This window comes from Eucalyptus grandis, chromosome 3, assembly GCF_016545825.1.
Source record: "Eucalyptus grandis isolate ANBG69807.140 chromosome 3, ASM1654582v1, whole genome shotgun sequence".
Classification (NCBI taxonomy): domain Eukaryota; kingdom Viridiplantae; phylum Streptophyta; class Magnoliopsida; order Myrtales; family Myrtaceae; genus Eucalyptus; species Eucalyptus grandis.
Genome location: NC_052614.1, coordinates 61,669,672 through 61,735,281, shown reverse-complemented (window position 1 = coordinate 61,735,281; position 65,610 = coordinate 61,669,672). Strand labels below are relative to the sequence as shown.

Sequence of the window (65,610 nt, the reverse complement as noted above, 5' to 3'; positions counted from 1 at the left end):
ATGGCTAGTAATCTGGTTTGGATTTCACACCTAGAAAGATTTGATTGACTCAATCTTATTTGATTGGAAAATCAATACCGAGACATGTTCTATCTAAACGGAGAAGCTCAACTTATGAAAACAAAAACTCTGTTTGTATGAGCGACCAGAATCAAGTGGAGATTTAGTTTCCGCCACTCAACGCCCATCCAATCTCCTCGATACAAATATGCCCAACGGGAAGATAGAAAGACAATCTTCTGGAGACAGTCCAACGGCCAATTTGGATGTGGAGGAGTATATAAGGAGACCAAGGTGCCAAGGAACATGTAAGAGATGAGGCCTAGAATCTAGAATTCTAAAGTCTTAGTGAACTTCAATCATGCACTAATCTTTCAAGAGCTTCAATTTGGTGATTGTGAAAGAAATATAAAAAGAGTGACCTAGATAGTATGATCTATCACTGAGTGCTTACACTCAATATTGTAATCTATTGTTGATCATCTAGTGGAATCTAACTAGTAAGCTGTCAGTGTGAAAAAGTGGATGTATGCTTGATTTAGGCCAAATTATTATAAATCTTTTGTGCAATTTCTCTCTTCTCCAAACTCTTATTGTTCATTGCTATAATCTATTGCACACTCGCTAGTAGGGTGAGCATGGTCCGGGTTGGTCCGGGCTACCCCCTAACCCTAGGACCAACCCGTACAGTGTCAGTCCTCAATTTTTAGGACAAAGGACCGACCCTATTAAGCCTGGGACCAAGGACCGGACCAACCCAATGGGTTCGGTCCGGTTCCAGGGTCAACTTAGGACTGATCGATAATTTGTTTCGTCTTATTTTTTATACACCCTAAAAAAAAGCAAACCTACAAATTCAAATTACACATTCATCGACAATGTGACATTGTGCAACTAAACTATAAATACTAATACATACTTAGCAAATTTAAGATGACACGATAATAGAAATTTCGTACTTGCTAACCGCTTATCAAGATATGGGACAAGATAGAAAGTTCTTGCAATCATCTATCTTTAATATTCATAACACCATATGCAAAAGCGTTTTCCTGCATTCGATCATGTAGAGTCCACTCAACCAAAAAATGAGCTTCACATCACTTGACTAGCATATCGCCGTAGCAACTGTAGTACTACTCTACTCTTCAAAAACTTCTACCATTTGACATAAATTGAAAAGCAAAGTGCAGCTGAAATCCATTAGTAAAATACAATTAAACCATAAAAAGTTCAAAATACTTAATATAAACCATAAATATATAACTTCACATTTTGTTAATTCACTTGAACTTCTAAACACTTGAAAACAAAACAAACGACACATAATTAATACTCAACAAATGTTTTAAATTGAAATTACTATTAGTGCAATATAATATAATATAACAGACATTTTATTTACGTTTGAATATATTAAAGAATTATAAATAATATAATATAATATACATGGTTGGTCCAGAGTTGGACCGACCAAAAACTCTTAAGACTAATGACCAACCCGTACAGTGTTGGTCCTGGAATTTTAGGACCAAGGACCGACCCAGTCCCCTTAAGAACCAGACCAGGACTAGTAGGGTTGGGCCGGTCCAGGGTCGGTCCAAGGTCGACCCTAGACCACTGCTCACCCCTACTCGCTAGATGTTTCTAAAGTCTATTTTACTGCATAACATATTTTGAACCTTGTTTCAAAATCTAACATTTGTTCAAACTTTAATCTTAACTTGTTCTATGCCGCTTTAAATTGTCAAGATTTCATATATTCACCTATTTACTCCCCCCTCTAGATGATATTTGCTAGCTTCATCAGCTTCCACATGTCAAGAAGGGAGAAGTTGATTTTTTTTTTTTTAAATAATTGATTGATGGTACACCGTGATTGAAACCTTTTCATGACAACACTACTTAATCAATGGTGGTAATCATTCAATTGGTCGAAGCTAAAGAGTTTATTAGACGAAGGGCATATGCTTTAGCATTGAAGTTTTAATCCCTCAAAACAATGCTAGAATACAACACGACATTGGCTTATATGAAGCTACTAATTTACATTGTGATTCTTAGGATTCATTTATCTAAAGAAATGAATTATTTGAAAGTATTTTTCTAAAAGTGGTTGTTCGTATTGATTGAAATAATTAGTCAATAAAAATACTTTCATTATTGATTATAATTTATATTAAGATGTTTTCGTGAATAAAGAGAATATTTAGCATTCATTCATTTTTTTAAGCAACAAAAGTGATTATCTTTAAAAAAAGAATTTTTTAAATAATTTTTTTTTCATGAAATAAGTGCGTTCTCAGCTTTCCAAGTAAATCTCTTAAGAGAACTAATATTCTCCCTAGTCTCTGGCAATATGAATAATTCCAAAGTCCCGTCATTTCTTTTGACAAGATGTGCGACAAATTTGAAGCGAAAAGTTTAGGAAAATACAAATTGCTTACAAGAGCAAGCTTACTTTCATAATTGTGAAAATATTTTTTATTATAATTTGGAGTGTGCAACCAAACCAGACCGGACCGCACAAAAAACAAGTTTAGGATTTGTATCCCGTTGGAACCGGTCTGGGAATAGTTTCCAAATTTTTGGAACCGGTTGAAACTTGTTCGGGAGTAGGTTCTAAGTAAATACCCATCCAGGAGTTGAACCAAACCACCCTGCTTTGGAACCAATTTTTGATTTAGTTTTATAAGTTAAAAAGCTAAAACCCTAATTTGTTTCCCCTAAATTCTAACTTCACCACTCAATTGTCATTCGTCATTCTTGGAACTCCTTGTTGGTCTGTCCCCTTCCCCTAAACTTTATGGATGAATGTGCAACAGAGTTTCATAATTTGTGTTTTATGTTACACGTTTGAAAATTATTGTTTATAATTGTACATGACTACGTGTTCATCTTATAGATTATTGTTTTTTTTTTTTTTTTTGTGAATAGGGATTTTTGTTGTTCATCTATCACTTTGAATCATTTTGTCACTCATTACCTCATATGATTTTGTTGTAAAAAAATGAACCAAAAAAAAGGAATGAAAAAAAAAAAAAAAAAAACATAGGCTCTTGGGTGGACTTTGGAATGAGACCCAAAAAACAAGGCAGGTTCCAAATACAGCTCCAAGCAAACAAGGTAAGTTCCAAGATCAAAAAATTAAGAACCAGTTATAACAGAGTATGTTCCAGGTTCTAGCTTTGGAACCATCCCACCTTGGAACCGATCACCTCTAGGTGACTCAACTACTTTTTAGGCATGAGGTTAATTTTGATTTCTCTAGTAATTATTTCTCACAAGCAAAATATGCAACTGATTTTTTTTTTCCTCGAGCCACACTTAATGACAACAAAGTCGCTACAACTCTTATTGAGACATAAGCCACGTTTGATGCCAATGTGGAGACTCCTCTTTAGAATCTTACACTCTATCAACAGTTGGTTGGTGGTCTTTTATATCTCAGTTTCACTCAACCTAACATTGCCCATGTTGTTTATATGTTAGTCAGTACATGACCGCACCCCGTGCAACCCATTTTGTTGTAGTCCTCGAATTCTTCGCTATGTCATGGATACATTATTTCACAACCTTCAATTTTCTACTCCTTCTATCTTGGATTTGATAGCTTATCATGACATTGACTGGGGTAGTGACCCTCAAAATTGTTGCTCCACTATGAACTGCTATTTCTTTTTTGGAAACTCACTTATTTCATGGTTTAGCAGAAAAACATACCATTGTTGGTCACTCTAGTACAAAAACAGAATATCAAGCTATTGCTAATATCACATCGTAGTTACTATGGTTGTAATAGCTATGAGAAGATATTGGAGTGTGTCGTAATAGCGGAAAAGTCATTATTGCGACAACTGAAGTGCTATCTAAATATCACATAATGACACATTCCATCAAAGCACTAAAAACATTGAAATATATTACCATAACATAACTGGCTTCGCCTTTTGTGCTATCGTCAGCTTAGCTAATTGAAAGGAAGCCAGTATTTCATGCGAGTCTAGCTGTTTGTCAACAATTAAGAAATTTATGGTTGCGTAAATTGTTTTTCCTCATTGGAGTCTGATCACACATGGATTTTATAAGTTTCACAATGAATGATGTGGGGACTGGACACAAAATTGTTGAATCCTTACAATCAATCTACAATACCGGTTGGAGCATCAGAGGGAAATGTTGGAATATGCGAGGTGCATTGGTGTGCAAACACGGTAAGCAACCAAATGGCACAAAGAAGATCCTCTGAATTCAAATGCAAACCTTACAAATACCCATGTTTGAAGCCGCAAAAGGAAGGAAAGATTTTCAGACTCCTAATGTAGTACACTATGCTTCGAAATTAGCTTTCTTATAATTTAGATTGTGGGTTATATTAAACCCTTTCGAATGACTTTGACCGAGTGTTTCCTCGTAGCGAAAATAAGCTTGCTTCCATCGTTTCCACACGAGGAAAGTGCAAGGATGTTACTGTCTAGTCAATATTCCTAATTTTTCTTGCTAAGCATTATCACGTCACGGCCAAACTCATGAAAGAGAAACCAAAGAACAAAGAAGAGGTTTGAACAGACAATTGGAATTTCCGAATTGGTCCAATCTTTCTGCAAGATAGTGCACGATTTTGGTTTTATGAGGTTATGATATATTAGGGTTTGCTTTGACCTTTGATTTCAATTCACCTTATGTGGGATTGATCGTCTGTTTTAAGAAAGCTTGACCACATGCAAGTAATCGTAGTTTTTTCCGGGGGTTTCTAGTTGTCACGTCAATGCAAGAACGCAAGTGAAGCAAAAGACAAATCAAAGTGACAACGAAAGCAGATGATGATTGGCCCACGTGTGGATAACGCGCATTAAAGCGATAATTAGGCTATCCAAACCGGTACCAGCAGTCCATCTCCCTTCCCCCAAAACCTTGGCGAACATCTTACGGAAAAAGGGGACTGCTTTTCGACTGTTCCTTGCCCGACCTTTGGATCTTTTGTCTTTTAGTGCTCCTGCGAATGCACCACCTTTGAGCTCGTTCATTGGGCGGCTTGATCCCATCGTCCATCTCCCTTCCCCCAAAACCTTGGCGAACATCTTAGGAGGAAGGGAACTACTTTTCGACTGTTCCTTCCCCGACCTTTGGATCTTTTGTCTTTTAGTGCTCCTGCGAATGCACCGCCTTTGAGCTCGTTCATTGGGCGGCTTGATCCCATCTTCATGCGTCTCTCTCTAGCTCTCTTTCATCGGACCACATCAACGTTAGCAACCCGACATTCATCGTTCAACCCAACCTCGGACGACGCCATAGATCGTTTTAGAAGTAAAAAAGCCATGCACAAAATTTCAAGCGATGAAAAGCGGGCCACAACGGGGATATGGTGTGCACTAAAACTCATCGGACAAGTACTGGTATATTTGTACAAGCGAAATAAAATGAGGGAAAACCCGACACTATAACACCGCATTAAAAAGTTCAAGTCAAAAACTTAAATCGATACTATGAAGTATGAAGTCCATTGAAATTCTATTGACAAATGATATGAGATTTTTTTGTAAATAGTAAAGCCAAATTAGGGATCTAAAAATAGATAAATTATAAAAAAAATACTTATTTATTTAATGAGAAAGAAATAAGTTAAGAATTTATAGGGTAATAATATCTCTCTCGTCGACGCCTGATGGTAACCATAAGAAACAAATATTATAATGAAAAATGAGTTATTTTAAAAAGGAATTCATTATTTTTCTAAATATTTTTACATGGAATCCTAAAATGTTGTATGGTATTATCCTGAAATTTTGAGGTTGGCAACTTTCTCATTGTTTTACTTTTAATAAATTATCTTTCCCATTTTTTTGACCGGGAACCCTTGCACGTCAGTGTTTACGTTTGCAACTTCATCATGGTACATCTAGCTTCCATATTTTTCAAAGTATCGCTATCCCTCCAGTTCCAATTCGCTGGTCGATGCGTTGTATGTCATGTGCAATGAAAACGCCATTCACACAAGCCAAGTGGAATTGCTGAGACGGACAAGCAGCAGATCGAAACGTGGCACTCGCGCATGGGACCCACTAGGCGAAAGGGCGTCCCCCGTCCTCGGACCAGGTTCATTCTGAATCAGATCCAACGGTCCGTAATCGTTACCAGGCTATTCACGTACAGTAGGGGCCCAAAACTTGCGGAGAAGCCAAAAAGAGGAGAGACGTGGCAACACTTAATGGACTTTTTCCCACGTATATAATGATACCCATCCCCTCCCCTGTCGAAAAAATATTGGGTGGTCTGGGACCACTCACACGGCGCCACGTGTATGGGGAAGCCAGACAAAGGATGAAAACTGGGGCCCACTTCTCTGACGCTCTCTCTCCTCTTTCTCTCTTTTGTCCCCTCTCCTCATATGTGGCGCCATATGAGTGGTCCGGGACCACGCTGACGTGGCGGTCCCGGACCACCCAATATTTTCTCCTCCCCTGTCGCTCAGGCACTCGACAGTCTGGACGCCTGTCTCCCTCTCTCTCCCTCAATAGAATCGCTCGAAAATTTCTCGTGCCATCTCCGCCTTTGTCCTCGAACTCTGAGGTCAAGATGACGACGGCGCCACCCGGAGGCAGCCTTACCGATGAACCGTCTCTTTCGATGCGTTGTATGTCATGTGCAATGAAAACGCCATTCACACAAGCCAAGTGGAATTGCTGAGACGGACAAGCAGCAGATCGAAACGTGGCACTCGCGCATGGGACCCACTAGGGGAAAAGGGCGTCCCCCCTCCTCGGACCAGGTTCATTCTGAATCAGATCCAACGGTCCGTAATCGTTACCAGGCTATTCACGTACGGTAGGAGCCCAAAACTTGCGGAGAAGCCAGAAAGAGGAGAGACGTGGCAACACTTGATGGACTTTTTCCCACGTATATAATGCCGGATACCCATCCCCTCCCCTCTCACTCAACACTCGACAGTCTCGACGCCTGTCTCCCTCTCTCTCCCTTAGTAGAATCGCTCGAAAATTTCTCGTACCATCTCCGCCTTCGTCCTCGAACTCGAGGTCAAGATGACGACGGCGCCACCCGGAGGCAGCCTTATTGATGAACCGTGCGCGTCGTTTTTCGACACCCTCTTGCGAGAGTCAAGTGTTGAGCTAGAAAAGGCAGAACCTTTCGCGAGATCGCGGGAAGAGATCGCGTCCGTTGCTGTTGTTGGCGGTGGTGACCGCAGCGACCTAGGGTCGCTTCCCCATTCGGTTCCGTCCCCAAAATTAGCCAACGGCCATGGTGAAATTGATGCCGGGCCACCCTTGCGTTCATGCCTGACCCGGCCCGAACCCCGTTCGGCTCTGGCCGCGCAGGTGGTGAAGATCGAAGAGGAAGAGGAAGATGAGGAGGTGGCGATCATTGCTGATCCAGGGGACGCTGCTGCCGGATCGCCATCGTGCTCGTCGCGGGCAGCGGCGGACGAAGTGGCGAGACCGATGCAGGGGCTGGGGGAGGTGGGGCCGGCGCCCTTCCTGAGGAAGATGTACGAGATTGTGTCAGACCCGATTACGGACCCGGTGGTGTCGTGGAGTTCCAGCCGGGACAGCTTCGTGGTTTGGGATCCGCACGGGTTCTCGAAGCAGCTCCTGCCTCGATACTTCAAGCACTCCAATTTCTGCAGCTTCGTCAGGCAGCTCAACACTTACGTGGGTATTCCCTTCGAACGGGATTGTGTTTTTTTGTCTATGTTTTTCCTTGAAACTTTCCCCATAGGTAAGAGCAAACTATTCGTATAAATGCGTATAATGTCTGTGTATGTTTATTTTGGTTTGACTCTGTTTCAGCTGTGTCTTTTTTTTTTACTCTGTTTTGGCTCTCTTTCTTTTTTTGTCGTTCAGAGTGTGATCCTCTTGGGGGCATCCAGCTACTCTTCATTGTCCCGACGGATAGTCCCCGGGGCAAAGAAGCTAGGATCTAAGGGACCACACTCGCCACGTTTTGCTCGCGTGTTGAGATTCAATTTAACCCACTTGCTCGGTTATTAGTTGTGCTTTACCTAGATTAGGGGACAAGGAACGAAGAAATCTGGAATGGCTGGCGGGATACATGGATTCTACGCGAAATATCAAGAATCATGTGGCACATGTTCACTAAAATTTGCATCCAGCGGCCAGGGGACAATGGCCCGTCATCATATTCAAGTGATGGTAGGTTGCAGAAGCTACCATGTCAACCAAGACGTCAGAATACACATTAAAGATTTTTCTTCTCACTGGATTAGAAATGCACTTCCGTTTTGATGCTTGCACTTTCTAGCTGAAGATGAGATTCCTTGAGCCATCGCTTTGTTTCTATCCGATGTTTTGGTAAAGCCTTCTGACACTTCTCTTCTTTATGGGCAAGACCAAAACCATAATTCTGCACTTTTGTCTTCATATTTATGAAGTTGACGGATTGATATTGAGTCATTAAATTGTCCATACCCTCTTTGGGACTTCTGTTTCAATTTAAGATCCTCAACCCAGATTCCTCCTATTCTTCATGCATCATGATCCAAGATATGTCGCAGGGTTTTAGGAAGATGGATACGGATCGATGGGAGTTTGCAAACCGAGGTTTTCAGGAAGGGAAGAAGCATTTGCTGAAGAACATAAGAAGGAGACGCAAACTCAGCGAACATACGAAAACATCGAATAGTAGTGTTGCTTCGGATTACCCGGAGGCTGGAAAGGAAGCTGAACTTGAAATGCTTAAGAAGGACCAGGAAGCATTGAAGTCCGAGATCCTGAAACTAAGAGAAGAGCGGGAGCACTCGCAGCATGAGATCAATCAGGTCGCCGAGCGGGTGCGCTATGCCGAGTGCAGGTGTCAGCGGATGTTCCTCCTCCTCTCTAAAGCAACTGAAAGCTCGAACTTTGTCCATTTAATCCAAGAGAGGAGGCAGAAGAGAGAATTAGAGGCCTGTGAATCGAGGAAGAAGAGCAAATTGCAAAGTCCCGATAGTGAAGTCACCAAATGCTTGCTCGAAGTAATGGATCACAAGATTCAAAACCCGAATGTTGATTGCCCAAGAGTCGGTGATGATCTGGCACAGATGGAGTCTCGGCCAAACAATGTCGCGCCAGTGGATTTTCAGACCGTTCAGATGCACAACCCGTGGCCTCCTCCGATGGGTGGTGGAGATTTCAGGGCTGTGCAGGGTCAGACACCCGATTGGATGGCCGGAGCTAGTTCGTCAGATTTGCCTTCGGTTTTCCATGAGATGTCGGAGAAGCTCCCCGGGGACAACGTGGTCGTGGGCGACAATGTGATGGATGTGGAAGCAGGAGAACTGGCAATGGATGACACAGGAATCTATCTTGAGCTGGAGGGTCTGATTGAGAAGTCATTTGGTTGGAGTGATTACACAAGTGAGCTGCGGGAGCTAGCAGTGGGACTGACGCCCTAAAATTTCCATGCTGCTGCTCCTGCTCCGTTCTCTCTGTTATATGGTGTTGCTATTTTCTGTGACCCAGATCACTGAATGCAGCCTTTGCATAATTGGAGGTAGTATCTGAAGTGAAGTGGCTGGATCCAACCAATAAACTTGGTTTATATATATATACATATGTGTGTGTCAAAGGTAAAATGCTCATACCTAGTATATCTTTTGGAATTTATTTCCTTTGTCTCCGCTGTAAGAAAGTGCTCTCGGTGTTCTTTTCCCTTAGTTTGCACTAAGCTTTTTTCTGTAACCAGTTATGTAAAGCTTTTTTCTGTTTTTCTTTCTGTAACCAGTTATGTATAAAAGAAGCCGTTTATAATAAGGTTAATATCGTTAAAAATCTCAAATTGATATATCATGTTGTATTTTTCTCAAATTATTTATTTTTCCTTTCTCAAAAAACTTTAAATTGACACTCCCGTATTATATTAATTCCAAATTAATTTTCGTGGGATTTTTAGGTCAGACGTCACGAGCAAGTTAGATCCGAAGAAAATGAATCGAGACTGTGGTATCTGTTTAAATATGGTAATTTTAATATGCTCCCCAAGTCTAGGGGAAAGTGGATGATAAGTCTGACTCTCCGTCTCCGTCTCGATCATTTGACGAGATGTGCAGCAGGCTCGAAGTGATTGTGGGGGCCGATTCTCCCTCAGAAGAGGCCTTTGACGACCGAGGTTAAGCCAGGTGTCCTGCTAAAAAGTCTGCCTAGAGAGACTTTCATCCGACATTCGATACGCCCCTTTGAGCGCGCGAATCGATCGATGATGCTGTTGGTTCGTACTAGATTTGGACGAGACCTTACCAGATTTGGACGAGACCTTACCAATAAGATAGAATCTGTGCCGAGATAGAACCGGCTCGGCACAGAAATGGATGCAAAACGACGAATGCACCGGCTCCCACGATCCTTCCCAAAGTGAGGGGTCGCTCCCTGACGTCTTGTCTTATTCCAAGCACGAAGTCCCGGGTCAACGTCGGAAATTTGCAGCTAACTTCTCTACGCCTCTTTGCCCTTCTCTTTGCCCTTCTTGCGTGATCCACGTGCTTTTCGTGTTGGTATGGATAGGGTTTATACTGCCAAAAAAAAAAAAAAATCCTAAATTAATACACCCATATTAAATTAATTTTCTATTTACAAAAATACATTTAGAAAATGTGTATAAGATCTCTTGTCTCAAGAATTATCTAATGAATCACTTGATTCGAAATTAAGGGATAGGTAGACATTACAAATGATTAATTGATCTCTTTTTCTACCGGATTAATCAGTTATGTTCCAAACATCACAAGAATGGAGATAAAGTTTTCTAGGACTATTGTCCAAAAAAGAGGAGTAGCTGCGGCAAGCTTAAAATTCAAGTTTGCGCGCTTAAAATGTTTTGCCAAGAAGACAAAATTTAAGGGAAGAAGACGCAAGGATGAGAATTTTTTTCTTGGAAAGTTCTATTTTCTTGCTTGCTGCATCGGTTTTATATAATGCTAACTTGCAAAAAAATCGCTTCTAATGAAGTAACTTAACTTCACTAATTTTTGTGCCAAAAACTCCACTTCGGAAGAGAGAAAATTAATATATTTCACCTAAAAAGAAACCTTCACCCCAAAAGCCAGCTGTTACTTCATTCAAGTTAGCATTTTATAAAATCAATGGGGAAAAGTGTTAAAATCGTCCTAAATATATTGCATTTGTGCTAATTTGGTCCTAAACATTTTTATTAGTACCTATTTAGTCCTAAATCTTTTGACCTAATGCCAATTGAGTCATTTCCAGCTAATTTTGGCCGGATATTGCTGATGTGGACTTTGGCCAACCTATCTAGCACAAGCGGAGCTAGCCTTAACGTAGACGACTTTTAATATTTTAATAAATTTCAAATTTTTTATTTAATTTTCAAAAGGTTTGGTATTTAGAATTTTTCTGACACTCCTCCCTATCGGTTTTATAAAATGCTAACTTTCAGAGAATCGTTTCTAAAAATCTATTAATTTCCTTTCTATGGAAGTGGAGTTTTTGACTCAAAAATTACTAAAAAGTCTAGGAAAATACAAATTGCTAATAAGAGCATGCTTGCTTTCATGATTGTGAAAATAATTTTTATTATAACACCCAAGTAACTTTTAATACGTTTAGTCAATTTCGATGTAGGAAAGAAACAAATTGCAGCTTTTCGTTTACCATAACATCCATATGTGACCACTAATTTTATTTCAAATCGAAGTAATTTTATTATACAAAGTAAATCTCGGCATAGAAAGTAATAATATGTAACATGTTGAGTAACTTTCTAATCACCCCTAACATTACTTTCTATAAGAAGTCATAACTTTTACGTGCCTAGTAATTTTTACAATGCTTGCTAATTTTTAATATTGGAAAGCATGAAAAATTAATATGGATAATAAATGTCCATTTATTCTTATTTTTTGGTCGGTTAATGTCCATTTATTCAGAATTTTTTTATTTTATTTTAGAAACATATAAAGATTGATTTACAATAAAGTAATTTTATGCATATCAAAGTGAACAGAATCCAGAGCCGGTGTTCTACAAGGTGGATCCGCCGGATGTGAGGAAGCAGAGGGGCAGGTACGGACCAGCCCTAACCGATCACGAGGAAAGGTTGAAGTCGAAGGGCGGCGATTCGGGAGAAGTTGAAGAGGTGGAGAGAAGCACTGACTAAAGCTGCTAAATGTCTCTGGCTGGCATTTGGTTGCCGAGTAAGGCTATCATTTACTCATTTCTGAGTATGCCTACTGCTTGGTTTTTTTCACAAAATGTTGTGTTCCAACTGTTGATTACGGAATTTAGTGGCAAAAAAAAAAAAAATGTGGATTACGGAATTTATTGCCAAATTCATGGTAATGCTTATGCATAAAAGGGGAAAAAAAATCAATTCCCACTAATTGAAGCAGGATGTATTAGTTTTCTTCACAAGCAGGTCATGCATTGAGTTAATAGTCATGCAGGTGGACCATGTCCCTCTACAAGGCCATTTCTTTTATAGGTGCCAAATGCTAGAAACTGAAATTAATCCGGTCTATTGTGCTTTAGATATTGAACGCGGCTTGATCTTTATTGATCAACTCAGTACTCCTTGTATCCAAGTGTTTTTGAATCTCCTTGGGTATTCTCAATTGGCTTTATGCTTTGAATCTACCAGGCGCGAGTCCATTGCCATTCAGAGCATTGTCAGGAGAGTATTGGCCAAGCTGAATTAAAAGCAGTTATACGTTCCTGAAAATGTGGTTGCCATGAATTCGCATGTGTCCCATGTGCTTGCTTTGCCAGACATGGAATCAAAGGAAGTTCGAATGGTTGGAATTTATGGACTTGAAGGAGTAGACAAGACGACTATTGCCAAAGCTACTTACAATACTTTTTATCGTAAATTTGAGTGTTGCAGCTTTCTTTCCAATGTTAGATAAACTTGCGAGAAATCCGCAGATGGTGGCCTACTTCAGCTTCAAGAGACGCTTCTTTCTGAGGAAATGTGGGATGATGATCTGAAGCTTGGCAATGTTCACAGAGGTATGAGCATGATAAAGAGTAGACTTTAAAAAAAAAAAACGGTCCTTGTTGTTATTGAGGATGTGAACCAGTTGATCCAATTGGAAACACTAGTTGGAGGACGTGATTGGTTTGGTCGTGAGAGTATAATCATCATAACGACAAGAGATGACATTTACTAGATGCCCATCAAGTAGAAAATATATACAAGGTTCAACCTTTAGGTCGTTCTACGGCTCATATGCTCTGGAGTTTAATTGTTTTTGAGAATATTTCTCCTCCTCCTGATAATGAAGAGCTTTTATATAATGTAGTGGATTACACCCAAGGACTTCCATTAGCTGTAAAAGTTTTGGGTTCTTCTCTATGAGGTAGAAGCTTACTTGAATGGAAAAGCGCAATAGATAAATTGAAGAGAGTTTTCAATGGATAAATCTTCGGTGTGCTAAGAAAAGCTTTGATGGCCTAGATGATTATGAGAAGGATATTTTTCTTGACATCGCATGTTCTTCAAGGGAAAGAGTATCAAGTTATGTGACAGAGAGTTTGGAAAGCTGTGATCTCTACCCAAATAGTGGGATTGCTGTTCTAATAAATAAGTCACTCATCACTATTGAGAGTGGCAAGCTGGAGACGCATGATATGATTCAAGAAATGGGAAGAGAAATTGTTTGGAGAGAATCTCCCAAAGAGCCAGGGGAGTGCAGCAGACTGTGGTTCTATGAGGACGTGCTTCACGTGCCAACAGAAGGCATGGTATAAACTGAATCGTGGTCTTTTGCTTTTGACAATATACATGCCCGTTTGGTAGGGTTAGAGCCTCCTAAAAAGACCTTTTGGCCTTCTGCTAAAATAAAACGTGCATGAGTATTTTTCTGTTAAGTAAGATAATGGCCCGACGGTCCCTTAAGAATCACTTCTTCCATATCCCTCCGTTAGATTTAAGGTTTATACTTCTGACCTCTCCATAGAAAGGAAATTACCCAAAAAAAAAAAAAAAAAAAAAAAAAAAACTCCAGGAACTTCCATACTATGCTTGCTTACGATTTGAGGTGTTCATAGAACTCTTGTCGAATGCTAAAGTAAAAGCAAATTCTGAAAGCTAAGAACAAAAGGCACCCGAAGCGCAACAAATCTTGTTTATTACTAGTTAAGTCCTTGCATAATCCATACACCTCTGCACTTAAATTGTGTACTCATATATCTGCTGCCAGGGAACTAATAAAGTAGAAGCAATAATGCTCAAGTTGGGGACTCCTAAAGAAGTACGCTTCGGTGCTCAGGCCTTCGTAAATATGAAGAGACTGAGATTTTTCTTAGCTCGCAATGAATACCATTCAGGATATCCCATATACTTTCCTGCTGAATTAAGATGGCTGGATTGGCCTGATTTCTCTGTGCCATCTACGCCATTCAATACGGGCCACAAGAAACTTGTATATCTAGACCCGAGTAAAAGCAGCATCAGAATATTAGGGAAGGAATTCAAGGTATGTACTTTCATTATTCTCTTCTGTCAAGAATAAAAGACAAAATTGTGAAGGTGCGAAAAAACTACTCATGTATCATCCATTCACTGCGCAGCTTTTTGGAAATTTGAGGATTGTTAATTTTAGCCACCGTACATTGCTAACTGAAATTCCCGATGTATTGTCACTGCCAAATCTTGAGAGTTTGGATTCTCAAGAGTGCACTAATCTTGTTGAGGTGCATCAATCTATCGGGTGTCTGGACAAGCTTGTATATCTGAACTTTTTGTACTACTACAATATTAGCCGATTTCCAGGCAATCTACAGTCAATGACTCTTCAAAATTTGATCCATAGAGGTTGCTCAAAGCTTTCAAGGTTTCCCGATATTCTTGTGACAATGAAATGTCTAAAAGAACTAGTGCTTCATGAGACTGCCATTAAAGATCTACCCTCCTCGATCACTAATCTTATCGGATTGAAAGAGTTGTATCTAAGGGATTGCTTGGACCTTAAGAACCTTCCTTGTAGTATCTATACACTGCAGCTATGACGCCTAGAATGTCACTTGACAAGTGATTCTTGTATTATTGCTCTCTTTTAATATGCGGAAACATAATCAAACATTTACGAATATTTTTTTAACAATTAAAGCCTTACAAATATAACCAACATACTTATACTTCTTTTATTTATACCACATATGAGTTCACCGGTTCATTACATCACGAGCAGAAAAATAGAAATTTGGGTAGGGGTAGGGAGACCTATCTCCATACTATATTATACTTCCAAAAGTTTGCCTATACAAACGTCCAGACTGAAGTCATGGGTCGATAACTTCTCCATCTCCATCGTCTAGATCGAAGCCCCTCAACAGACCGGCCAACTCACCGTCAAGGTTCTGATACCAGCCAACGAACTGAAAAGGAACCCACTCTGCAAAACCTCCTATATCAACCCATATCTTAAAACTACATTTGGTATATATTATTCTAGATTTTGGTTCAAACAAACCTTCATAAAAAATTTCATTATACATAGGGAATCCATAGTGTAAAAGTTGAGAGGTGTCCATCCATACACGTCTACAAAATGAAAGGAATGAGCCGAAACCCAACAAATGAAATCTCTAGTTTTAAGTTAGAAAATTTCTCTTACCATTCTACCTAGTATACACAAAATGAATGCATAATCATTCGATATGTGTGATAAAACTACCTTTCCCCTTTTCATTTATCATAGAAATCGACAATCAACAAAATGTCCATCCAAAAAGGGCAATTGGTATCGCGGGGTACTGTTCACGCTTCTCCCTTCTTGGGCGACTAAACACTGTTCCTTCTGCAATTCGAGCTACTGTTTCTAGGCGTTTTGGCCGTTCGTTTGGGCCGCTTTTTTGGGGGAAAGGAGCGCCTCTTGCCTCTCCTTCAACCCCTTGGCATCGTCTCCTGGTACGTCTCCTCTCCTTGCTTCGCATGGCTTCCTATGGCTAAGGTTCCGCCCGCCCGCTTGCTGCTGTGAGTCGTTAGTAGAGATGGAATCGAGTCGATGAGGGCTCGAAATGAGGAGAAAGGGACGAGTTCCCATGGTGGGCCTCCCATTCGACCGAGGAACCTTCGTTGGTGTCTCGTGATGAGAGGGAAATCGAGTTCGGACACCATTGCTGGTCCAAACGAAGCGCGAGGTCCTCGCGCAAATGGTGGCACGCGACCTGTCCAGCGAGGAAGGTCTCGCTCAGCCAAGCCTCAGGGCAGGGACACCTCTAAGAATCCATCAGGAAAATCGTGGGTTGCGGTGGCAAGAACCGTGGCCAAGGGTTACGATCTGGTGTATACCCCACCGAATATGGTTAACAATAGACTTGTGATTGAGATCACTGATCAAGATCTGGAAGCTGCAGACCCCAAGATGTTTGAATGTTTAATGGGCCAATTCATTGGTCGCCGAATGCCTTTTAAGGTAGTTGAGGAAGCTATGAAGAAAGTGTGGGGGCCGAACCTTGTTGAAGTCATGTCAAATGGAAAAGGGCTTTTCATGTTTCGCATTCCTGATAGGGAATTCCGTCGAAGTGTGCTTGAAAGTGGTCGGATGACGGTTGCTAGAATACCACTTGTCCCGCAAAGAATGGTTCCCCGGTCTTGAGCCGAGAAGAGAGACCCTCCGTACGGTTCCGGTTTGGGTTAGACTATCGAATATTCCCTTTTCGTGCTGGTCCGCCCACTTCATCGGGAGGGTTGCAAGTGCGCTTGGTAAACCTCTATATGTGGATAAGAGAACAGAGCAAGTGAACTGCCTTACCTTTGCTAGGGTCTGCATTGAAATTAGTGCTGATCAACCCGAGTGTAAAATGATTGAGACAACCCATAATGGTACGAAGTGTGAAATAGGAGTGGAGTTTGAGTGGCGACCCACTGCTTGTGCTGAATGTGGCATTTTTGGCCACAATTGTGCAACGGCTATTAGGCCTAGTAGACCCTGGAGTAGAGCGTGCGATGCTGGTCGTCCTTCGCAGGAGTCTCGAACTCTCTTAGCAAGCCCGCAAATGGCAGCTCTCGGCCAGACCACCACCCTCGGTGGCGTCGAGGATCAAAGGGGAATGTCTTCGGGTATGCCTTTGGCCTCTCTTCCGGAATCTCCAATTGATGCTGGACAGAACAGAGCTCCCCGGTGGTTCCTTTCCGCTTGTTCAGCTGGTGGTGGATCTCGGAGGAACCTCTCCCATCGCACCAAAGCGACCTTGCGCAGCATGGGAATCGGGTTAAAGATAAAGAGAAGGAGCAGAATCTGCAGAATTTGAACGATCCGCCGATACCATTCTCGGAGGAGGGGCAGACTCGCAACCTGAAGGAAGCCGTGCCAGGCCAAAAGCCTCCTAAAGTCCATGCTAAGCCACTTGAGGCTTCTGAATTGGTACCAGAATTTGTTTTACCGCCTGGAGACCAGGAAGATGATACCAACAACTTATCTAATGAAGACGGTGGCCACACGCCTAGACCCGCTCCTATGAGTGGTCTTTCGGAACCTTCTGGAGTTGGTTCGAGCCAAGATCAGCTTCTCCTTTTGCTGCCTGACCCGCCGGGACCTTCGACTGCGAAGGACTCGAAACCAACTAAAGGTAGGCGTAGGAACGCCAAGCGGAAATAATCCTCCCCTTTTACTTCTATGTTTTTTGGTTTTTGGAATGTTAGAGGTATTATGAACCCTGTCAGAAGGGCGGAGATTAGGAAGTTTGCTGTTGCAAATAAGCCGTGCCTTATGGGGCTTTTTGAAACTAAAGTTCCCGAGCCTTTGTTTGGTTCCATTTCTTCCAATATTTTGAGAGGCTGGAATTGGATTGCGAACTATGATTTTGCTCCTCGCGGCGAGTCCGGATTGGATGGGATCCAGCTACCGTCGTTTGAGTTGATCTCTTCAAATGACCAAGCCATCCATGGGTGTGTGAAGGGGTTATCTTCAAATTTTAATTGCTGTATTTCTGCTATTTATGGCGAGCATTCTTTTGTGCGGCGGAGGCCTCTTTGGTCTGATCTGATCCATTGTGACGATCTTTTTCAAGACTATGCTTGGATAGTTGCGGGAGATTTCAATGCAATCAAGGACCCTTCTGATCGCGTTGGTAGCACTAATGCCTGGATCCCCTGTTTTGATGAATTCAAGCTTTGTTTGGATCAAACGGAACTTGAGGATCTCAGGTACTCTGGCCTTCGATTTACTTGGTCGACTTCGGCGGGTGCGAATAGGAAGATGCGGAAAATTGACAGAGTTCTTGTCAACTCTAAATGGAGAATGGACTTTTCATACTCGGAGGCGTCTTTTCTTAATCCTGGAATTTCTAACCATACCCCTATGGTTGTCAGGGTGGTGGATCCGCATCCAAGGAAGAAGCCGTTTAAGTACTTTGATTTCTGGGCTGATCACCCGGACTTCCATTCTACGGTTTTGCAGGTGTGGGATAGTCAAGTGTGGGGATATCCTATGTTTAAACTAGTCTCGAAGCTGAAATTGTTGAAATCTCGCCTCAAGGATCTTAATCTAGAGGCTTTCTCGGATATTTCTCTAAGAACTCTTGAAGCGAGGGAAGCCTTACGTTCTACTCGAATCTCCTTCAGTTGGATCCTGAAAATGTTCCTCTAGCTGATCTTGAAAGAGGGCAGCGCCGTGCTTTTATAGACCTTCGTGGTCAAGAGGAATCGTTCTTTAAGCAAAAATCAAGTATTAGATGGCTGAAGGAAGGAGATCGCAACACAAAATTCTTCCACAACCGTGTTAAAGCTAGACATCTCAATAACCGTATCCTCTCGTCAAGGACACTGCAGTACGGTGATTTCGGATCCCGATTTGGTGCCTCAAGTTTTTCTATCTTTCTTTTCGGATCTACTTGCTCCTAGAGTTGGCTTAGCAAAGCCAGATCTTCAAGAGCTTACTTCTCTCATTCGAAATCCGTTATCTGATAGCCAGGTATGTGCCCTAGCTTCGCCTGTCTCTGATTTGGAAATCAAGAAGACCTTGTTCTCACTTGCAAAGGGAAAAGCACCCGGTCCAGATGGTTTTACAGTAGAATTCTTTAAAAGTAACTGGGGTATCGTGGGCTCTTTAGTTACGAGGCTGTGAAAGATTTCTTCTCGTAGGTTCTCTTCTTAAAGAAGTCAATGCGACCATCCTAACTTTAATTCCCAAGGTGCCGAATGCTTGTGAAGTTAACGACTTAGACCGATTGCTTGCTGCAACACTATTTACAAACTTATCACCAAGATTTTGGCCAATAGAATTGCGCCTGTACTTCAGGATATTGTTAGTCCATCCCAGAATGCGTTTGTGAAGGGTAGAAGAATAAGGGATAATATCTTATTGGCTCAAGAGCTATTTGCAAGTGCTTCCACTTAAACCCATACCTCCCAAGATGTGCGGTCAAAGTGGATTTTCGCAAGGCCTATGACATTGTTGACTGGGATTTCCTAGAGCTTACCCTTACTGCCTTCCGGTTTCCTCTGTGGATTATTCGCCGGATCATGGCTTGTGTACGCACACCCAGATTCTCTATCTCTATTAATGGGGAGCTTCATGGTTTCTTCCCTGGAGGCAGAGGCCTTAGGCAGGGCGACCCAATGTCACCTTATCTATTCACGCTGATCATGGAAATCTTCTCAGGAATTTTGAACCAAAGGTCTTCGGCTAAAGAGTTCAAATATTATTGGAGATATAAGTCTCCCAAGCTCACTCATCTGTTTTTTGCAGACGATGTGTTCCTTTTTTGCCAAGCAGATTGGAAATCGGCTGTGATCCTTAAAAGAAGCCTCGACATTTTCTCTTCATGGAGTGGTCTTATCCCCAACAAAAATAAGAGTGACATCTTTCTTTCGGGAGGTGATCCGGCTTTGTGCAATAGAATCCTCCAAGAATTTGGCTTTCAGGAAGGTAAACTTCCGATTCGATATCTTGGAGTGCCGATCATCTCTAAGAGGTTGACTAAGGCTGATTGTACTCGTTAATTGATCGCATTACCGCGAGAGCCCGCTCCTGGTCCCACAGGTTCCTCTCTTTTGTTGGGAGACTTCAGCTCATAAGGTCAGTGCTTCATGCTATTCAGACTTTTTGGGCTAGTGTATTCACTTTGCCCTCTTCGGTTATCTTGGGTATTGAAAGCATTCTTCGTAGATTTCTTTGGAAAGGCACCTCCTTGGATAAGGGAGGTGCCAAAGTCTCATGGGCGGATGTTTGTTTGCCTAAGGAGGAAGGGGGCCAGGGATTCGGTCTATCAAGGATCGTAACAAAGCCTCAATGCTGAAATTTATTTGGATCCTCTTTACGGATAAGGAATCGCTGTGGTGCCGATGGATACACTCCAACTTTTTAAAGAAGCATAACTTCGGGTTGCCCTCGGCCTTCGGTTTGTTCCTGGAGTTGGAAGAAGATCCTTCATCTTCGGGGCTGTTGTAGACAATCCTTTGAATGGAAGGTCGGCGACGGCCGATCTACATCATTGTGGTTCGATAGCTGGTTGCCTTGTGGCCCTCTTCATCTACAAGTTCCTCAATCGTTTTTGTTGGACCCTGACGTTCCTACGAAGGCTACGTGGCTTTTTGTATTCTTATGCTGGTAGATCCTGTAAGTCCCGGTTAGAGGATTATGGTTTCTCGCTTCCTCCTATTTCGGTTGATAACGATCGTTTTGTGTGGCGTCAAGATTCCTCGGGGGCCTTCTCCATAGCTTCTGCTTGGAACGTCATCAGAACTTCTAAAGCCAAAGCACCTTGGACTCCTTTTGTGTGGGATAAGGATGTTGCCCTCGGTTTCAATTCCTTTTGTGGCTTATTACTAAAGACCGCTTGCCTACGCAGTCTCTTCTCCTCTCATATGGAAGGATTGAGTACTCAGCTTGCACTTTTTGTAATACTCAGCCAGACTCGACCAACCATTTGTACTTTGATTGCAATATCTCAACTACCATTATCTACTTTTGGGCAACTAGGTGCAATTTGCCGTGGAGGAACGGTACTTGGGCGGAAAACCTTGCTTGGGCTATGAAATTCCTTGCGGGTAAGGACTTCTTTCATAGGCTATCCCGCTATTCCTTTGGAGCTCTTTGCTATCTAATTTGGAAGAAGAGAAATGCTATGATTTTCCGTGGGGAATCTCTTGATATTCCCGCTTTGAAGAATCATTTGATAAAGATGGTTAAAGATAAAGCAATTACCTACAAGGATGTCCCTGACAATCCAAGGAATCGGCGTCTTCAAAGGGGTTGGAATCTCGACCCTAGTATCTTCACGTAACCCCTTGGGTGTTATCTTTTGATCTTGCTCGGTCGTCTCCGGTGCGGGTGTTCCGGCGCCCGGATTCCCAGGCGTCCTTTGAGTCCGGTGGCTGTTTCGGTGGTTGTGTTGTGTCTTTTGTTGCGTTCTTTCTTTCTTTGCCTCTTGAGGCTTTTGCGCGGTTCCCTTCCACTCTTTTGCACGCAGTGAGAGTGTAAGTTTTGGTGCCGTTTGTGTACATTTGTCCTTTGACTATCAATATATTCTTACCTTACCAAAAAAAAAAAAAAAAAAACAAAACGTCCATCTAGACTCATGCATATGCGCACCATGTTTCACACAAACAAACAATTTAAACAATGTTTAGCTCTACACATGACAATGCATTTTATTCATTAATGTTTCCTCCTCCCGAAAACTTCCAGGGCATCCCGACTCGCGGAACATTTCAACCACTGGGGCATCTCAACTTTAAGGCATTCTGCAAATTTCCACCACAGAGCATGCCCACTATAGGGACATCTCGACTCTTGAGGCATCTCGAAATACTTTCCAGGGCATCCCAACCACTAGGGCATTTCGCAAACTTCTACCACATGACATCGTCATTCACTGCTATACGGGTGACGGAGTCACATTAATCTCATTCAAGTCATGATATATGCATACTTACAAGCATAGTACACATATCTCAACTCAATTTAATGCATTAGCCAAATAACCACATACGAAATAACATTTAGTCATATTATGGTCGTTAAAGTCCGGACATTCAAATGAGTAAATTCTAAGTCTGGACATTTAGTATATCTGGACATTAAAATCTGGTAAATAAAATGGGTATATTCTAAGTATGGACATTGAGCAACTTTTGGACACTAAAATCTAGTAAATCAAATGGGTATATTCTAAGTCTAGCCATTGAACAAATTCTGAACATCAAAATATGGTAAATCAAATGGGCATATTCTAAGTCTGAATGAATGAGTATACTCTGAACGTAAAGTGTGAACTTGTAAATGAATATATTTTGGGTTAGAACAACGAAACTGGTTGTAAAGTCTAAACAATCAAAGGGTAAAATTCTGGCTTGATAAATGCTTATAAAACAAAAGAATAGGTCCAACGATGAATAGATTTACAAATGGGCAAATTCAGCAATGAACATAATCAACAAATGAACGAATTCAATAAGGAATAGGTTCATATTCAGTAAAGTTTTTATGAACCGATAAATAGACTTATCAATGAATAGATTCACAAGTTAGCAAATTCAGCAACTGAACAGATTCACAATTGAACATATTCTATCAAATGAGTAGATTCACAAAGGGACAGATTTACAAATGGACAAATTCTGTCATAAAAAATTCTAGTAAAATCAAGTGAAACAAACAAATTCTGACTAGTAAAATTCTAGTAGAAAGAAGCAGAACGGACATGTAATAGGTCATTGAGGTAAGTATGGCAGAACGACCAGATTCTAACTGCCAAGAATGAAGTAGAAAGAAGCAAAACGAACATATAATGGGTCATCAAGATAAATATGACATAATAACCAAATTCTAACTATCCAGAATGAAATAGAAAGAAGCAGAACGAACATGTAATGGGTTATCAAGATAAACATGGCCAAATGACCAGATTCTAACTATCCATAATGAAGCACAAAAAAGCAGAAGAAGTAGATTCTGACTGTCCAAGATGAAACAGAATGAAGCTGAATAAATTTGCAAGAGATTATCAGGACCACTTAATAATCACCATACCCATACATACACATCAAGGTTTCACCATTTAACCAACCAAACCAGGCTAAAGTTTTAAGGAGATTGAACCAACTAGAAATTTCGCTTACCTCGACATAATCACAAATCACTAACTACCGATTGCCTTCACCACCTTAATAGCTCTTGAATATAAAGTTTTGATCTCTATTTCTTAGATTAAAAGTGAAAATAACACATGCAAGTTTCTGTTTGAATTTTGGGGGGAACGAAAATGGGTTCTTTGACAATATAGAAGGAGTTTTGTTAAAATTAATTAAGATAATTTGATTTCTTTCATTGCTAGGTGTAAATGTACATGCTAATCTTCAGCTTGATGTGGCACAAACGCGAGGCAAGGCTCTTGCACGTGGCCAAGGGAAATACAAGAAGAAAATAAGTCATTTTGAAATAATCATCACTTACTTTAGGTGCAAGAGAAATTAGCCTCATAAGATAAGAACATATGGCCATGCAAAACTTCGTACAGGAGCATGTGGCACTTCTAATTTTAATTAATAAATTTTGCAAGGGGAAATGTAATAAGCAGAAGGTAATCTTCTTCTTCTAGCATTATTAATATAAATTATTCACTAATATTATCAATTAACTAAAACTTACACAATTAATATTAACAATCAACTATTAAGACGATAATAATTTAATTAATACCATTCTACTATTAGCACACATATAATTCAATTCACACGTTGGACTCAAGATGATTTATGTTTATGGAAATTACCCTTCACGTCCCGTGAAATTTACGATTCGATTAAAGTTTCCACATGTTCGTTCGAATACCAAGGCAAATAATACTTAGCTCATAATTTAAGTATCATTATTATAATACGAATTTTCGAATATTACATAATTTTCGGATGCTACAACAACATCTTGAGTACATCTTCGTTGATGGTTGCCCACAACTTAGCAAGTTCCCGAAATGTTCGTGGGTATCAAGTAATTATATTAATTTCTCTATCCAATTAGCCCTTCCAAGCATAATTTACTTGGATGTCCAAAGATGTAGCTTATCAGAGGTTAATTTCTTGAAAAATCTTCATTGCATGTCCTCGATGACAATTTAAGATCTGTTAGCTAACAAATTTGTTAGCTTTCTTGCAAGCATTGATAAATATACTAAGTTGTAGCAGCTTTGTTTGGCTCATTGCAAGCAGCTTCAAGAAATTCTAGCTCTCCCGCTAAACTTACCATCTTTATTTGTAAAAGATTGTGAATTGTTGGAATCATGTGCAGACTTATCATACATGTTATGATATAATCCAAATGAATCACCTTAGCTCAAATGAATTAACTTCTCAAGCTGTCATAAGCTCATTCAAGATCAATGCTCCAGCAATTGCGATATGCTCTCAATTGAAGTCTCTCTCTCTCTCTCTCTCTCTCTCTCTCTCTCTCTCTCTCTCTCTCTCTCTCTCTCTCTCTCTCTCTCTCTCTCTCTCTCTCTCTCTCTCTCTCTGTGACATCCTTGATTCAAACACCTATCTTGGACGCTAGGGGTGGTCTAAAGGTCGGTACGCCAATAACGGGATTAGTCCATGAGTCGATTCAAGGATCACTCATGAGTCAACTAGCCTATTAGGAAAGGCAATTAATGATCAGGGATATGCTCAACTTGAGTACTAGATCATGGATAGATAGCTCGACCATAAGAATCGATGTGAGACGACCGCGCATTGTCACAGATCGACTAGCAGACTGTTATAGATTGATTCGACTCTAGTATATGTGATCAGTTGCGGGTGGTTCCGCACGATCACTATGTGGATCACCAACGACCCTAAACCGATTCCATACAGCAGTGTACCAAGATAAGTCGATTGATCCCGCATGATTACATAATAACCGAAGGTCATCCATGAATTGACTAGGCTCAAATATGAATTGGTTTCGAATCAATCATGGGTCATGAGTAGGACCCCAGAAGGGTGCTAGATCCAGTCCAAGTCTAGCTGCACGAGCGATGCCCCAAGGCCGCCCAATCTGTATAGGCCACGTTAGGGCCACTTCCGATTGAAATTTAGCCACAAGCCTCGATCCAATTACAAGTGTCGATCATGGGTAATTGCAAGATATTCATGTCCAGTTAAGATGACATTTAGCTAATCCTCATAATTATCTTTTGTCCTTTTGAATTCGAGGCAATTGAAAGTGAGCAATTATTGGAGGAAAGGAGGAGAGCCACACGTCCAAAGGGAGAAGAACTTGGGAAACCAATTGTCTTGCTTAGGACAAACTTCATCATCAGTTTTGGAAGCTTGTCCATTAATGTCATTTAATGAGTCATTACTTACGTGCCCCAATTAGGACTTTAGGGCCATGATTGCCCTAGTATGAGACTTGCTCATCAAGTTGGCCATTAGATGACCTTCTTGAATGCAAGATAAGTAAGAGACAAATTTTGAGAGTTCTTAAAGAAGGGAGAGGCACCACTTTAGAGGGGGAAGGGGAGAGCAAACTTAGTTAGCCATCTAATTAGTCCAACTAAGTTTATGTGTTCCTAGATGGAGGCAATGATTAACTTATCTTGAGACTTGGAGGGTAAGTTTGCCTTGGAGGGTAGGTTAGCCAAGATTAATCTTTAAGATGACACTTGGATGGATAAGAGGTAATCTTGCAAATCAAGCCAAGAACAGTCATTGTTAGTCATAATTACAAATCCAATAATTGAGTTTCTCTTATAAGAGCCTAGGATAACTATTCTCTCTTTCTTCTTTCCTAAGATCACCCATATCTCTCTCTCTCTCTCTCTCTCTCTCTCTCTCTCTCACCTACCCTCTCTCTCTCTCGATCTCTCCGCCCGCCACCGTTCGCTGCCATTGCCACTGCTCACTGTTGCCACCACTCGCCGACAACATCGTGAGCCGCCATGAGCTGTCGGCGGTTTACTACTTTCGCCACCACCATTGTTTCTCGTTCCATTTTTGTAAGTAGATCCCCTAATCGTTAGATAGGGCGTTGTGTTGCATGGTTCGGATATGAGTTCTACTATCACTTGTACTTGTTCGAGTAGGATGTTTCTTATCCTCATAGAGTTGGCTCGTGTGCAATTTCGTACAGTTCACTCGTGTGTCCGGAAGCATGTCACGGGTTATGGATAGGTCTCGCTTGGTTTGGATTAGTGTCGAGGCGTATCAGAACAAACCTCACTTGGTTGGTTGATAGTGAGGCGTATCGATCCAAGGCGTTGACCAATTGATTCGAGCTACAAACCCTGTGCTGTGCCCGGTGCGATGTACGGTTTCGTAAGTAGATCCCCTAATCGTTGAATAGGGTGTTGCGTTGCGTAGTTCGGACATGAGTTATATTCTTGTCGTGTCTATAGGAGTTCGCTAGTGCTTTCTTGTAATTGCTTAAACTCACATAGGTTGCTCATGTACTAATTTTGTATGGTTTACTCATTTGCGTACGAGGTTCGGAAATGAATCGGGTTCATGTCACGTGTTTGTTGTGCTTGCAAGAAGATGTTACTATTTATTGACACGGTTTGCTCATATATTATTGTCTACGCTTGAAAGCACGTTCCAAGTTTTGGAAAGAGGTCTCGTTGGTCTGGAACGTGCGTGACATGCACAACGGACTGGGTCTCTCTAGGTTTGACGTTATTTAGGCGTAACGTTTTCAAATCAAATTTGGCCTAGGACGGTGCTCAAACGTATCGGATCAAACCATGGTTCTTGACCCGTGCTCGTTATATTTTAACGAAACAGTCTTGATAAGTCATAACACACACTTTGCATGGCACGCCTGTAAGGCCTCTTGCATTTACTTATACTAAAGATAAGAATCGATTTGTGTGCTTATTTGTACGTATGATCACACAAGGGACTAAGCTGTCACCGATGGATTTCAGACGATGTCCAATAGAATTCAGATGCCTTCCACAAATGGAATTCGGGACGAAACCCGATGGATTTTGGATACTGTCACCAATGGATGGGCAGGACCATATTCGGTGGATTCCTAAAAAATCGATACAATTGAGTTATGTGATGTAATAATTGAAAGTTCATGTGATTTATTATGGTTTAAGAAATATCATTTGGTTGTTGATCATGTTGCATTTTTAGGCACTTGAGAGTCACGTGCATAATTTAGATGCTATTATTATTATTATTATTATTATTATTTAGAGATGCTATTATTTGGCACGTGCATATTTGCATGTTATTTTTTGGGTCTTGAGAGTCATGTATATATTTTATATGTTATTATTTGGGCCTTGAGAGTCACGTGCATATTTTATGTGCTATTATTTTGGCCTTGATTCACGTGCATATTTTACATGCCATTATTTGATTTTGATCATACTTGTTTTATAAGTAGTTGATGATTCTCGCATGTCTTAACCAAGGTAAAGAAAATGTTTTGCTATTGATTTACCATCGACGTTTTTAGCATCATGAATCGCATATTTCCGATACGAGGCATCCATCTATATGAGGATTAGATGATTTATTTATTGAGTTTTCAACTCGTTTGTTATTGTTTCCCTCTTTTTCAGGCTCGTAAGTATGGCTACCTTACCCATTCGCTTTCGTGTGCCCATGGAAATAAAAGTGGACTTGTTGGACATAGTAGATGGTAGTAACGATGCCGTGAATAGGAGACGTATCACCATGGTGTGGGTGGACGAGGGTGTAGAACATTTGGTTCCTCATCGGTTCGAGACTTAGTATATCTAGTTCGATAGGGACTATTTTGGATTGATGACTGACTCCAATCCCGAGTCATAAGGACGTCGGCCTAACTATAAGGATACCATCTTTTGACGCCATCCTCGTAGAGGAGTTAGGATTAACCCTATTCCTTTTGATGTAATCGAAAACGGCCCCAACTAAACGGGCTTATAAATATAACTTTTATTCTAGTGATACATAATATAAGAAGTATGTTTATATATGTTGGGTGATATAGTTGAATGCTTCTACATGTGCTTAATCGAAAGATAAATGTGACAAGACGGCGACACCCCTTGGGCCAAACTTACTTCTTATATTATGCATCACTAGACTCAAAAGTTATATTCACGAGCCCCTTTAATTGGGGCCATTTTCGATTACATCAAAAGGTATAGGAGTTAGTCCTAACTCCTCTACAAGGTGGTATCCCCACAGTTAGGCCAACGTCCTTACGGCTCAATGTCAAAGTCGGTCACCGTGTCATCCAACGAATTCGACATCATGGGATCCAATGAGGATCCGTCGAGACCGTAAGGTAGTCCGTCATACCCTCAAAGGAGTCCAAAGTTATCCACATCGAACCAGACATACCAAGCTTTGAACCGATGAGGAACCAAATGCCCTACACCCTCGTCCACCGATATTGTGGTGGTATGTCTCCTATACATAGCATCGTTACTACCATCTACTATGTCCAACAAGTTCACTTTCACTTCTACAGGCATATTAAAGCCAATAGGTGGGGTAACCATATCTATGGGCCTGAAAAAAGGGAGAAGCAATAATACATGAGTTGAAAACTCAATAAGTAAATTGCCTAATCCTCGCATAGGCGGATGCCTCGTATCGGAAACATGCGATTCTTAATGCTAAAAATGTCAATAGCAAATCAATAACAAAACACTTATTTTACCTTGATTAAGACACGCAAGAATCCTCGATTACTTATAAAACAAGCATGACCAAGATTAAATAATGGCATATAAAATATGCACGTGAGTCTCAAGACCGAAATATTAGCATATAAAATATGCACGTGAATCTCAAGGCCTAAATAATAGCATATGCTAAATAATAGCATTTAAAATATGCAGGTGACTCTTAAGTGCCTAAAAATACAACATGATCGAGAAGCAAATGATATTCCATAAACCATGCACACGGCATCCATAATAAATCACACGAACTTCCAATTATTACATCACATAACAGAAATGCATCAGTTCCTTTGGAATTCATCGGGCATCGTCCCGCCTCGTAAGGCATGGCCCATAAATGATTTGAAATCCATCAGGCTTCATCCCGAATTCCATTCGCGGACGGCATTCAAAATCCATTGAGTATTATCCTAAAATCCATTGATGACGACTTAATCTCTCGTGTGGTCATACAAGCAAGCACACAAACCGATTCTTATTTTTAGTATAAACAAATGCAAGAGGCCTCAAAGACGTGCCATGCAAAGTGTGTGTTATGACTTATTGGGACCGTATCGTTAAAATATGCCGAGCACGAGTCAAAAACCATGGTTTGGTCCGATATGTTTAAGCATCGATCTAGGCCAAACTTGATTAAAAAATGTTACGCCTCAATAACATCGAACTAAGAGAAACCCAGTCCGTCGTGCATTCCACGCATGTTCAAGACTAACGAGACCTATTTTCGAAACTCGGGGCATGCTTTCAAGACTAATATATGAGTAATCGTGTTAATAAACAATATCATCTCCTCGCAAGCACAACAAGCACGTGACACGAACCTGACTCATTTCCAAACCTCGTACGCAAGCAATAACATAGCAAACCATACAAAATTAGTACACAAACAACCCACGTGAGTTGAAGCAACAACAAGCAAGCAATAGCGAACTCCTGCAAGCACTACAAGAATAGAACTCATGTCTGGACTACGCAACGCAACACCCTATCCAATGATTAGGGGATCTACTTACGAAACTATACATCGTGTCTAGCACCACACAAGGTTCGTAGCCCGAATCGACCGATCAAGACCCCAACCTATACCAAGCAAGGGCTTGGATCGGTACACCTTAATACTGACCTGCTAAATAAGGTTCGTTCCGATATGCGTTGACACTGATTCGAACCGGGTGAAACCCATTCACAGCCTGGGGCGTGCTTCCAAACACACAAGCAAACCATACAAAATTATACGAGTCAATTCTATGAAAATAAGAAACATCTTACTTGAACAAGTATAAGTAAGAGTAAAACCCATGTTAAAACTGCACGACACAATGCCTATCTAACGATTAGGGGATCTACTTACGAAATCGGAATGAGAAACAACAGCAGTGGCGAAGGCAGTGGACGGCGGACACCGGACAGCTCATGGCGGCTCATAGCATTGACGGCGAGCGGCGGCGAGCGGAGAGGAGGGCGAGTGAGGGAAAAAGAGAGATGGAGAGAGATGGGTGAGATTGGGGAAGAAGAAAGAAAGAGGAAGAATAGTTATCCTAAACTCTTACAAGAGAAGCTCAATTATTGGATTTGTAATTATGACTAATGATGACTCTTCGGGGTTGATTTGCAAGATTGCCTCTTATCCATCCAAGTGTCATCTCGAGTATTAATCTTGGCTAACTTTCCCTCCAAGTCTCAAGATAGGTTAATTATTGCCTCCATCTAAGACATATAAGCTTAGTTTGACTAACTAGATAGCTAACTATGTTTGCTCTCCCCTTTCCCTCTAAAGTGGCGCCTCCCTCCTCTTCAAGAACCCTCAAAATTGGTCCATCACTTATCTTGCATTCAATAACATTAGTCAAGAAACTTATTGAAGAAAGCCATATGTGTAGATAGTTTTTGCTCATTGGAGTTTGACCACATATGGCTTTTATACATTCCACGGCGAATGATGTGGGGATAGGACATGAAATTGCTAAATCATTGTAGTCAATTTACTATACTATTTCAGGCATCGAAGGGGACTATAAGGGCATGTGTGATAGCCATTATATTTCTATTCCATAACTATTTTTCTATTCCAGAAATAAATTTAGAACATAAATCCATTTAATAAGACAATGTCATTTTTCTATTTCTGGAACAAATTTTTTGTGTAGAAATAGGTTCAAAATAGAAATGAGATGTAAAAATTTTCTACTTCTCTATTTTTGGAACAAAAATGAGAAATAAAAACTCTTCTCATCACTCGCCCTCACTATCAGCCGCCCGCCCACCATTCGCCACCTGCCATCCATCACCGCCCACCCTTTCACTAGTCACCGACGCCTGCTACTATCGTCCGCTGACACCCGTGGGGGAGAAATTTTGTGTCGTTATCATTTGAGCCCTAAGAAGCTTTTAGGTGCATCTGGTGTACAAACAAGGTAATCAACTAGATGACAAGGATAAGAAAAGCGTTGATTTTCTAAATTTGAATATGAAGCTTAAAAGTTCTCAGGTTTGAAGCCTCAAAAGGAAGGAAAGATTTTCGGACTCCTAATTAGTACACTATGATTTGAAATTAGCTTTCTTGTGACTTGGATTGGGTATTATATTAATACCTTTTCGAGTGGGTTTAACCATGTCTTTCCTCATAGCGAAAATAAACTTGCTGTTGTACTTTCCTTTGCATTCAGATTTTGTGATCATCTTGTTGTGTTTTCCTTTACCCTCAGATTATGTGATCATCTTCCATCTTTTCCTCACAAAGATAGTTCGGGGATGTTCTTTTCTAGAAAATATTCACTTCTAGACCAAGCTTAAGAAAGAGAACCCAAAGAACAAAGAAAGGCTTTAAACAGAGAACTAGAATTTTCAAGTTAGCCCAATCTTTTTGCTGGAAATTGCACAAATTTAGTACTATGAGGTTATTATATATTAGTTATAAAAAAACTTAGGGCCTATTTGGTAACCATTTTATTCACATGAACAATTTCTGCTAAGAAAAGGTTTTTTTTTTTTCTCTGATTTTTTTTCTCATACGAGTTTATGAACATTTGAAGGCATTTGGTAACTGTCCAAAGTTTCCATTCTCTAAAAAGAAATGTGTTTGATAAGACTCTCAAATTCTTTTGTGACTTAGAATTTGTTTTAATTTTTTAATAATTTTATTACATTTTTTTTTCTTTCCATCTTATTCTTCTTCTTCTTCTTCCTTTAGCTGGTTGCTGACCTTGGCCATGGCCAACGACAGGCCATACCAAGGCCGGTGACCTCGGGCAAGGCTAAGCCTCGTCAGCCCGAGCCTCGCCTTGGCTGGGCGAAGCTTGACCTCTCCCAGATCTGGCGAGGTCGAGCTCGCCCAACCACCGACGAGGAGCCTTGCCAGGCTACCCTGAGGTCGATCTCGACATGGCCAAGTGACGACAAACTTGAAGTGGCCCGATGAGGCTGAGTGACTAGCAAAATGAGAAAGAAGAAGAAGAAAAGGAAACAAAGAAAATAAAAATGAAAAGAAGAAAATAGTCTTGATTATGAAGTTGTTCCAGGGAACAAAGAAGTAACTTTTTTTTTTACTTTTTGATTCTATTCCAAATCTATTTCCGAGAACAAAAAAGTTACAAAACGATTTTTTTATTCTTTTTTATTTTATTTCAGGGAACAAAAGAATGTAATCAGACACTGTTTAGCCGATTACCAAACAAGCTCTTAATCACTCTTTCTCTATTTTTTGCGTCTTTCTAATCTTGGCCTCAAGATAGATCAACAAATACTAAACACTCATGAGAATGAAGGATGGGCTCTGCAGTCGGTTTAGCTGCCTATAGTAGTGTTTGCTTTGGCCTTGTTTCCAATTCACCTTTAGGACGATTGTTCATGTGTTTTAAGCAAGCCCAATGACCATATAAGTAATCATAGTACTCCAAGGCTTTTGGTTGTCATGTCCAGGCAAGAATGCAAGTAAAGACAGATTGAGATGGCAACAAAAGTAAACAATGATTTGTCCACATGTCGATAACACATGTTTAAAGTACATCAAAACTTGTACTGCTGCACAATAGTCCATCTCCCTTCTCCCAAATCTTGGCAAATTTCATAAGAAGGAGGAACAACTTTTGTTGAATAGGCACCGTCTTTCTCTCTCTCTATACTCTTCTAGATTTTTCTCCAGATTTCACAGCCGCAACACTTAACTCTTCAGTCAATTTCCTTGTCTAACAAGTAACTGCAATTGTTGACAAATGGGTTGGCAAGTTGCAATAAAATAATAATAGGAGGAGATGTTGACACCTAAATTTTTGCCCAAAAATCATTTTTGAAAAATGGAAACTTGTTTTTCCATAAAAATATTTTTTTTTGTCAAATTCTTGTATATAGTTTACCTAGGCATTTAGTATAGTTTTTAAATGCATTTATTTTCTTGAAAAAAAAAATTCAAAAAATAAAAAAAGAAAAAAGAAAAAAAGAAAAAAAGTTGGAGCTAATAATCTGAATGTGGCTAGTTAAGTCTGGGGGGTCAGATTGGAATTAAAATAGCAAGTTGGAGCCAAAATGCAATTTCCAAAGTCGAGGGACCAATTTGCAAATTTTACAAAATTTTGCCCAAGCCCTTTAATCATCATATTGGCCCCCAATTAAGTTGAAATTAAACTTGAGATAGGTTGAATTAACTAAATCGAACCAAAAGGACCAAATTGCATTGAATTGGATATTCTCGGACAAGAAAATAGCCATCTTTGAAGGACTTTCTTGCAAAATTGGACATGGACAATTGTGAAGACTAGTGAAGATCTTAAATTGCTATACATAAGCTTGCTAATTGAGCAAAAATTGCAGCCAAATTGATAGATTAAAGTACTCAAACAAGCTACCAAAACCTAACCCACGATTTGGTCTCAATTCGGAGCTGATGAGTAAATAAATTTGTGGCCCCACCATATCCTCCTCAGCTGCCTGATTAGCCTGATCTCTCTACATGATAGAAGACTATAATTAGGAGTGCAAGTGGACGAAAATTGGACAGGCATAAGCTGATGAAGGCACGTGAAAATCGTAGCAAAATCTGCACATCAAAAGTTGCAAAAGTAAAAAAAAAAATTGACTAAGTCAGAAAGTAAGTGAACTAACTCAATTGACAGGCTTAGTAGGCAAGGCAAAGACCGACCAAAAGATGGCTTAATTTGGTAGATAAGATCTATAAAGTAAGGTCTTTTAGGGGATGAAAGGTAGGAGAGAAGAAGCAAGAGAAGAGGCTCATAATCGTTCTCCAAAGACACCACCATGAGCAATTTAAGAAAAGCAAAACCTAGAAAATTTTAGACTAACCGTTGGAGAGAAAAATGAAATTTTCACATACTTCCATTCAAAATTAGTCAAAACCTCAAACTAGAGATTGAAACATCACTCAAAGATCTTTCCAACTATAGGTCACACGCCCCAAATGGATATCGGGAAGGTCTCCTAAAGCCCCCTAAAAAATACCCTCCTGACAGGCCAGGAAAGTTTGAAAATTTTTCTAGGTGTTGTTGAGCCTAGTTGGTCACGGATGAGGGAAAGCGAGTGTTTTTTTTTTTTTGTTTGAGAAAAGTGAAAGACTCGGGGATGTCACGTCCCGAATCTCGAGGGCGCGCACATCCCCTTCCTTGCTCAATAGAAAGTGATATTTCAGACGCGCCGCCGACCCATTCATTTTTTTTTTTTTTTGGATACCCAGGGAACCCTGTACAGCCAGCAGCCGGCGGGTAAACCTTGGAGCGACGCTAGTGGAGGACTCACCACCCCGATGTTGCACTTAAGATCCCGTGCGACCCGTGGGATTCAAACTCCTCCGTCTTGAGTAGACGTCACGGGAGTGCTTATCCAACTGAGCCACCGCAAGTGGTGGTACCCATTCATTTTATTGCGCATGTGGAAGCGAAACAAATCCCCTGACACCACATAGCATTGGGATAGGAAAGCATGAAACAATTCATAACCAAAACAAGCCTTTTATAAACACATAGGTTTATATATAGTACTAGGTTGTCTACAAAAGACCGGCTCAACAAAAAAGGGACTGTCCTATGACCAACTAGTCAGACACGTTCGCCGATCCTTCGGTCTCCACCTCCACAGACTCCGGAGTTTCGGTTCATCCACAATTGCCATCTAAGGACTTGAAAATGATGAGCCCACGACAGGGTGAGATATAAATCTCAGCGAGTTCACGCCCTAAGCCCCGATTAGTACACCAACTTGACTCGGGGTATCTCTTTAGAGCCACCCCACAAGTAAAGCAAGACTAACAACCAACAAATCAATTCACATGCAACCTTACCCGGTATGCCATACCCTGCACGTTGAATCTCAGCATGATACACGCAATACACATGACCATTGGATGATGCAGTTTATCAATCACATACGAGTCGCGTCACACCCTGCACGTTATCAGTTCATGCGTGCGTGCCATAAACAATATGACCCACTCATGCATTCCAATTAATTACGGCACACAGGCATGATACTCGACACATAGAAATACGGTCACACAGGCATGACTTATCATGCGTTCCAATTGATTACCGCCACACAAGCACGATCTACCCGGCACACAGCGGGTGACGGATTCAACTTAACGATCACGTAAACATACCACCACAACTCCCCTTTATCTTAAAAGCGGTTCACTTCCAATGTCCCTCGGACAATCCATTATTCCCTTTTTGTGAAAATTACTCGATTCATGCGGATGCTCATGCATTTACACATCCATTCACTTCATAAGATTTAAAACATATGAATTTAGACACTTTTCACATTTTGGATGAACAGTGCACGTGAATAGTGCGCGTGAGCAGTACTCTGTGAACAGTACTGCGTGAACAGTGCACGTAAACAGTATTTGTGAACAATGTCGTGTGAACAGTAAATTTTCAAAATTAAATAAATAATAAATTAAATTCATAAATCATTAAAACAATAATTAAAGTAAACCACCAATCAATTAAAGCTAAACATGCTTAATTAAACACATAAGCCACATTAAGCAAACAAAGCGAGATTACGCTAAACTAATCTTAACCATTCATCTAACCACCTATCTTAGGACTAATACAACTTAATTAAATCACCTAAACTAGAATTAAATCTAACTAAACCAACCCTAAGCAAGTTTAGGCACTAATCAAAGGATTATGAGCTAAACTCACCCGTTAAATGGGCTAAAGACACGGACGCAGTGGCGATGACGGAGGCTACACTTGGGAGCCTCTACCATGATGATCCAAGGTGGTCCTAAGCTCATAATAGCATCAACAATGCAACTCTAGAAAATTGCATTGCCGAAGAAGAAACAGAGCTAAACGGGCTTGGCCGGAGCTCTAGCGAGGGGTTGGCCGGCGATCGGCGGCACTTGGGGGTCAAGGGGGACTTGTTAGTGGCTGGGATGGGTGGATGTTGGGTTGAAATGGGAGGAATGATTGAAACGGGCAAAACGGGCGAAACGGGCGAAACAGGCAAAGCAGTGTAGGCTGCCAGGCGGATCAACGGACCGGCGAACGGTTTCTTTCGATCGACGGGCAGGTCGGCCGGCGGCTTCGTTTGGCGAGTAGCCGGGTCCTCTTGAATGGTTTAGGCCTTCTGAGTGCGATGGTGGGTGGCACGAAGGCTGATTCTCACGGGAAGTCAACTTTTAACTCAAGTTTTTGGCAAAAGGTCAGCTGGAGCAAAAACAGGAAGGAAGGAAAAAAGGGGAGGAAAGGGTTGCGAATTCCTTGGGGCTGAAGAGGGGAGAGAGAGAGACGTGAGGGCAGGTTTCTCTGGTTCTCTCAAGCTCTCAAAAGGCTTCAACAATGGAGAAATTGAGGAGCAAGGAGGAAGAAGATGGTGGCTGCTAAAGGGGGACCCCAAATGGCCTCTTAAGCCTTCAACACATGCCCACACACTCAAGTGGCTGCCCCCACCACTTCAGCTTCATCCATAGCAGCCCCTAGCCCTCCAATCTTCCCCAACAAGCTTCTCAAGGTGTCCCAAATGTTGCACCCCACAAAGCCTACGAATTTTGTACATTTTGGCCTCCAATTCATTCAATTCCCCTTTAATTCTCTTCTAATTGGATTCAATTTGACATCCATAATTCCAACCAAGGTGCCATCATTCCATTCAACATTTTTCCTCATCAATTGAACCAATTTGACGGCCATGGGTGCGCTAAAAAACGGTCCCTCGAATTTTCCCGGTTCAATTTAACCTTACTTTGAATTTCCGCCAAAAATCTCAGTCTGCAGAATAATCTTCGGAGGATGAGTCGACGTTTCTAAAATAAATTGTGACACAACAGAACTTTCAATTTCTGAAATCAGGTTCAAATTTGCTGTTAATTTCAACCGAGCACGATTTTAGCGTGACCTAATCTACCGGGTAGCTTTTAGGAATTTTTAGTGCGATGACCCGTGGTCGATCATTTTTGATCCACAACATGCATCTTCGACTCATTGGTGACTCTCGGTTGTCGTGAAAATCTCGATATTTCATATACAGATACGAGGTACCAAAACGGCAGAAAAATCGATCTAGTGTCGATCGACAAGAATTATGCAATTAGGTGGAATCACCCATACTTAATTACATGGTTCTGTCGAATTGACCTATCTCCAGTCTCTGATCGATTTTTAATTGTGCCGTAATGACCCTTGCAGATTAGCACGATTGAACAGCCGATTCTTGGTCGAATTCTCAAGTCTATTGCGTTTAGATTCCTTAACGGCTTCACCTGGTAAACTAGTTATCCCGTAAGTGATCAGCTCTGGGAAAAGAACTATAGGTGCGTCGATGAAAAGCCCAACTTATTCAATCGAAAACAGAACCTGAAATTTAGGATGTCACAAAAAAGTTGGGCAACAAAAGAAGTCCTGGAGTCCGGTTTTGGGACCAACAAAAAACTTTCATTGTCAGTTCTTTCCTTGTAGATCTTATTTTCCAATTTGAAGGAGCCAACTTCCCTGTGTTTCCAGAGGATAATTTCTTGGTTTCCTCGGCTGAGAGCCACTTGCAAAAGAAACTACAAAGCAAGGTAAGAATCCTAGATGTATTTTTTTGTCAATTTTGATCATGTTTCAACTATGACAAATCAAGAGGAAAACCAGTCCAGAAAATTGATTTCTGAGGCTGGAATCTTTCTAAGTGTTGGAAGTCTCTTCAAGAGTCTTGTTTGATTTGTTATGCCCATTTTCATTGATTACTTGTATTCGTGAGTTTGATGAATGTTATATGAGAGTATAAATGTTGTTTAGGTTAGTCTGGTTTAGTCTTTAAACCCCCGTGTGAATCATGAGATCGTCTATAACTTGAGACATGGTTGGTCAGTGTAGGTCATGCATGTATGCTTCTTGGAGAGTTCATTTCGATTGCTCGGTTGATCATTTTCTGCGATGTTTGTTACATTTAAAAGTAAATGTTATCTATTTTTATGCAGATGAAGTGATGTTTCCTATGGATCCTACATGTAATGAGTGTCGAGGCTTGAATTTGGGCATGCAACATGTTTATTTGACATGGGTTCAAACTTAGATTCGCAAAAACAGCTTAAACCTGCATATTGGAAGCTGATTTCAGTCTGGTTCTTATGTGTTTTAGGCTGTGATTTCTAGCTAAACTTGTTCTTTGCATGTAGTAGTATAATCTTGATATTTTAGTTTCACATAAGATTGCTCATGTGTCGTGATCGAAGGCCACGAACAAGGCTCAAGGAATCTGCTTGAGATGGGTTGATGCACACCAATTGCTTGACGAAATGCTCAAACCAAGCTTCGATCTTGAAAAGGTCGATTTGAGCTCGGTTCTTGTGATATTCATGTTCTGAGTAGTTAATATTCATGTAAATCAAGCATAGACCGGTCTAGGGAATTTTAAAAAATATATAAAAAAAGAAAAAGGAAAAATATAAAAATTTCAAAAAAATAAAAAAAAATGTTGGATAGCATCAAATTAGGGCATAAATGATATTCATGCAATTTTCTTAATTTTATAAGGTCGTTTTCCTAACTTAATGCTATTTTGGTATTCTATAACCATTTTTGTAAAAAAATCCATTTTGTATATATTAAAATTATCTAGAGTAATTTCATGCATATTTAAATTCCCATTTCGCTCATGGCACTCCTGTCCCGGGGCGTTATAATAAGGCTGTGTAATATTATTTATCCGACTTGTATTGGGTTTTCCTTTTCCACATTTTCTTTCAAGTTATTTCAATTTCTTGGATATTTACTTATGTCACCACTTTTCGATAATTTAAGTATAAGTTTTTTTTTTTCTAGATTAGATTAGGATTAGTCTAGACATTAAGGAAAATGCCCCCACAAAAACGTTTGCATGGACACTTAGCGTCTTTGATAAGGATTATAATTTGTAATCAAGATTGTGTAGTGATTTAGATAAACAACCTCCCAAGTTAATGGTACCGTAAGGGCGTTAATAGAAACATTGATGTAAACAAGTCCTCATCCCTAGAAATCTCTGATTACCTAAGAGTCGAGACAACACTCCTGCGTCTCGGTTGGTTTCTAGGTGACCCTAATAGGTTAGTGGTGACTCCTAGAAATACTCAGGTTGTTAAGAACTAAAATACAAAATCCAATGTCATGCAAGATATGAGCTTGGGAGAGCCCGCACCTAATCTAAGGCCGTTGGTTCGTCTGTTTAGGCAAATACCCCTAAACTTCTTCCCTTTCCCCAATGGAAAAAGAGAGGTTGCAACAGGAGATATTTTGGTGTGGAAGTAGGTTAACTGACTGACTTTACACCCAATAAATAAGGGCTCTTGCCCCTTGTGTGTGGAGTGTAAAGTGTTGTATAAAATGTGCGTGAGTGTAAAATGATAGCGGTCTTGTGTAGTAGGGAGTGGTGTAAGAGAGTGTGGTGTTGTGGTGTTGTGCGTGACATGTAAAGAAGTGATGGTGTGTGTAGCGTGTAGTGTGTGGCATGAGAAGAGTGTGGAGAGGAAAGTAAAGAGCTCAGTGAGTGTTAGATAGAGTTATGTCTACAGTATGAGTGTGCACTTGAGTGCACTTTTAATAATATTAAGAAAGTGTTTATCATAATCACACTTCCGCGAAGTTCAACAAATGCTATCAAGAGTCATGCCGCACTATTCAACAACTTTTGCAACTGTTCCTTTCCCCCAACCATTGTGGTCTTTTTTTTTCTTTTAGTTCTCCTACAAATGCACCCTCTTGAGCTCGCTCACGGGGCAAACTTACACTCCCATCTTCATACGTCTCCCCCTCCCTCACTCTCTTTCATCGGACCACATAAAAGTTCAGCAACCTGACATTCGTCATTCATTTTGACCTCGGACGATGCGGTAGACAACTTCAAAAAAAAAAAAAAAAAAAAAGCCTCGGCCGAAAGTTTAAACCGATAAAAGGCGGCCCGCAATGTGAATACAACGTGCATTAAACTCCATGGGCAAGCGCTGGGATACTTGTATAAGTGAAATAAATTGCGGCAGAACCCGCCTCTAACACCGTATTAAAAAATTCAACCTAAAAAGTTAAAATTGATAGGTGAACAATCACATGTATGACATCTATTGAAACTCCATTAACAAGCGATATGAAATACTTTTATAGATAGGAAATCCAAATTAGGGATCTAAAAATAGATAAGTAACCAAAGAAAATTATTCATGTACTTAATGAGAAAGCAATAAGATAAGAATTGATTAGATAATATTATCTTTCTCTTGTCATGCGACGTATGACAGTAACTATTGCCTTGGCATGTGTAACACAATTGTTATTGATGAAGTGACTTTTGTGATGGAAAATGAGCTATTCTTCTAAATATTTTGCATGAAATCCTAAAATATTGCGTGGAATTATCCTTAAATGCCGAAGTTCGCAAATTCATCATTGTTATACTTGTAATAAATTCTCTTTCACATTTTTTGACACGGAATCCTTGTAATTCAAGATTTAGTTTTCACACAACTTTGTTACATTTGGCTCCCCAACATGTTTTTCCTACATTAATCCTTGCCAAACGATAACAAATGTTTCTATTGAAAACTCTTATGACAATGATAAAAGAATATACTTCGTGAATACTTTTAAGGCACTCGTCCTTTTTATTTCCTATATTATAAAAAGCTCTAATCGCTAGATAAGAAAAGGTTTGAAATTCTTTTCATAATGTATATGATTATTTTTTTGAAAATGAATATTATTTAAAAACGTGTTGACACAAACACGAACAATATGTTTTGACAATTATATAAATGGTACATCTCTCTCAATATTTTTCCGATGGAGGCCATGGAAAATTATGCAAAGCATCGCTATCCCGGCTGCTCCAATTCGCTGGTCGATGCATCGTATGCCATGGACTATGAAAACGGCGTTCACACAAGCCAACTAAAATTTGCTTAGATTGACAAGCAGCACATCGAAACGTAACTAAAATTTGCTTAGATGGACGAGCAGCACATCGAAACGTGGCATCCCGCACGGGACCCACCGACGAGACGAAAAGGCGCCCCCTCCTCCTACCAGGTGCATCCCGTGTCAGATCCAACGGTCCGTAATCGTTACCCCCTGTCACTCACACACTCGACAGTCTCGAGGCCCGTCTCCCTCGCTCTCTCAAAATAGGAGATTCGCCCGCCATGTGCATTCATTCGCTCGAAATTCTCTCATGCCATCTCCGCCTTGGGACCTCGAACTCGAGGTCAAAATGACGACGGCACCCCCCGGAGGGGGCCGTACCGATGAACCGTGCGCGTCGTTTTTCGACACTCTCTTTCGAGAGTGGAGTGTTGAGCTAGAAAAGGCGGAACCTTTCGCGAGGTCGCGAGAAGAGGTCGCGTCCGTTGCTGCTGTTGGCGGTGGTGTCCCCGGCGACCTAGGGTCGCTTCCCCATTCGGTTCCGTCCCCAAAATTAGCCATCGCCGACGGCGAAATTGATGCCGGGCCGCTCTTGCGTTCGTGCCTGACGCGGCCCGAACCCCATCCGGCTCTGGCCGCGCAGGTGGTGAAGATCGAAGAGGAAGAGGAAGATGAGGAGGTGGCGATCATTGCTGATCCAAGGGACGCTGCCGCCGGATCGCCGTCGTGCTCCTTGCAGGCAGCGGCGGACGAAGTGGCGAGACCGATGCAGGGGCTAGGGGAGGCGGGGCCGGCGCCCTTCCTGAAGAAGACGTACGAGATGGTGTCGGACCCGAGTACGGACCCGGTGGTGTCGTGGGGTTCCAGCCGGAAAAGCATCGTGGTTTGGAACCCGCACGAGTTCTCGAAGCAGCTCCTGCCCCGATACTTCAAGCCCTCCAATTTCTCCAGCTTCATCAGGCAGCTTAACACTTACGTGGGTATTCCCTTCGAACGGGATTGTGTTTTTTGTCCATGTTTTTGCTTGAAACTTACCCCTTGGCAGCTCAACACCTATTGATACAAATGCGTATAATGTCTGTATGTTTTTTTTGGTTTGACTGTGTTTCAGCTGTCTTTTATTTTTCCCTCTGTTTCGGCTGTTTTTCTTCTTCTTATTTGCAGTTCAGAGTGTGATCCTCTTGGGGGCATCCAACTACTCCTCATTGTCCCAACGGATAGTCCCCGGGGCAAAGTAGCTAGGTTCTAAGGGAACCCACTCGCCACGTTTTGCTCCTGTGTTGAGATTCAGTTTTACCCACTTGCTCGGTTATTAGTTGTGCTTTACCTAGATTAGGGGACGAGGAACGAAGAAATTTGGAATGGCAGATGAGATACATCGATTCTATGCGAAATATCATGGATCATGAGGCACATGTTCACTAAAATTTGCATCCATCGGCCAGGGGCCAATGGCCCGTCATCATATTCAAGTGATGATGCTTTTTATGGTAGTTTGCAGAAACTACCATGTCAACCAAGACGTCAGGATATCCATTAAAGATTTATCTTCTCACCGGATTTGTGTTTGAGTGCTTTTCTCAAATGTTAAATTTTCATTTGGATTAGAAATGCACTACTGTGTTGATGCTCCATTATGCACTTTCCAGCTGGAGATGAGACTCTTTGAGCCATCGCTTTGTTTCTATCCGACGTTTTGGTAAAGCCTTCTGACACTTCTCCTTTTTGGGCAAGACCAAAAGCATAGTTCTGCACTTTTGTCTTCGTATTTATGAAGTTGACGGATTGATATCGAGTCATTAAATTTGTCCATACCCTCTTTGGGACTTCTGTTTCAATTTAAACTCAACCCAGCTTCCTCCTATTCTTCATGCATCATGATCCAAGATATGTCGCAGGGTTTTAGGGAGATGGACACAGATCAATGGGAGTTTGCGAACTGGAGTTTTCAGAAAGGAAAGAAGCACTTGCTGAAGAACATAAGGAGGAGATGCAAACTCAGCCGGAAAACATTGAGTCGCACTGTTGCTTCGGATTACCCAGAGGCTGGAAAGGAAGCTGAACTTGAAATGCTTAAGAAGGACCAGGAAGTATTGAAGACCGAGATCCTGAAACTAAGAGAAGAGTGGGAGCACTCGCAGCATGAAATCAATCAGGTCGCCGAGCGGATTCGCTATGCTAAGTGCAGGTGTCGGCAAATATTCCTCCTCTCCAAAGCAACCGAAAGCCCAAACTTTGTCCATTTAATCCAAGAGAGGAGGCAGAAGAGAGAATTAGAGGCTTGTGAATCGAGCGAGAAGAACAAATTGCTTAGTCTCGATAGCGAAGCCACCAAATGCTTGCTCGAAGTAATGGATCACAAGATTCAAAGCCCGAACGTTGATTGCCCAAGAGTTGGCGATGATCCAGGACAGATGGAGTCTTGGCCGAACAATGTCGCGCCAGTGGATTTTCAGACCGTTCAGATGCACAACCCATGGCCTCCTCCTATAGATGGCGGAGATTTCAGGGCTGTGCAGGGTCGGACACCTGATCAGAAGGCCGGAGCTAGTCCGTCAGATTTGCCTTCGGTTTTCCATGAGATGTCGGAGAAGCTCCTCGGAGACAACGTGGTCATGGGCGATGATGCGATGGATGTAGAAGCAAAAGAACTGGCAATGGATGACACAGGAATCTATCTTGAGCTGGAGGATCTGATCGAGAAGTCCTGTGGTTGGAGTGATTACACAAGTCAGCTGTGGGAGCAAGCAGTGGGACTGACGCCCCAAAATTTCCATGCTGCTGTTTCTGCTCTGTTCTCTCTTATATGGTGCTGCTATGACCCAGATCGCATAATGCAGTCTCTGCATAATTAGAGGGAGTATCCGAACTGAAGGGACTGAATCCAACCGATAAACCTTTTTTTTTTTTTTTAATGTGTCAAAGGTGCTCATCCTTAGTATATATGTTGTAGTTTCTTTCCTTTGTCTCCACTGTAAGAAAGTGCCCTTGGTGTTCTTTATCTCTTAGTCTGCACTAAGCTTTTTTTCTGTTCTTTTTTTTTTTCCTGTAACCAGTTTTATATAAGATAAGCATTTGTGGTGAGTTAGTATCGCCAAAAATCCCAAACTAGTAATTGGATCATTTTTTTTTTCAAATTATTTGTTTTTCCTGTCTTGAAAAACTTTAAATTGATATTTCCGTATGTCGCGACCAAATTTTCGGGTGAACCACCTAAGGTTTGGCTAATGGATTACTAAGCCTAGACTTAGCTCGGGCTTTCCCAAGCCTATATCAATTCACAATTTAGGTTCAAATCCTTAACATGCAAATGATTTTTTAATCAGGAGTCGCCACTAATTTATTTTTCGGTGGGTTGATTAAAGTAATGAGAGATTTACTTTACTCCTACGAACCAGAGATTTATGAGTTCGGGAACTTGATTACGCCAGATTTCTCTAACATCATTTCGGTACCTTTCTCTTTTATTTTGAAAAAATATTTGGCAAGCAGCTTGAATTAATTTCAATTTACTTCCCTAACATGTAATGTTATCATGTGGGTGCGCAAATCATCAATTTAATACCCAAATCTCATGGTAACGAAAGCATCTGCGATGTTAGATCAGAATTCAAATCAACAGTCATAGATATGATTTCTAATTAACACGTAATTTTTTTTTTTTTTTTTCACTTATTTAATGAGAATCATGCTTTATGCAATGCAATTTAACCTAATGACGAAATTGTGAAAGCTAGTATGAGCACTTAGAGGGGGTGAATAGGTGCAAAAACTATTTTGCGAGATATGTGCAGTGCTACTCAACAATAGATTATGAAAAGGAAATTCTCAAAACGAATTACGATCAAAGTAAAAGAGTGTAGATAAGAGAATATGAACACATAGATTATAGTTGTTTGGCTTAATCCAAACCTACGTCCACTCTTCCATACTAACAGCCCACTAGCTGGATTTCACTATGAACAAAAGAGTTGTTATAGTTAGACTCTTCTTTGATTCCACAGTGTAGAGACTCTACTACACTTCTTCAAGGTCTCTCAATGATATATACTCTCTTTTGCGTATAAGATTTCGCTTAACAGCTTAATTGACTAAGAACAAGGAGCTTTAGACTTTGGAATTCTTCTATCGCGCACATACCTAAACAACTAGAACGTCTTCCTTATATACTCATTTATGCCATCATACTCATTGGCACTTACCAAAGGAATTCTTCCAATTTATCCGTTGGATAGAATCAATTAGGAAGATCTTCGAGCTATTTAAGGAACATGACGATAACCCATCAATTCTGCCCGCCCATACAATTAGGATCTTGGTTTCCATAAATAGAACCTTCCAAGTATACTTCGCCAATCAACGAATCCACGATTCCCAAATCAATCTTGATTAGAACAAAGGATTCCGACATGCTATATCCAACCAGAAGATCTACTCCAATCGATAAAGTCAAATCCTTGACGAAACATCCAGTTTTGGATAAGTCTTATTCGATGGTCTAGAAACTGTCAATGAGGATAGACTTTGAGTCTTGAGTCTAGCAGTCCGAAGGTCTTCAGACTTTAATGGAAGAGTCTGCAAGTCTTCAGACTAGACTAATGGAAACATTTTATCAGCTTCAAAACACTCAAGGAAGTTTTCTCCAACAATCTCCCCCTTTTTGATGGTGACAAAACTTTCCTGCAGATTTGGATAACTTTGACCTGCAAAATATTACTCAAGCATATATGGATATCTCATAAAGATAAATGGCTTAGTAATAACACTAGAATTTGTATCCACATAAAGTAGGTTAGTCTTATGAACAAGGCCATGAGATATCAATAATACTTAAGATAAACAGATGTTCAAACAGTCAATTCCAAATCCAGTCCAAATCCAAATAGCCAAACACAAACATCAAGTCAATCAAAAAAGTTTTAAATCCAAACAGTCAAATCTGCATATCTCTCCCCCTTTTTGTCATCATTAAAAAGGTAGAGATGAAAAGAGAATGAAATTAAGATGGCTTGGGAACACGAACAAGCTGAAAATCTCCCATTGACTGAACAATGCCTTCCAGCCTTTTTAAGTCCTCCTTCAGTTGTGCTACTTCTTCACCCTTAGCATTTGTCTGAACTTGAAGAGCAAGGGCTTGGAGTTGATCATTCAAAGAAACTGAGGAAGCTTGTTCTGCATTATGCATATTCTGAAGTTTGCATCCAAGAGCATAGATTTGACCTTTCATCTCCAAAAGAACATCAAGAATTCTGCGAAAGTTTGCTGAATTATTAGTCTGAGTACTTGCTTCCGCACGATCAGACAATGTATAAGCAGATGATAGTAAATTAGCATTGTCACACAGATTGGGCGATGAAACATCGTGTCCCTCCTTAGGAAATTGTGAGGCATAGATGTTCTCTGGATCTGCTGAAGAGCGACTTACTCCTTCACTTGTGGCAGGGATTGAGGATGTTCCTCTTTTCTTAGGAACTCCCCCTGTTTCCATGCCTTTAGGTGAAGAAGAGTGTTCTTCATGTTCTTTTTCTACTCTCTCCTCTTCTTCTTCTTCTTCAATTCTTTCCTCCTCTACATCTCTCTCCTCTACTTCTTTCTCAAAATCTTCACTTTCTCCAGTCCTCTGTTCTGCTTTAGCCGAGTATTTTTCCTGTCTCTCCTTTGATTCTGGTGCAGAACGACTCAAGTTCTTCAATGCTATTGCAGAAATGGTAAAGTCATCCTCATCCTCTTCATCCTCAATGATGAGAGCTCTTCTTTTCTTGGATGGAGCAACCATGGGCTCCTTCCCTTTCCTTTTTGCAGCCGAAGATATTTGATGAGTCTTGACATGAGTTTTCTCCTTGAACTTCTCCAACTCCTTGTTGAGTTCCTTGAGACACATTTTAGAGACCATTTTCAGTCCCACCACCATTTGATCGCACGCTTGACCACAAAGAATTCGGGGAGGCTGAATATTTAAGTGTCTGAATAACTTGGTCACAAGAGATGGATAAGGAAGTTGTCCTTTGTCCTTCACCACTGCCCTATACATGTGGAACATAATAGTGTGTGGAAGAGAGAATTTTTTCCCAGTGTTGATGGCATACATCAACTTTGCCTCTGAGTTTGAAACATCGGTCTTTGAAGTAGATTTTGGTTTGAGGCAGTTAATCACAATCTTGTGAAGTAGAATGTTGGTTGCATTCATCCTCGAATAGGAAATCTTGTCTTCCGTTCTTCGATCCTTAACAAGTTCCAACGTTGCACGAGCAATAGACACACTGATAGGTTGATATCTCCCTCTTTCAACCCCAATCACATCAGCCAATGTATTCATGTCAACCACATGGTCCTGATCTCGAACACTAAAAGAGAATATATTCGCATCCAAGAAACTAAGATTCGAATAGAAATAAGCAGTAAGTTCAGCATAGGCTTCTGTAGATTCAGAACAAAACTGTTCAAGTTGAAGAAGACTGAATTTTTCCCGCAGATTGACATTCACAGAGTCAAGAAAATCAAAATCCACACTTCTTGGGTTTATCACCCCATGCTTCAGCAACTTAGAGTATAGTTGATTGTGGTCATTCGATCTAAACAAGTCTATCCTTTTGCTTTGGATTTTTGCTGCAACACCCATTCTCGGTTTAAACTGACTGTACATCCTGTCATCGTCATTCCCATTTGGTTGACTCAGCCCTCCAACACGTGGATCGGTTGGGATATTTGCGAATGCCTCTTCCGCCGAACAAGTAGGGGCAATTCCCAAACGTTCCATCGGGCGTAGAAAATAGGTTTCATTTCAATACCCTTTTTCTTTCAAAAATTCGTCAATGTAGTTTAAAGGAGTACCACCCCTCTTCAAAGCACGGTAAAGCTTATAAGTAAAGCCAGGCTTAAGAGTTCTTACGGGTTCTACGTTTTCAACGATTTCTTCCTCTTCTTGATGTGCAACATTCTGAGGTCTAGATGGAGGAGATGGACGCTGCTGAGAATGTTGTGGGCTCTGTTGCTGATTAGGAGATTCCTCTTCCTCGGTGAGATCAAAGTGCGTAGGCCCCTCACGCATCTCTTTGTGGTCCCCTATTCGCGATCCTCGAAAACTTTCTTTGAGAAGACATTTTCACAGTATTTGGAGGGATTCCAAGCTTGTTTTCAAAAAAAAGATGACAACTTTTCGAAGATTAAACAAGAGAAGAAGACAGAAATGGAAGATTTGTGCTCTCTTAGGGTTTTTGAGAGTAAAATGAAGAAGAACCGATAGTATATAAGACAGTCGAAGAGATGCATATGGAACGCCGTAAAAAGGAAATATAAAGATACATTTTAAAAAAATAACTGCCTTTTCAAAAATTAGATAACTGTCATTTTAAAAATTTCTTTTTCGAAAAGGAAAGATTACAATAATCACGGAAATTAAAAATAGCAACAATCAATTACGAATAGATGATCATACCTTTTCGAGATTTGATCTAAGAGAAAATAAAATATCTTACAGTCAAAAATCTTGATCATCTAAGTCTGAGAGTCTTTAGACTTTCAGTCCTGGGTCTGAACTTCCTTAGACTTTAAGATATTGATTTTGGAACGAATAGCTTCAAATTGATTTTTCTCCAAAGGCTTTGTAAATATATCCGCCAGTTGATTCTTTGAGTCAATAAACTTAATCAAAACTTCTCCATTTTGAACATGATCTCTAATGAAGTGATATCGAATCTCTATATGTTTTGCTCTTGAGTGAAGAATTGGATTCTTGGTGAGATTGATTGCGTTGGTGTTGTCACATTTGATTTTAGTGCGTGAATCTTCAATTCCAAAGTCTCTTAACTGTTGTTTTATCCACAGAATTTGTGAACAACAACTTCCAAGAGCTACATATTCTGCTTCTGTTGTCAAAAGAGCTATTGTACTTTGCTTCCTTGAAAACCAAGACACTGTCTTGCTTCCAAGTAGTTGATTGGTGCCCGAGGTGCTCTTTCTATCAACTCTGCATCCGGCTAGGTCTGCGTCTGAGTATCCAAGAAGAGTAAAGTCTCCTTCTTTAGGATACTAGAGACCCAAAGTTGAAGTTGAGGCAATGTATTTGATAATACGTTTTGCAGCACTTAAATGAGATTCTCTCGGGTCTGATTGAAACCTGGCACAAATGCAAACATTAAACAAAATATCAGGTCTAGAAGCAGTAAGGTAAAGAAGTGAACCAATGATGCTCCTATATAGCTTCTGGTTGACTTTCTTTCCTCCTTCATCTTTGTCAAACTTCAAGGAATTTGACATTGGTACATCAGTCTTTTTGCAATTCTCCAATCCAAACTTTTTGACAAGATCTTTAGCATACTTTTCTTGATGAATAAAGGTTCCTTCCTTCAGTTGTTTTACTTGGAGCCCGAGAAAGAAGGTTAGTTCACTCATCATGCTCATTTCAAATTCATCCTACATAGACTTAGAGAATTTCTTGCACATATTTTCATTAGAAGATCCAAAAATAATATCATAAACATAAATTTGAACAAGTAGAAAACTTTTGCTTTCTCTTTTGATAAACAATGTAGTATCTACATTACCTTTGACAAAGCCATTTTGGATTAAAAACTTACTTAGTTTATCATACCAAGCTCGATGTGCTTGCTTTAGACCATATAGAGCTTTTTTCAGTCTGAAAATAGAGTCTGGTTTCCTTGGGTCTTCAAAACCGGGTGGTTGTTCCACATAGACTTCCTCTTGGATAAATCCATTTAGGAAATCACTTTTGACGTCCATTTGAAATAACCTGAAATTTTTATGACAAGCAAAAGCAAGTAATAATCTAATTGCTTCTAACCTTGCTACTGGTAAGTAAGTCTCATCATAGTCTATCCATTCTTCTTGCGTATATCCCTTGGTCACAAGTCTTGCTTTGTTTCTTACAACATTTCCTTTCCCGTTCATCTTGTTTCTGAAAACCCATTTAGCTCCAATGATGGATTTACTTTTCGGTTTAGGAGTCAATTCCCAGACATCATTGATCTTGAATTGCTTGAGTTCTTCTTGCATGGCTTCAATCCAGCTTTCATCAGTTAGAGCTTCTTCTATACTTTTGGGTTCTATTTCAGAAATAAGAGCCACAGCACTAGACTCTTCACGCCTTTTGGATCTTGTGCGAATTCCTTCATTAATATCGCCGATAATGAGATCTATGGGATGACTGGACTTATGCTTCCAGTTGATGGTTGATTTGTCAGACTATTGATCTTTTTCTTCATTTGAATCTTCAACAATTATTTGTTGCTGGTCTTCTGAAGTCTAAGCTGCTTCTAGAGATTTACACATTGTAGAGTCTATATCAGGTTCAAATTCTTCAAGTTGAGTTTGAATTGATTCGCTTTGCATAAAGTCTTGAAATTTGACATTCATTGATTCCTCCACAGATTGAGTCTTTTTGTTGTATACTATGTAGGCTTTGCTTGTGGTCGAATATCCAAGGAAGATCCCTTCATCTGATTTTTCTTTAAACTTCCCAACTCAATCATTTGCATTTTTCAAAATAAAACATTTACATCCAAACACGTGAAAATATGAAACAATGGGCTTCTTAGAAAAACTCTATTAATGATATAACATGCAGTCGAAACTGCTTCAGCCCAAAAACGTGAAGAGATGTTTCTTTCAATTAAAAGAGTTCTAGCCATCTCTTGAAGCAATCTATTTTTCTTTCCACAACTCCATTTTGCTCTGGAGTGTATGGAGAAGAGAACACATGCTGAAAACAAGATTCATCACAAAATCTTGTAAAGTCTTGATTTTCAAATTCGCTTCCATGGTCAATTTGTATACTTGAAATAACATACCATTTTTCATTTTGAACCTTTTTAGCAAACTTTTTGAAGTAAGAAAAGGTTTCAGACTTACTTACCAGGAAATATACCCAAGTGAATCGTGAGTAGTCATCCACAATTACTAGGCAATATTTCTTACCTCCAATGCTTTGAGTTCTGGTTGGTCCAAAAAGATCCATATGCAGAAGCTGCAGTACACGATTAGTGGCAACTTGATTTATTGGTTTGAATGAGTTTCTTATCTGTTTTCCCAACATGCATGGTGTACATAGATCAGTCTTTTGAAATGACAGATTGGGTAGACCACGAACAAGCTTATTTGCTGAAATTTTGGCTATTTGCTTCATGTTGATGTGCCCAAGTTTTCTATGCCATAAGTTTGCTTCTTCTTAAATTGAGATTAGACATTGGGCTTCATCTTGTTTGACATCCAAGAGGTAGATATTTCCATGTCTTTGACTCGTGAAAGACTGAGAGGAATCTTTACTGGTTCCTGAACATATTCCCTCTTGAAAGTTGATTTTGAAGCTGGTGTCGCACAGCTGACTGATACTAAGCAAATTGTAGTTGAGTCCTTCCACTAAAGAAACATTACTGATTGTGAGACTTCCAATCTTTACAGTTCAGAATCCCACAATTCTTCATTTGCTGTTTCCTCCAAATGAAACTTTTCCATCATTAACTTGAACAAGTTTAATGAAGCAATTTGAATTTCCTGTCATATGCCTTGAGCATCCACTATCCAGGTACCATTTAATCTTTCTCTTGATAGTGACCTGCATTTAGAAAAGAGACTTAAGCTTTCTTTGGTACCCATATTTTCTTGGGTCCATTGGTGTTAGTATGATATACTGACTTTGCCCATACCTTCTTAACAGGTTTCCAAACCATAGAACATTCTTTTTCAAAATGATATGAACTATTGCACTTAGAACATTTAAGAGCACTGCGACCTATTGGTTTTACAAACACTTTTTGGAAATGATTTTTGTAAGCATTTCTTGTAGGTCTTTGCTTAATTCTTTCTTTTACTTTAGGAAAATCAATTAGAGGAATGGTTTCAGCAGTCATTCCTAAACCTGATTTATTGAAGTAAGGTCTTTGTGTTGAAAGAATTTTCTCAAGTTTTCAGTATCCTATAGAAAATCTTTTAAAATATTTGAGATGTCATTTTTCAAAAATGCATTTTTTTTTGAAAGATTGTCTTCATTTTCTTTCAAGGTAGAAACACTTTTGTCTAAACTTTTGACATTTTCTTTCAAAACATTTTCCTGTTGTTTTAGTGCAGAATTTTCTCTTTTGAGTTCGGAAATCCTTTTAAGAGAAGTCTTGAGACTAAGACACAATTCATCAATATATCTAGATACTTTAGTAGGGATTTTCAAGTTACTTACCTCGATTTCACTGTCTGAATCTGAGTCATTTGGAGTCTCGAGTCTAATTGTGCCATGAGACAAATGTTGGCATAATCATCATCACTTTTTCACATTACGTATCACTCTAAGTTTCTGCTTTGAGTGCCTTTTTATACTTCTTAGTTTTTCCTTTCTTTTTCCTCAGAAGGGGACAGTTGGGTCTGATGTGTCATTTTTTCTTACATTCAAAACAAACTATATCTCTATTGGATTCATCATCCTCAATAGACTTACTCTGTTGCTTTTGAAAGCTCTGTTTCTTTGGATTGAATCTTCTTCCCTTTCTGTTTAGCTTTATGAATCTTCTTATCATGAGAGCAAGCTCTTCATCATCCATATTATCTTCAGAACGTGACATCGAATCATCATTAGATTTTAATGCAATGGATTTCTTACCTTTAGGATCTTCATCTTCGTTGATTCACTCCACTTCATAAAACTAAAGAGTCCCAACCAACTCATCAACAGAGAGTGGCATGATTCTTTGAGTCTCCCTTATTGAGGTCTTTATGTGATTCCAATCCTTGGATAGTCCACGCAGTAGCTTGTTTACTTTCATGGGATCAGAAATTGGTTGACCTTGATTTTCAAGACCATTCACTATCTCTGTAAAACGACTAAACATGTCAGTCATAGATTCTCTTGTTTTCATTTTGAAAGCTTCATATTGTCCAAGCAGAATGTTGATTCTGGTTTCTTTCACTCGGTCAGTTCCTTCATATGTGATGTGTAATCTATCCCAGACTTCTTTAGCTATAATACAAGAAGATATTTTGTTATATTCAGTGGGAGATAATGCACAATATAAAGAATAAATCGCTTTTGCATCAAGAGCTTGTCTCTTGGTTATCTCTTCTTGATTCATTTCTCTAGACTCAACAGCTTCTTTTCCTCTTTTTGAGACAGGTGCAGCTTTAGGAATGATTCCTTTGTCTACCACGTCCCATTCCAGAGGATCCTTTGATCTTAGGAATGCCTTCATCTTGTTTTTCCATATGTTGTAATCCTTTCCATCAAAGTAAGGCGGTTTGGTATTGCTTTGCCCTTCAACCAGTCCTGAAGCCAACATACTAGCCATGGATCTTTAACTCTGAAGTAAAACACTTCAATTCAAGTAAGTACACAGGCTCTGATACCAATTGTGAAAGCTAGTGTGAGCACCTAGAGGGGGGTAAATAGGTGTAGAAACTATTTTGCAAGATATGTGCAATGCTAATCAACAATAGATTATGAAAAGGAAATTCTCAAAGCGAATTACGGTCAAAGTAAAAGAGTGTAGATAAGAGAATATGAACACAAAGATTATAGTGGTTCGGCTTAATCCAAGCCTACGTCCACTCTTCCGCACTGATAACCCACTAGCTGGATTTCACTATGAACAAAAGAGTTGTTACAGTTAGACTCTTCCTTGATTCCACAGTGTAGAGACTCTACTACACTTCCTCAAGGTCTCTCAATGATATAGACTCTCTTTTGCGTGCAAGATTTCGCTCAATAGTTTAATTTACTAAGAACAAGGAGTTTCAAACTTTGGAATTCTTCTATCGCGCACATACTTGAACAACTATAGCGTCTTCCTTATATACTCATTTATGCCATCATACCCGTTGGCACTTACCAAAAGAATTCTTCCAATCTACCCGTTGGATATAATCAATTAGGAAGATCTTCAAGCTATTTAAGGAACATGACGATAGCCCATCAATCTTGCTCGCCCATACAATCATGATCTTGGTTTCCATAAGTAGAACTTTCCAAGTATACTTCGTCAATCAACAAATCCACGATTCCCAAATCAATCTTGATTAGAACAAAGGTTTCCGACAAGCTATATCCAACCAGAAGATCTACTCTAGTCGATAAAGTCAAATCATTGATGAAACATCCAGTTCTGGATAAGTCTTCTTCGACGGTCTATAAACTGTCAATGAAGATAGACTTTGAGTCTTGAGTCTGGCAGTCCGGAGGTCTTCAGACTTTAATGGAAGAATCTGTAAGTCTTCAGACTAGACTGATGGAAACGTTTTGTCAGTTTCAAAACGGTCAAGGAAGTTTTCTCCAACAGAAATGATATGACATGGCAATATAACCTAAACTATATGACATAAATAAAATATAAGCATGCAGTCTATCCTAAATAATGAAATTGATTTATTCTAAGACAATTTTTTTTTGTATTTTCCATGAAATTCGAAATTAGAAAAATGCAAAAATTATCTAGCTAGACTAAGATTCTATCCAACTTATATTAAGAATTGGGTTAGGCCAAATCTTAATTTAAACTAGGATATTATCTTAACTTGATAATCTTTAACCTACGATGCAATCTATCTAATAAAGAAAATCTATCTAAACTTAAATTAAACTTACAATTTTATCCTAATATGCAATTACGTACAAAGAATGCCCTAATGACATATGCATAATGATTTTTGTGTTTTTTTTTTACAAAATTTCTAAATTAAAAATTGTCAAACAATTAAACATGCGATCTAAGTTCAAAAAAAAAAAAAAAAAAACTAGCATCTTAAATTGATTTTTTTGGATTTTTTTTTTTTATATTTGAAATAAAACTCATATTCTAAATATGCAAGATAACCCTAAGACGATAAACCTAATCTAACTCTTTTTTTTTCTTTTTACGAAAACAAAATCGATCAAACGACACAACATTAAATCAGGCAAGATAAGATTGATATCCAAAAAATTGACGAATCATATCCCGCGCATGGGATCGGATTGGTCAATTTTAGCGTGAGATCAGATTGGCAATTTTTCAAGCGATTACTAGTCGGATATCAGGCTACTTCATATTGGGAATTTCAATCTTACATCTAGGAATATTTCAAGTAAAGAAAGAAAAAAATTAAATAAATAAATAAAACTACCAAATTGGAAATCCGGGTTAATGAACAACAGCTTGTGATGGTGGCTCGACGTGGCTCGGCAAGAGGATGTGTCCGGTGATGGTGAACAACCGTTGAGAGTGGGGGGTGGTCGTCGGAGCTCCGGCGAGGGTGGACCAGCAGCAGGCGGAGCAGCAACAAACAAGGAACGGTGTCGCACGTGAGGTGGAGCAATAGTGGCACTCGGGCGGAGGGCAGCAGGAGGCACGGTAGCAGCTGGTGTCACTCGGAGAGGGAGGTGGCTCGGACTGGCATGCAGGGAGACTGGTGTTCGGACAACGGGCAGAGACGGCGAGCTGCGGCGAGAGAGACGGGCGATGGCCCGTTCGGGATCCGCGGGCATCGGCAACGATTCGGAGGTGTAGCGGTGCTCGTGGGTTACCGCAAGTCGCGGCAGCGACGTCGACGCGGCAAAGCTAGGCGGAGGTGCAAGTAGAGGCGCTGGGTAGTGGCTGTGGCAAGCGTCGGTTCTGGGTCGTGGCTACTGACGTCGGGGTCGGATGCAGGAAGGACGGTGATCAGCGAAGCAGAAGCTCAGGCAGAAGGCACGGAAGCAGCGATGGCGGGGCAGAGCTTTGAGCGAGCGATGCAGTGGCTGCGGTGGTCTACGATAGAGTTGCACGTCACGGGTGGAGGCTCGGCTGCTGCGTAGGACAGCGGTGGCGCGGCGAGGGTCAACGACGGCAGACACGGGGATGAGCGAATGGGCAGAGCAAGAGTAGCAGCGGCGTTGCAAGGAACAAACGGTGGCGGAGGCGCGGCGAGGGGCTTCGGCGACTATGGAGGCGCGGCGGACAGGTCGGATGGTGAGGCAGGGTCAACGATGGCGGAGCGGCGTGTAAGAAGATGACGAAAAAAAGTAAAGAGATTGAAGAACTCGAGAATGGAGAGAAGACTTTTGTATATTCTATTGTCTTCAATGAATTGTATTGATGTACATCCTCTGCAATTATAATACAAGAGTATGACTAAACACGGAAATTAAATATCCTACAAATCAATCTATTCTAGATTTAATTCTAATTGATCTGTACAAATCGGATCAGAATCAATTAAATATTCTGTCAAGCTACATATCTTCCAACACTCCCCCTCAAGCTGGTGGCTTGTATATGTCTAAGATACCTAGCTTGTTCAGAAGATACATGTGCTGTCTTTGACATAGAGGTTTGGTGAAAATGTCTACAAGCTGTTCAGTTGTCCCAATTCCTCTTGCTTTAATGACTCCTTCTAAGATCTTGTCTCGTGTAAAGTGGCAATCTACCTCTATATGCTTGGTTCTCTCATGCACTATAGGGTTTGCTGCAAATTTAAGAGATGCATCATTGCCGCAGAATAGCTTTGTTGCCCCTTGTACTTGTATTCCAAGATCCTTAAGAAGACCCTAAATCCATACTATCTAACAAGCAGTTTTGGCCATAGCTCGATACTCTGCTTCAGCTGAAGATAGAGAAACAATAGGATGTTTTTTGGTCTTCCAGGAGAGTAAAGAATCTCTTAACTTGATGCAATATCCAGTAACAGATCTTCGACTCATGGGACAAGTTGTATAGTCTACATCACAATATGTTGTCATCTCCATGTTGCATCTTCTGGACAAGAGTATTCCAAGACCTGGACACTTCTTCAGATACTTCATGACTTTAAATGCAGCATTTAGGTGTGACTGCTTCGGACTGTGCATGAATTGACTAAGAGTCTGCACTGCATAAGAGATGTCAGGTCTAGTCATGATCAAATATATGAGCTTTCCGACAAGCCTTTGGTAGCTTGAAGGATCTTCCAAAACAAAGTCATCTTCTTGAGAAGTTCCCTTATCATAATCTGCTGTGGTCAATTTCGTGTTCTGTTCAATGGGAATAACAGCTAGCTTGCAACCTGATAAACCTATTTCTGAAATAATCTCCAATATGAATTTTCGCTGACTAAGCGAAATCCCTTGTTCAGAACGGGCAATTTCAATGCCAAGAAAGTACTTAGGTGCTCCTAAGTCTAAAATATGAAAAATTGCATGCAGATACTTCTTAAAATCTCCGATGGCAGCTTCATCATTTCCCGTAATGAGAATATCATCAACATATATCATCAGATAAATAGATGACATACCTTCAGTTTGCGTGAATAAAGCATAATCATGTCGGGATTGTTGGAACCCTACTGTTGTAAGAGCGCTTGTAAACTTCGTGTACCATTGCCTGGAGGTTTGTTTCAACCCATAAAAGGATTTTCGGAGACGACATACTTTATTCTCCCCTTGTCTTCGTAATCCCTGAGGAACGTCCATATATATCTCCTCATCTAAATCTCCATGGAGAAAAGCGTTATGAACGTCCATCTGGTGTAAAGACCAGTCACGAATAGCTGCAATTGTAAAAAATGAATGTACTGTGACGTCTTTGGCAACGGGTGAGAATGTTTCGTGATAATCGAACCCTTCCTGCTGAGTGAAGCCTTTGGCAACTAATCGTGCCTTGAATCTTTCAACGGAGCCATCAGCTCGATATTTTATCTTGTACACCCACTTACAGCCAATGGGTTTACAATTTGGTGGCAATGTGACAAGATCCCAGGTCTTATTGTTAATGAAGGCCCGCAATTCTGCTTCCATGGCCTTCTACCATCTTGGATTAGCAGATGCCTCATTATAACTGGCAAGTTCCTTATCCTCTGACAATCTACTTATAGACTATGTTCTCATGATAAATTATTGAAGGAAACATAGGATGAAACTAGATATTTGATACCTGGGGAGTTGAGAGCAGCACATACATAATCTTTGGTCCAGGTAGGAGGTCGTGTAGCTCGACTAGAACGTCGTGGAGGATCTACTCTCGGAGGTGAAGATGTTGATTCCCCGGCTGATGTAGGAAAGGTTTCTTCAACTTCTTCATTAGCAGAAGAATCTGCAAGTGAATTCCTTGAGGCATTTGCAGGAACCTGATTCTCATCAGAAATCGATCCTACCACTGAAGGATTCATTTGTACATAATGATCATGAGTAAATATTGCTAATGGTATATAATTAGGATCCTGATATGTTGTATCATCTGTCACAAGCCGACGTGGAATGCTCAGAGTATCAGATTCTTCATGGGATAGTGTTTTTTCATTGAAAGGAAAGACATTTTCATGAAATAAAACATCTCTACTTACAAAGAATTCTTTTGTAGATAGCTCTAGGACTATGTATCCCTTTTGTAGGTTAGGGTACCCCATGAGACATAGCGACGTGCACGAGAATCCAGTTTGTCTCGAGGGCCCACTATAGCTGCATAACAGAGACACTCGAAGACTTTGAGGTGTGTCCGCTCTAGCGCCTTGCCAAATAATACTTCAAAAGGCATTTTCCCATTTAATACCCGAGTAGGCATTCGGTTGACAAGATAGGCCATTGTAAGAATGCATTCTCCCCAATACTCATTTGGAATTGCTACTTGAAATTTTAGAGCTCTAGCAACTTCCAGAAGATGCATGTGTTTATGCTCAACCACCCTATTCTGTTGTGGAGTGTATATACAAGAGCTTTCATGTTGAATCCCATGAGATGAAAATAATGAAATGCAATCATGGCTGAAGAACTCCTTTCCGTTATCAGTTCGGATCCTTTTAATGGGCTTTTCGAATTGATTTTTGAAAGAGCAATAAATGTCTTCAAATGAGAATAAGCTTGGCCCTTAGACTGCATTAAAAAAATCCATGTTGCACGAGAACAATCATCTACTATGGTGAGAAAATAACGAGCCCCATCATGATTTGTTGTATGATAAGGGCCCTAGATATCCACATGAATCAATGATAATATTTCATTTGCATGAGTATTCCCTAAAGGAAATGGATTGTGTGACTGTTTGGCAAGGGGGCATATGGGGCATTGTGCATAGGGGAAGAAAGTACTATGACCCATCCTTAAGTGCATAATGAAATTCTTTTCATTGATAGTCAAATTACACAATGATTTCTTATTGAAAGGTGTACTAGAAAAACTGAAATTACTTGGGAAATGTGTCCATAAATAAAGGCCTTCATAAAGACTACCCAAGCCCATCAGTCTGCCAGTCAAAGGGGCCTGAAAGAAGTATGCGTTAGCATCGAAAAATACCCGGCATGAATTCTCCTTGCATACTCTTGAGACAGAAATAAGATTAAACTGGAATTCCGGGACATAAAGAACATTCTCAAGTGTAATTTGAGGACTAATCTTTACTGTTCTGTTCACATTCACATGTGTGATACTTCCATTGGGTAATTGCACGGTAACAGGAAGAATTAATTCCTCATTTAGACTTGTAAATAATCCCTTATCACAAACAATGTGATCGCTTGCACCTGAATCAATAATCCATGCCTTTCTTGAAATTGAATTAATGAGGCAATGTGAGATACCTGAGAAACTTCCTCCTTTGTTGGAGGTTTCCAATTTCTGTAAAGCATGCATCAATTGTTGATATTGACCATAAGAGATTGGTTGGTTAGCATTTTGACCGGTAGGTCCAATCACTTGATAAGCAGCTGATATTTTTTTCTCCTTTTCTCCAAGCCTTCCATGTAATTTTCAATAGCTGTCAATCATATGGTTAGAACGTTTGCAATAATCGCAAAACATTTTACGTTTTGCCTTAAAATTCGGTCGGAAATTCTTTGACGACGTGGCAAGAATCTGGCCGTCGACTCCTTTAGTCAAGGAATCATATCCACCGTCAGATTCATCCGCGCCTTCAAGCACAAGAAGACCGTCCGATCTGCGGGCGCGATCTGGCCCGTCCGATCCGTGCGCACGATCTGGCTCGTCCGATCCACACATTGAATCTCGGCCGTTGATGCTATCCCTTTTAAAGGAGAGTGCGACATCTTCTCCTCCAAACCCTAATCCTCCTCTTCTCTCTCAATTTAGGGTTTTCGCGAATCCGTCTCTCCGTTCGCCACGGGCTGCGAGAGCGATGCTGTCGCCGTTCCTTGCATGCTCCGGCGACACGAGACGTTATCTTTCCTACTACACAGCCAACTGGTAGATTCGTCCGATCGGAGGAACACGGTCCATAGCCAGGATCTGTGAGCGAAAGGTAATGTAATTTTCGTTCAAAATCAGTAAAAAATGCGTAGCCTTTTCCCTCTCTTTGATGGAATGATACTGTTTAAATGTCGATTCTAGCCCCTCAAGCTTTTCTTCAACGGCTTCTAGTTCATTCCATAAAGATGATAGCTTGTTGAAACAAGCCGTGACCATCATATTCCCCTGTTTTAAGTTGCTCAATTCCTGCATGAGCGAAAAAAATTTGGCACGGTCGAGTTTATCGTACATTTCTTTGATATTCTCCCACATCCTTTGAGTGTCTTTTGTGGGTGGAAGTCCGACCGCGACTTTTGGAGATATGCAATTGCCGATCCATGTTCAAACAAGCTGATTGCACTTCCTCCAGTGTCATGCCAGGCGCTCATCTAAAGGAACAACGATGGTTCATCGAGGAATCCATCATTGTCCTTAGTCACTAGCGCGCGGAATTCTTGCAACCACCTGGAGTAGTTTTCGTGCTCGATAAGTTGCTGGCTAATTAACTTTAGTTTAGGTCCGTCGGACGGTGGAAACGAACAGGGGGTCGCTGGATTCTGGCCGTTCGGTGAAGATCGATCCTAGAAATAGCAAAAATCCGAGTGAGAAACCTAGGTAGGGATTCACTCCCATACCTAGATTCGAACCGGTTCCATAATCCGCATTGAAATTGGTCGGGTATGGATTTCCTCCATTGCCCAAACCATTGGATCCATCTGGTTGCCCGCATTTGCTCCACCCGACCCGTCGGTCACGCTTGCCCCGCTTACGGTTGGTGGGCTGCCGTCGGGTTGGCCAGAGGCCCATGTCCCTTGAAAAAATGGCGATGATGCATTCTGGTTAGGCCCAAACAGCCACAGGTTGGGCTGCATTTGAAATAATGGCCACTGGTAAGGATGGCCCGCTATTGGTTGGCCCGGAATGAGCTGAACCAAGTAGGTGACTGAGCTAGAGTATTACGATTTTCTCGAGTTTGAACAGGTTGTTCGTGAGATCTGGCGACATCGACAGAGGAGACAGTGTCCTAGCTTTCTTTGATTTGCGCGGGATCTTCATGCTGCGGATGTTCACCAGAAACTGAAGGCAAATTGTTTGCCATAATGAAAGAGATTTTGATAGAAGGTGATGAGGTGAAGAATGCGGAAGCAACAAAATCCTCTACCGCTCTGATACCATGTAAGAAGATGAAGAAAAAAGTAAAGAGATTGAAGAACTCGAGAATGGAGAGAAGACTTTTGTATATTCTATTTTCTTCAATGAATTGTATTGATGTACATCCTCTGCAATTATAATACAAGAGTATGAATAAACACGGAAATTAAATATCCTACAAATCAATCTATTCTAGATTTAATTCTAATTGATTTGTACAAATCGGATCAGAATCAATTAAATATTTTGTCAAGCTGCATATCTTCCAAACGGCAGTGACTGGCAGAGCTGCGAGCGAGACGAATGGGTGGTGATGGCTGGCCCAGACGGGCAGCGGCATCGACGCGAAGAAGATGAACAGTTTTCCCCCCTTTTTTTTTTTTCTTCTTTTTCCTCCCTGCTGGCCTGCTGCACGTCTCCCTCACGTCTCCCTCTCTCTATTCTTTGTACTTTCTTCAGCCCCCTTTGTTGACTTCGAAGAAAGTAGAAGGAAAACCCAAAGAAAAGAATTTTTCCCTTTTGTTTAGGTTTTTCTTTTACCTCGAAACCGAGAGAAAAAGCCCCCCCCGTAAAACATAAATCGCACCACTTTTTATAGGCGAAGGATTTCTTGTTCGAAAAATGTCGGTGAAGATTTTTTTTTCGCACGCAATATTACTTTTGATACGATTCAAGATTGCAAAAGGATTTTTTCTCAAATTTCAAACTCTGCAAAGATGAGCTCGTAATATTTTTTTGTCAACATATTCTAGAAAAATTTCAAATCTCTATTTTTCACGAGATAATTTTCGATCATTAAAAAAAAGGAGTTTGGGCCAATTTGCTGCCTTTGAAGGCTTAGTTCAGCTTGTCAATTTAAAACTCAGAACCACTAATTCGAACTCATTCGTCACCAACCCAATGCAAATGCAATAATAATAAATAAATGCATCTAAAATTATATGCTATGCAATTAATTAATTTTTTTATAGGAGTTAAAATTAATCCCTTATTTTTTAATGTGATAAATGACTAAATAAATTGCCAAAATTTAGATGTCAACACCGTACCACATTAATTTCAGTTAGTTTTCACGTCATAAAAATTAATGCGGAAACACATCATAGGTCATGACGTCGTCATGAGGATTTAAGATCCGAAGAAAATGAATCGAGACTGTGAGGGCCGAGGTTCCGTCTCGATCATTTGACGAGATGCGCAGCAGGTTCGAACTGAATGAGTGGGCCGATTTACCCTTAAAGGAGACCTTTGACGACCGAGGTTAAGTCAGGTGTTCTGCTAAAAAGTCTACCTCGAGAGACTTTCATCTGACATTCGATGCGCCCTTTGAACACATGAATCGCTCGATGATGCTGTTGGTTCATACTAGATTAGGACGAGATCTTACTGGATAGGTAGAGCCGGAGAGGCAGACAACTGGACGCAAAAAGACGAATGCACCGGCTCCCGCTATCCTTCAGAAGAAGGGGGGTCGCTCCCTGATGGCGTCTTTTTCCAAGGGCGAAGTCCTGGGTCAACATTGGAAATTTGCAGCTGACTTCTTTACGCCTCTTTGCCCTTCTTCAATGGATCCTTCTTAGGTGATCCACGTGCTTTTCGAGTCAGTATGGACTCCATCTAATAATAATGAATGGGGTTCACACTGAAAACAAAAAAAAGCAAAAAAGAAATCATTCTCGCTTCATAAAGATGCATTTAGAAATTGCGCACAAGATCCCCTGTCAAGTGAATGAACCAATTCTATTCAAAACACCACAAGAATGGAGATCAGGTTTTGTAGGACTATAATCCGAGAAGGAGGAGTAGCTGCGGCAAGCTTAAAATTCAAGTTCGCATGCTTAAAATGTTCCGTCAAGAAGACAAAATTTAAGGGAAGAGAACGTGAGGATGAAAAATTTTTCCTTGGAAACTTCTAGTTATCTTGTCTGTTGCACCAATTTTATATAATGCTAAATTGCAGAGAATCATTTATAATGAAGTAACTTAACTTCACTAGTTTTTGCATCTAAAACTCCAGTTTGGAAGAGAGAAAATTAATAGATTTTAAGTTACTTCATTAGGAACGATTCTCTACAAGTTAGCATTTTATAAAATCGATGAGGAAAATTGTTAGAACCCCTGGGCCGGAAAAATAACAGATGAAGCTTTACAAGGATAGGGCTTTGATTTGTCATAAACCTATTACTTGTGTTATTTTAGTCCTAAACCTTTTTAGCAGTGCATGTTTAGTCATTAATCTTTTGATCTAATGCCAATTGAGTTCTTTTTTTACTAATTTTGGCCAGATATTACTGATATAGATGCTAGCCAACTTACATAGCACAAGCGGGCCTAATTCTAACATAGACAACTTTTAATAATATTTTTATAAATTTTTAAATATTTTTATTTAATTTTCAAAAGGTCTAGTGTTTAGAACTTTTCTAACATGTTTCCTTATTGGTTTTATAAAATGCTAACTTGTAGAGAATCGTTTCTAAAAATCTATTAATTTTCTCTCTACAAAAGTGGCGCTTTTGACACAAAAATTACTAAAAAGTCTAGGAAAATACAAATTGCTTATAAAAGCAAGTTTGCTTTCATGATTGTGAAAATAATTTTTATTATAACACCCAGGTAACTTTTAAGTAGCTTTCGATGTAGGAACGACACAAATTGTAGCTTTTCATTTACCATAACATCCATATGTTTACCACTAATTTTATTTCAAATCAAAGTAACTTTTTTATACAAAGTAAATCTCGGCATAGAAAGTAATTATATGTAACATGGTGAGAAACTTTCTAGTCACTCGTAACATTACTTTCTATAAGAAGTAAAAACTTTTATGTGCTTAGTAATTTTTATAATGCTTGCAAATTTTTAATATTGAAAAGCATGAAAAACTAATATGGATAGTAGATGTCCATTTATTCAGAAAAATAAAAATATTTTTTTATTTTAGAAACATATAAAGTTTTAGGGAAAATTCCAAACAAATACCCAAAGTGTCCTTATTTTCTCAAATAAGAGCTTGAAGTGAACCTTATTTCAAATAATGGCCCAAAATACTCATATCAATATCAAAGAAGGACCTAAAGTGATTATACTCATTTCAAATAAGGGCCTAGCCCTACCGACTTGCCAACCAACAAAAAATTCCGACCAATTAGGGGTATTTTCTTCCAAATACAAATTAAATTAAATTAGATTAGATTACAAATTAAAAATTAAAAGAAAAAAGGAAAAAAAAAAAAAAGAAGACGAAAACACTGGTGGGAGGGCGTTCCCTCTCGCCTGTGGCCGCCGCCCCATCACTTGTGGGATGACGGTGAAGGTCGACAAGGTCGCTGGCTCTTAGGTCCGGCTCTTAGGTGAGGGCCAGTCGGCCAAGCCGGCGACCCTGGCCAACCAACCCTCACTAGAGGTTGGAGGGGGTGGCGACCCTCTTCCAAATCTAGGCGAGGGTCACCCACCCTTGCCCAATTTGGGTGAGGGTTGCTAGCCATCACGCAGGCCTGTCAGGCCTCACCTTTGGTTGGCTAAGGTTGCTAGCCCTCCTCGATGCGCCAGTGACCTTGCCAGCCTTCATTGTTGCCCCACTAATGATGGGGTAGCAACCACAGGCTAGAGGGAGCACCCTCGCGCTTGTGTTTGTATATATATATAGTTTTTTTTTTTTTAAAAATAAAAATAGAAAAAATAAAAAAATAAAAAAAATATATATAAAGACAAAATTGCCCTTTACATTTAGTGAATTCATGCCCTTCTTTAAAATTGATATTTATACTTGAGGACCTTATCTAAAATAAGGTCCATTTCAGGTTCTTATTTGAGAAAATAAGGGCAATGCCCTTATTTTAAATAATGTCCATTTCAGGCTATTGTTTGAGAAAATGAGTGCATTTCAGGACTTTATTTGTAATTATTATGTAACGTCTCTCATCTTTTAGTGCAGCCCGATTATTTTGATTAGTAGTATAAACACCTAGAGGGGGGTGAATATGCGCACAAACAATTTGTCTCAAATACAGAAGCAATTTAACAAATTAGTAAGGAAGAGTGAACACATGTCTCTCATCTTGAGCTATTCGCTAGTGCAGCCAAAGTGTAGATGTTCTACCACATCAAGGTCTCTCACAAATATAGACTCTCTTTTGTATACAAGTATTCGCGTTGAATCAACTCGTTTTAGTCCAATCGGTGAGGCCATTCCCGTGGTTCGATCGCTCCTTTGTTCTCCCATCACTCATCTTCAGTCATTGAATCAATCTTGATCAATCGAGCCAAGCCTAAGCCTAATAACCTTTCTTCAAAAGGACTCCGATGAGGATAAACACTTTCACTGAGATTTCTCCAACAATGTTGAGGCCAAGCCTAAGCCTAAGCCAAAAGG

General features: G+C 40.2%; 5 protein-coding genes and 1 long non-coding RNA gene across 8 annotated transcripts; 4 read left to right on the top strand and 2 right to left on the bottom strand.

Moving 5' to 3' along the window:
* Positions 1-6,924: 6,924 nt before the first annotated feature.
* On the top strand, positions 6,925-9,767 carry LOC104438090 (heat stress transcription factor A-2). Its single transcript, XM_010051167.3, has 2 exons — positions 6,925-7,667; positions 8,531-9,767. Exons 1-2 carry the CDS (start codon positions 7,041-7,043, stop codon positions 9,407-9,409), a joined length of 1,506 nt encoding a protein of 501 aa, XP_010049469.2. The 5' UTR covers positions 6,925-7,040; the 3' UTR covers positions 9,410-9,767.
* A 2,969-nt stretch (positions 9,768-12,736) lies between these two features.
* On the top strand, positions 12,737-14,975 carry LOC108958245 (TMV resistance protein N-like). Its single transcript, XM_018870333.2, has 5 exons — positions 12,737-12,830; positions 12,891-12,974; positions 13,423-13,709; positions 14,168-14,443; positions 14,538-14,975. The coding sequence occupies exons 1-5, from the start codon at positions 12,737-12,739 to the stop codon at positions 14,973-14,975; spliced, it is 1,179 nt and encodes a 392-aa protein (XP_018725878.1).
* Positions 14,976-25,699: 10,724 nt separating this feature from the next.
* On the top strand, positions 25,700-27,868 carry LOC120291371. Of its 2 annotated transcripts, none has more exons than XR_005549380.1 (2): positions 25,700-25,892; positions 27,471-27,868. It is a non-coding gene; the product is annotated as an uncharacterized LOC120291371 (long non-coding RNA). The 2 variants fall into 2 exon arrangements; XR_005549379.1 differs by having other exon boundaries at positions 26,792-27,868.
* A 76-nt stretch (positions 27,869-27,944) lies between these two features.
* On the bottom strand, positions 27,945-30,090 carry LOC108958749. Of its 2 annotated transcripts, none has more exons than XR_001986119.2 (3): positions 29,938-30,090; positions 29,710-29,786; positions 27,945-28,410 (listed from the first exon to the last, which is right to left on the bottom strand). XR_001986119.2 is itself a non-coding variant. In XM_018871438.2 (3 exons), exons 1-3 carry the CDS (start codon positions 29,999-30,001, stop codon positions 28,200-28,202), a joined length of 342 nt encoding a protein of 113 aa, XP_018726983.1. In that variant the 5' UTR covers positions 30,002-30,090; the 3' UTR covers positions 27,945-28,199. The 2 variants fall into 2 exon arrangements, 1 of the variants encoding a protein (XP_018726983.1); XM_018871438.2 differs by having other exon boundaries at positions 29,710-29,776.
* An 11,119-nt stretch (positions 30,091-41,209) lies between these two features.
* Positions 41,210-43,981, top strand: LOC104440173 (heat shock factor protein HSF30). Its single transcript, XM_010053144.3, has 2 exons — positions 41,210-41,897; positions 42,820-43,981. Exons 1-2 carry the CDS (start codon positions 41,232-41,234, stop codon positions 43,774-43,776), a joined length of 1,623 nt encoding a protein of 540 aa, XP_010051446.2. The 5' UTR covers positions 41,210-41,231; the 3' UTR covers positions 43,777-43,981.
* A 12,454-nt stretch (positions 43,982-56,435) lies between these two features.
* LOC108958244 lies at positions 56,436-58,015 on the bottom strand. Its single transcript, XM_039309894.1, has 3 exons — positions 57,781-58,015; positions 57,279-57,397; positions 56,436-56,882 (listed from the first exon to the last, which is right to left on the bottom strand). The coding sequence occupies exons 1-3, from the start codon at positions 58,013-58,015 to the stop codon at positions 56,436-56,438; spliced, it is 801 nt and encodes a 266-aa protein (XP_039165828.1).
* Between the last annotated feature and the right edge of the window lie 7,595 nt (positions 58,016-65,610).

Excerpts from the sequence above, each read along its gene's own strand:
- LOC104440173 (XM_010053144.3), top strand. The coding sequence starts at position 41,232 with ATGCCATCTCCGCCTTGGGACCTCGAACTCGAGGTCAAAATGACGACG. Across the intron at positions 41,898-42,819 it reads TCAGGCAGCTTAACACTTAC|GGTTTTAGGGAGATGGACAC; the intron begins GTGGGTATTCCC and ends GATATGTCGCAG.
- LOC108958749 (XM_018871438.2), bottom strand. The coding sequence starts at position 30,001 with ATGAGCTGTCCGGTGTCCGCCGTCCACTGCCTTCGCCACTGCTGTTGT. Across the intron at positions 29,777-29,937 it reads TTGTTTCTCATTCCGATTTC|GCTGTGAATGGGTTTCACCC; the intron begins GTAAGTAGATCC and ends AGCACGCCCCAG. Across the intron at positions 28,411-29,709 it reads GAACGAACCTTATTTAGCAG|GCCCATAGATATGGTTACCC; the intron begins GTCAGTATTAAG and ends CCCTTTTTTCAG.
- LOC108958244 (XM_039309894.1), bottom strand. The coding sequence starts at position 58,015 with ATGAATCCTTCAGTGGTAGGATCGATTTCTGATGAGAATCAGGTTCCT. Across the intron at positions 57,398-57,780 it reads TGCTGCTCTCAACTCCCCAG|CTATTCGTGACTGGTCTTTA; the intron begins GTATCAAATATC and ends TTACAATTGCAG. Across the intron at positions 56,883-57,278 it reads GAAGACAAGGGGAGAATAAA|AACACGAAATTGACCACAGC; the intron begins GTATGTCGTCTC and ends CCCATTGAACAG.
- LOC108958245 (XM_018870333.2), top strand. The coding sequence starts at position 12,737 with ATGGAATCAAAGGAAGTTCGAATGGTTGGAATTTATGGACTTGAAGGA. Across the intron at positions 12,831-12,890 it reads TACTTACAATACTTTTTATC|ATGGTGGCCTACTTCAGCTT; the intron begins GTAAATTTGAGT and ends AGAAATCCGCAG. Across the intron at positions 12,975-13,422 it reads GCTTGGCAATGTTCACAGAG|ATGATTATGAGAAGGATATT; the intron begins GTATGAGCATGA and ends TTGATGGCCTAG.
- LOC104438090 (XM_010051167.3), top strand. The coding sequence starts at position 7,041 with ATGACGACGGCGCCACCCGGAGGCAGCCTTATTGATGAACCGTGCGCG. Across the intron at positions 7,668-8,530 it reads TCAGGCAGCTCAACACTTAC|GGTTTTAGGAAGATGGATAC; the intron begins GTGGGTATTCCC and ends GATATGTCGCAG.